Genomic DNA, 72,027 nt, shown 5'->3' on the forward strand with positions numbered 1-72,027 from the left:
TATGTCTTAGAACATTTAGACTATTTTTTGGGTATAGTTAGGGGCATGTCCCGACACTTTATTGATATTCATCTTTGCTTCTTGGTTTAGAAGGCTTTGATTAGATTTTGATGGTTATTGGGCGGTGTTGTTCACTTGTTTGGCGGTCACCAATTGTCAGTTATAGACATGTTTTGAATTTCCTTAAACTTGTTGTACTCTATATTGTTGTATGTTTGGAATTCATCTGACCTTGGAGGGATGATGTTTTTGGTTTGGTCAGGTACAGAGGGTGATCTTTGGCCTACATGGGACTTGAGATACCCATCACAGCTAGGCCCTGGTTTAAGTGGTAGCAGTGGTGGAGTTGGCTCTTCGACATGGATTTCGAAAGGTAGTTTGAAGTTTGATACAAACACATAGTGGATGTTAGTGTGTCATCGATTGAGTCCTATAAATAGGGACAATGTACTCAGTCCAGACAGAGTCGTCCTGGTTACGGGCATTATGGAGGGTGACGAGATTGACGTAGCCAAGATTATTTATAGAGAGATTAGCGACCTATCAGTTAGAACTAACATATCGTTAGCCTTCCCATACCTATTGACACAGCTATGTTTAGATCAAGGAGTGCCAAATATCTTAGGTATGGATCAATTTTCTAGGTTTGGTGGAAGCTAGATTTTGGTTTGATTATAGATTTTACTAACCCCTTATCCATGGCAAAGGTAGGGGCTACTTAGGGAGGTATTTCAGGCTGAAGGGCATGGTATCGACACTCTGGAATTTGTGATATTAGTGATACCCCCACTGAGACTACCCAATCCGAGCCTTAGGCCTCAACTGCAGCCGGCACTTCTAAAACTCTGCCACCACCTTCTATGGTGATACTATTCACTTCCAGGACAATTTCTACTGGCTATACTCTAGCCCCACAGGCCCTCTTGATTGATGTGCTAAAAAATTTGGGCACCCTTGAGCAAAAAGTAGTGAGGAGAGGGTGCAACCATGGGTTAAAAGAGAGATAGAGAGTGAAATGAGAGGGATACACACCCGATTTAATGGGTTCAAGTGATAAATCAACCAGAAGTTGGCAGATGTTCAGGCCCTAGATCTGGAAGACGTACATGAGAATTTACCCACGCTCCAGGCTGCTATAGTGGTGATGCATGCGAAATCGTTCCCTACTTATACAATCATTAACGAAATTCTCAAGGAGGATGTGAAAGATCTTTGGGGCAGAGGAAAGGGAAAAGTTACTGAGAAAGCTGATGATGAGAGATTTATGAAGAAAAGAAAGAGAAGTAAAAAGAGTGATACTGAGGTGGCCAAGGCGGCCATTGTTGATTCTATATGAGACCACTAGATGAGGGTCTATAATATGGAGATAGGAGCCAATAGCACCCGAGAAGCTGATGAGAAAGCAACAGATGTAGTTGATTTGAGTTGGAGCACTGCTCCTACCCCAGAAGCACCATTAAGCGCACCAATCACTATCGATTCCACTACTAATTTGAGCATCTTAGGGACCACTAGGACTACTACTAATACGAGCGAGGTGGATTTTGGGCGACTCATACTCAGATATCATAAGTCGGTGCCTAGTGTGCCCAGTTATGTCCTCATTCCCTTTTCTATATATTGTAGTCATGCACTAGGGACAATTCATCATCTTTTAGTTGGGGTCCAGGTGTACCACAACTGCTGCAGGTTTTTGTTGTCGTGATTCTTTTCTTGTTGTTGCGGGTTGATTATAGAATTGACATATCTAAGAAATAATTGTGTTGTGATGTGATTTGTTCCATATTATGTTGTGTTTTCATTTATATAGGATAAAAATAAGTACCTAAGACAGCTAATGTGTTTGATTTTTTTGAACTTAAAGTAAATGTGTTAGAAAAATGATACCCCTCCAAAAAAATTGCTTTTAAACTATGTGATGTGTACATTTATATGACCATTGTGAATCTTGTTATGGAATTAGTATTAGGGACATAATAATCATAGCTAACATTTGCATGAATCGAATGGGTAGTAGCTTGTGACATAACCCTGTGCCATGTGTGTGTGAGATGCATACTTTGTTCTCTTTGTGTGTTAAGGTAAGCCTATGGTATTCTGCGCACATTGTTGGAACTTCTTTGTGAGTGTGGGTGTCTCGTGATTGTCCCTGCATTAAAATGTATAATTTATCTGAGTAAGTGGGACTTCTTTGTTATGGGGGCACATGTGGTTTATTGCTAGCTGTCTATTCGTTCGGTAGTGTAATTTATATATATATATGGTTTCTTATTTCTAATGTGATACCATTTCTTGATTTCTTTGTGTCATATTGTAGTTCTACATTGATACACACAGTTGGTTTGAAAAGATTAAAATAGGAGGGGTGATGTTTTTTAGCTTAAATTGGAATTGACTGTTATAGGTGTCTTAGGTTTTTCTTAGTTAAGCATCGTGGTATTGTTTTGATTTTATTTGTGTTGCCTGAGGACATGCATATGTTCTAAGTTAAGAGTGTTGATGTTTCATGGTTTCAGGGCACTTTCAATGCTTAAAACTATGAAAATATGCAAATACTTAGGTTGTTTTGTTATATATAATGCATGTTTTATGTGTGTAGCAGGTTAATTAGGTTGGAAGTGGTGTGGAACAGAAATAGATGAAAAAGCTCTAAAAAATTAAAGTACTGACTTGACTGCGAGTCATTGTCTCACTATACGACTCGTAGCCCAAGTCGTTATGATAATAGAAGGCTACTGATTTCAAGGATTGAAGTAGAGGATGACCATACATTGTTAGGAGTTACAATGAGTTATGGCATGAGTATTTCTGAGCATATGAGGAAAAAGTCCTGAAGACAACCAAGTTGAAGCCCCAGTGGAAACGGAAGAAGCCTACGAATTATTATGCCAGGCAACGACTTGTAATGAGGAGTCATTCCAACAACAGAGAAAAGTACTAAAAGCTGAAAATCCACTAGAGTAATAATGACTTACAGCCAACAACTCGTAGGTTCTGGCCACGATTGATCATCGCCCAACATAGGAAGAAGGAAATGGTGCTGACAATCAGTCGTCATCAGTCTAGACGACTCGTTGCCTAAGGCGTGACCACTGCTGACTTAATTTTCCTATTTTGTTTTTGTGATGTTTTCTTTGTTATTTTGAGAAACTATAAATACACTTGAGATTCTTTCGTATGATGTTACACACTTTATACTCTTACAAACACATTGATTTTAAGATTGACTTTTGATCTTGGAATCTTCTTGTTCTTGGTTTTTGGTTTATTAAGTAACTTGAGACTTTGGGTTTTCTTCGTAAATTATTATGAGATTAATCATATGCATTCTTTATTGAATTCCTTGGATTTTTTGATAACTATGAGCGATTATTCCAATAGATAGGGTTGAGGAAAGCCTGGTAGAATAACAAAGTAGAAGAAGTGTGTGGTTCTGCTAGATCATCATTTACACTTGTATGGTGATCTTCTTCAGTTTAATCAATTTCTTAGTGGTGTTCAACTCTAATAACCTGCCTGCATTTGAGATCATATTCATAAGAAAGATTGAGATTGGGAAAGAAGATTACAACTGTGATTCGAGGCTATTAACCCTCATCTAATAACTTGAGACCCACAAGGTGATACCTAAACTGGGATCAAAGACAAGGGTTAGTAAAGCGACACCCTGAGACTCACAAGGTAAAGGGTGAGATTTACTAACACGTTTACAAGACGGTAATACCTAGCTTGTCATATTCTGCACGTGTGGTTGTGAGATAGTTGGCTTAAGCATGATAAACCTACTAAGTAGGAAGCCAGGGGGAATATATTCCCAGTACTCATTTCAGATTGCTTACAACCAAAAGCCTTCAAATCTTTTTAATTTTACTGATTACTTCTTCCAGCTAATTCAGCAAGTTTGAGAGACGAGTTTGTCCTATTCCCTATGGGATTGACCCCAACCTAGTTGAATTACTATAATTTGATAGCGATCACGATGTATCATCGAGGTGGGTACAGTTTGGGCAAAATCATCTTGCTTATAGTAGTAATATTAGAGTCTTTCTTGTTTATGATGCTTAGAGTAAAGAATTATTCGAGGATGAACAAGGCTTTAAGTGTAGGGTGTGGGGGAAATTTCCATGGTTTCAGGTGAAGTGATGTTGAAGGGTCTTAATTTTTTGTTGTGTTCTTAGTTTGTGTTGGGTTAAATTTGAAAAAATTGAAAACATTACAAAAAGATAAAAGTGAAAATTTAGTGAAAATTAATGAGGTTAAGGAGTAAGAAAAATAAGAAGGAAAAAGGTAAAAGTGAAGCACTATGATATTAGCTATTGGTGTTGAAACTGTGATAAGTTGTGATGGGGAGTTGTGTAATGAAAAGAAAGAAAAGTGTGTAAAAATCTATGCATGTGCGATAGAGCATACTCCCTACTATGCATTTGTGAATGAGCTTAATGAGATGGGGAAAAACAAGAAGTGTGTGTAGATGAATGTGGTGAAAATTGGTTGTTAATAGAGAGATCATAATGTTCATGTGATGTATTCAAGCGTTTAGAGAAAATAGTCACTATTACATGCCAGATAGTTCCTACCCATCCCTTAGCCTACATTACAACCCTTAAAGACCTATTTGATCCTAAGTTTCAACATTCTCACATTAGTGGAGTACTACACTAAGGGAAAGCCTACAGGTTATCTTATGTAACTTGTGAATTTTTTGGGAGAGTGAACGTAATTTGATTCTTATACCTATTCTTGTGATAATTTATCATGACCCAATTTTACATGTCATGATGGCACCGACTAAATTCTGCCAGTAGGTAAGCTGAACCATAACCTGGAGCTAAACGCAATGGGTTAGCTTGGTAGAAAATACCCAAAAAGGTGGAAGTCAACAACATATCTTGTTTTTCATCAAGGCAATATAAATAGATAAGGGTAAATAAATAGTGCAGAAATCCATCCCATGACTTGGTAGAGCTAGTACAAGAGTATATAGTAATAATGCAACCCAAGTCTTAAATAGACAACATAATCTTGTCTTGAAACTAAAGACTAAACATGAAAGATAAAAGGAAATGGGTGACTCCGACTCCAAGAGCTCACCCTACCTCAGGAAAATCAACACTGCACGAACGATAGTACTCGGATCTGCACCAATAAGGTAGAAATTTGTAGCATGAGTACTAAAATAATGGGTACACAGTAGATATCATGACTGACTGAGCTAAATCATGATATAAATATGATAAAATGCAAGATAACATAACTAAGTCAAGGTAGGGACGAACATGAATAAACTCTAACATCATTGTGCATAAGTAGGTAAATAACTGAAATAATAGCATAACATAACATAAAGCATCAATGCATGTAATCATAACACAAAATTGACTCCTATATGCCAATTGGTGTGGAAAAGTAAATAACTCATTGCAAGCCTCCATAAATCTGGAAGGTATACAAAAGATAGTATAACCCACCACCGTTACTTAAAAATTTTTCAACATACAACTAGAGTCCACTCATATCATGCTACATTAGCCATTTTCTCATTTTCAGACTTAGCTAAATTGCTATTTTTAATCTCACACCGCGATATCATCATATCATAGTAAGTATATCATCATAGCATAGTATGCATATCCAAACTCGAACCAATATTATCAATAATCGGACTTGAATCGATAAATATAATCAATAGCCAAACTTGAACCAATAAATATATCATCAACGTCATAATCATCCTACGAATTTGAACCAGCTAAATATCATTAATATAATATCTATCTTCCGAACTCAAATCGGCAATTATAATTAAATCATTCTAATCAAGAGTATTATCAATAACATAAGTAATAGTATAATCAATAGGCATCAATTATCACATCAACCAACATAACCATCAAATGTCAAAGTTTCTCAATGTCACCTCAATAAGAATTTCCAAGAGTCTAACAAGCGTATAAAGGTCTACAACAGCTAACATACGTCTTAGCCTAAGGTGGGTCAAGGGCTCGCTTTTAATCCACAAAGTTCCAATTTTAGGCAAATTCGACCCAAACTAGGATTAAGGTATCTAAACCCCTTTTTAGATATTAAACAAGCCTCAATTATCCCTAAAATAGAAAATACACCTAAAATATGAGTAGCTAAGTCGATTATGCCTAAATTACGAATTTCAAGCAACCTAAACGGTCCAACTCACACAAGCATTTCAAATCATCATACCAACCCCTAAAACACATCCTAAATCTAACATAATATCATGAAAATACTATGAACTAGATCAATCTAAAAAGGGATAAAACCTAGCCTGCCTCAATGCCAAAGAAAGCTCAAAGATCCATCAAATCGCCGTTTTTCTCTTTTGAGAAGCTTCCTCAAGATACCAAGCTATCAAAACCACATTCTACACATCAATACGAGAATAATGATATCCATATTGCACTATTGTGCTTTGGGTCCAAAAAATCACCCAAAATCCTATGTGGGTCCCATTTATGAAAAATCATATTTTCAAAATCAACCCAATGTTCCCTCAAGCTCAAGTAGTCACTGCCCTCTAAAATAGGCGAAATTCGAGGTAATTTGCGGCTAAAATCAAGCCTCCAAAGTTTTGGGATTTTAGAAATGAAAAGGGTAAAATCAATTATAAAAGGGGCGGAATCTTGCCATAAATCGACGGATAATTGGGCAAACAAGTGTTATCCAAGCTTCCAAATCACCCACAAGCTCCAATTTTGATCTATCTAACCATTTAGAGTTTTAAATCTTAAGAAAATGGATGAAGAATAAGCAAAGTCGATCTAAAATAGGGTATTTATACCCTTATCAGGTGTTCGAGTCTCGCTATAACGACCCGATCTTCGCGATCGCGATGCAAGACACCAGATGAGGATGTTGTAATCGCGAAATTACCCCACTGTGATTGCAGTTTTGTTGGACTGCCAAAGAAGTCACATTCGCAACTTGAAGTGTCGCGATGGCGGTACTTTCTGGTGCTGCTAAACCACGATCATGATCTATGGTCTGCGATTATGGGTGTACTAGATTACAGTTTTTCTAAGTCATCAGGATTCATCCGAAATCCTATATACATAAACAAACTATGTAACTACACCATTCGATGTTCTAGAATCAATGGCATAGTCAAAATTTCTATCCGAGGTCATTTCAATAAAATATGGGTCCCACACTCAATTTCAAATTTCTAACTTTGCAACCAATAGATCGAAATGAGCTCGGGTACCTCAGAACCCAAACCAAGAGTCCACTTAGCCTAAAATTAATATTTTGGAGCTGCTGGAATAGTCAGCAGTTACATTCGAGGTTGTTTGACTAAAGCTTTTTCCCGGTGGCCAGTTGGAACCTGCGAAGACTTAAAAAAAAAGAATTGGCTCTAAAAACTAAACAAACTGCCCAGTAACCAAACTTTCAGTTTCAGTAAGTCATAAATGACTTAGGAAAGCTATGGAAAAGCTCTAACGGTGAAAATAAGAAGAAATATGGAAAATGACCTGAAGGATCATTACAATATCCACTACTAACGATACTTTTGTCCTCAAAAGTTAGAGATTAGGATAGACCTGAAGTCTCAAAAACATGAGGATACTGCATCCATATCTTGCTCTCTATTTTCCTAGTGGCCTCATCCACTGGGCGGTGCCTTCACTAAAACCTTAACTACAGGAATCTCCCTAGTGTGTAACCACCTAACATCACTAGCTAAAATGAGCACGGGCTCCTCCACGAAGGTCAAACGCTCATTCCACTGGATTGAATCCCAACTAAGCACATAAGATAAATCAGGAATGTATCATCGCAACATAGAAATTTGAAAAACCAGATAGATAGCAACAAAATTTGAACTTAAAGTTAACTCATAAACCACCTCACCGACTGTGCAAAGAATCTCGAAAGGTCTAATATACCTAGGGCTGATCTTGCCCTTCCTCCCGATCCTTATCACCCTTCATGGGTGACACATGAAAGAATACTTGATCACCAACTCCAAATCTCAAGGCACGAAGCCTACGGTCTGCATAGGCCTTTTTTTTACTCTGAGTTGCTCTCAACCTGTCCTAAATCACCCAGACTCTATCCAACGACTATTAAAACAAATCATTACCACGGGGTCAAATCTCAAAAATCTCAAACCACCCAATTAGAGAATGATATCTCCTACCATACAAAGTCTCAAAAGGTGCCATATCAATACTCGAAAGATAATTATTGTTATAAAAATACTCTACCAAGGCCAAGTGATCCTTCCACTGGCCTCCAAAATCCATAACACAGGCTTAGAGCATTTCCTTAATAACCTGAATAGTCCATTCAGACTAGTCATCTGTCTTTGGATGAAAGGGTATACTCAGATCTACTTGAGTACCCAACTCCTCCTGAAAATCTCCCAAAATCTAAAAGTGAACATAGAACCCAGTCTAAAATAATAGATATGGGCACCCCATACAAATAGACTATATCATGGACATAGATATTATCTAACCTCTTAACACTGAAGGACATCTGAATATGAATAAAATGCACTAACTTGGTAAATCGATCCATGATGACCCAAATACCATCGGAACCACGAGAAGTACGGGATAAGCCACTACCAAAGTCTATGGTAATCCGTTCCCACTTTTACTCAGGAATAGACAATCTTTAAATCAATCCACCAGGTTTTTGATGCTCGGAATTCACCTGTTGACAACAATGGCAATGAGCTACAAAGTCTGTCATATCTCTCTTCATGTCACTCCACCAATAATATTGTCTAAATCTCTATACATTTTGGCTATGCTAAGATGAATAGAATATCTAGAGTCGTGATCCTCATACAGAATCAACTCATTAATCATCGGAACACAAATGCAGCTATTAAATCTCAAATCTTTCTCAGAATCTAGGGTATTCCTCTCAGACTCACAACTCAACACCTAATCACGAAGGAAAAAAAGCTTACTATCCTCAAACTGACGATCCCAATCTGCTCAAAAGCGAAGACCTTGCCTCAACACTAGAAAGAATCCTCCTGGGGTCAAACTAAAATACAAGTCAAGCTACTCATACTCGTTGCCTTCTGACTCAAGACATCTGCTAATACATTAGCCTTGAGCCAATGATACAATATGGAAATATCATAATCCTTAAGCAACTGCATCCATCTATGCAGCCTAGTATTAAGCCCTTTCTTAGTCATAAAATGCTGAAAACTTGATGATCGGTGAAAATCTTACAATACACGCCATAAAGATAATGTCTCCAAATCTTAAGCACGAAAACCACCGCCACCAACTCCAAATCATGAGTGGGGTAGTTGAGCTCGTGCACCTTAATCTATCTCAAAGCATAAGCAATCATGCAACTTTAATGCATTAAAACACAACCTATACCAACACCAGAAGCATCACAAAACATGGTGAATCCCTTACCCTCTACAAAAAGAACTATAATAGGAGCTGAAGTAAGGAAATCCTTGAGATTTCAAAAGCTCAACTCATACTCCTCAAATCATCCAAAAAAACCTCTATTCGAGTCAATCTAGTCATAGGTGCTGAAATAGTAGCAAAACCCTTGACAAATTATCTATAATAATCGGCTAAATCAATAAAGCTACGAACCTTAGTCAGAGATATAGGCCTAGCTTAATCACGAATTGCATTAATCTTAGCTGGGCCTGCTATAATACCATTCTTAGACACTACATGTCCAAAGAATGTCACTGACTCAAGCCAAAACTCATACTTAGAGAACTTGGCAAAAAATACATGATCTCTCAAAGTCTAGAGCACAATCCTCAAATGATATGTGTGCTCCTCTCTACTCCTCAAATATACAAGGATGTCGTCAATAAACACAATCATGAAGGAGCCTAAGTAAGGTCTAAATACTCGATTCATCAAATCCATAAATACGTTTGGGGCATTATTCAACCCAAAATACATCACAAGGAACTTATAATGACCATAATATCTTTGGGATATCCTTAGCCCGAATCCTCAACTGATGGTAACCAAATATCAAATCAATCTTAATGAACACTGTCACTTCCTAAAAATAGTCAAACAAATCATCAATGTGAGGCATAGGTTAATGGTTCTTTGCCATCACCTTATTAAGCTGATCTAAGGTGGATTTATGCACCTCAGTATTGTTACCCTAGCTTATTTAGCCTTATTTTGAGGATAAATTATTTGATTAATGTGTTAATCATGATATAAGTAAGAATATAAGTGTTTAAGTACTTTATAACAAGGTTTCAGGTGCATTTCAAACAATTTTGGAATCAAATTGATCATTTAGAGTTCATATGAGAAAACAAGTGTTACTAACTTGAGCTAGGTGTTGTTCTAGTTGATCACAATGGATTCTAATGTGTATAATGAGTTCCTAATGGTATGATTAAGTAATTATGTGCGGAAAGATTGTTTATAACATTTAAAGAGCAATTTAATTAAGCGAAGAGTCAAAACTGAGTGAAAGATAAAAAAGGGGAAAACTAGTATTCTTAGCTAAAGTTTCTAGTTCGTCGTCTTAGACGTTATGTTGTTTTGAGCTCTAATTTGTTGTGTTTAATGTTATAAGATGATTTGTGAGATAATTATTATGATATATGAAGGATATACAATCTTCAAATCAGGTGTAAACAACACAAAAAGTCTTGGAATGGATCGACGAAAGCACAAGACATAATTTGATGTGAAATGGACCTCTTGGAAGTCAATGGTACATCGCGGACGAAAGCCAAGTCCAAATGGCGTGTGCCATACACTAGGATCTTATTAAGGGACATAAAAGAGTGGGTATCTACTATAAGGTCATTTCTCACATCTAGACACGGTAAATTAATCCCGCAACTCAGCCTAGTGCAAAAATCGGCAGTTTTGTCCTCCTATAAATAGGACAGTTGTACTTGATGTTAGAGAGCTTAGACGGATTTGAAACTTGGAGAGGGGCTGTAAAACACTTAAATTAGGGTTTTTATTATTTTAATTTATGTTTTTAATGGATTTTATCATGTTTTTATTCATCTTGATTACGACTTTGTCCATGAGTGGCTAAAAGCCCCTTTTTTAGGGTTAAGGCCAAGAACATGTTTACTTTCGCTTTGAATTGAGTTTGTTTGGATTGATTATCATATTTGATTGTTTTTTATCCTTGTTTTAACTATTTTAAGGATTCTCGACCCTTAGAATACATATATTGTCGACCTTGTGAACTCAGGAGGGGTCATAGGAAGATAGAACATGGGGATAAATAGAGTACGGTTCTTATTCTTTTATAAAATAAGAAATTTGAATTAGAGACTAGGATAGGGATATACTTAGAAGCCTTTCTTAGTTCACATGTAGGATGATATCTTAATGCATCTAAATAGATTATTACATCCCCGCTCAACGATGTAGTTATAATGTCCAGTTAAGTGGAAGGTTTGAGGTCGGGACACCATGATCATACGATAAACCCTACAAATCAATAACCAAGATAAGAAATATAACGAATTAAGTTCAATAGCGTAGTATGATTGTTCATAGTGCTTTAACCCCTGGTTTTCATCCATTGATTGTCCAAAGTCTTTACTATTCCGTATTGTTTTAGTTTAGTTTTAATTACAGACTTTTAAAACTCTTTTGGTTACGTTCGCACTAGTTTAATCTCAATAGTCAAACTAGAATTGAATAGTTGTGAAACACAAGTCTCTGAGGGATCGATATTCGGCTTTGTAAAAGGCCACTGTATTACTTGGTGAGACCACATACACTTTCTTATGCGCTTGGGTACAACAAAAGTTGTCTATAATTAATACACATATGCATGGAGCCATCTTTATTCTTTACAAACAACACAGGATCTCCCCAATGAGACACACTCGATCTAATAAAACCCTTACCAAGAAAATCCTAAAATTGAGAATTCAGCTCCTTAAGCTTGGCAGGAGTCATACAGTAAGGTTCCATAGAAATAGGTCGAGTGTCAGGCTCAAGATCAATAGCAAACTCATTCTTAGATACAAGGGGAATACTAGGCAAGTTGGTAGAGAACACATCAGGAAACTCACAGACTACAGGAACAAAGTCAAACGATGGACTCTCCGCACTAACATCAGAACATAAGCGATATAAGACTTCAACCCCTCGAAATAAGCCTTCTAGCATGAACATAAGAAATAATCCCCATTGGCTCGCGGCTAATGGCGCCCTACCACATGACTAAGGGTATACCATCCCTGGCTAAGGTAACGGCCTTGGTAAAACAATCCATACTGCATGATAGTGGGATAACCAGTCCATGACCAGAATCACATCAAAATCCACCATATCCAAAATAATAAGCTCAGTATAAGTATTGACATCTTTAACAATCACAACACAAGATCTGAACACCTGATCCACTTCTAAAGAATCACCCACGATAGTAGATACACGCAAGGGAACAACTAATAAAACTCAAGATAACTCTAATTATGGATCAATAAGTAGATACATAACAATAAGCGAATCCCGAATCAAATAAATCAAGAGCCTACTAACGAAACACCAAGATCATACTTGTAATAATAGTATTCAAAGACCCAGTCTCGGGTCAAGGAGGTACTGCTTATAACTGACCACGCCTGCTACCTAGATGGGCTCCTAATCGATCTCTTGTCCTGCTTGCCTAAGAACCTCCTCGAGTACCCTAGAAACCACTCCTACGACCCTAATATCCATCTCTAGCTAAAGGATGAACTGCTCTAATAGGGGAAACACTCAGAGCTAAAGAAATAATCACCCCAGACTAGGGTACTCATGAGAATAATGACCAAAAGATCCACAAATATAACATGCTCCCTGAGATAAACCAAAACCAATAGATCCCACCGACATAGAGTAACCACCATGACTAGAATAGACAGAAGATGAACCCGCTGAAGACTGACCAACAACTTGACCAGCGCAATCACTAGTACTAGACTAATCTCCGTTAGTAATCTGAAGAGCTGGCTAAATCAGTCAACTGGGCCAACTCTAAAGCTAATAAGATGGATGCAGAGAATACCCACCATAAGAACTACTACCTTTGAATTATAAACTACTATGGATCCTACTGAAATTGCCCTGATATCTAGTTCTCTTATCATTGCCTCCTTAGGCCTCATAATGTATCTTTTCCATCACCTGAGCATGATCTAAAACGTCAGTAAAAGACCTACCCGCAGCAACCAAACTCTGAGTGGATAGGCGAAGAGAAAGTATCAATCCTTAAATAAAGCAATAAAATTTCGTATACTCAGTGTATAGAAAAGAGGTAGCATACCTCGACAACTCATGGAAACGATCCTCATACTCTGATACTGAGCCCATGTCAAATGATAAGATCCAACTAGTCTAGAATCCATATAACCTCTCCACCAATATTGAGCAGCCAAGTCTAACTAAAATATGGTGTAATCCATACCAAGAGTCTTAAAAAGGCCCAAATTATGGAACTTATCCTCACAAGCAATCAGAAATTTATATGCATCCTCACCTAGAGCACCAACAAACCTAGGAGGAGCCAATCTCAAGAATCTACCCAATATTTTCTGCTCCTCAACATATATAGCAGGTTGGGCAACCGTTGTTGAGAAGCTACCAGTTGAGCAACCATCGATGTATGAGGGACCTAAACTCTAGGAGCTGCAGTTATAGGTTGCATCCCCACCTCAGTACCACTATGATCTGTGTACTGTACACCATTAGATAGTGCACCACCAACTTTCCTCATAATCTAAACCAAATCACCTTTAAGCACTGAAGAAGAAATAAACCCTGTTAGAGTCTAGGCTGGTCCTTGGCTTACCGCTAGCTACGGCAGAAAAATCTTTGGCTCAGAAATGGGTATATCTTGGTCCCTAGATGGGGACACATCTCTAGGCTTTCTATGAATAGGAGTAGGATCCCTAGGCTTGGTCTCAGGACCCTCATCTCATATAGTGGTAGCATGTGTCTTGGCCATCCATGAAAGAGTAAAATCAAAGGAATGTTCTGTAAACCAACTTAGACTCTTAGCACGATATGAGTGAAAGAAGTGAATAACTCCTAAGAATGTCCCATAGCCTCCCAAAGATAGAAAACGAACGTTATTGTTCTAATCAATAGGACTATACTAGACACTTGCTCTTGTACCAACTATATCGGTGAAACCATGCTCTACTACCAATTTGTCACAACCCAATTTTACAAGTCATGGTGGCACCTACTAAATCCCATCAGTAGGTAAGTCAAACTATAATCCGAGCTAAATGCAATAGGAGTCAAACTATAATCCGAGCTAAATGCAATAGGTTAACTAGGTGGAAAATGCCCAACAAGGTAGAAATCAACAACATATCTTGTATTTTAACAAGGAAATATAACTAAATAAGGGTAATTCAACAGTATAGAAATCCATTCCATGATCAGATAGAGTTAGTACAAGAGCATCTAGTAATAATACAACCCAAGTCTTAAATAGTCAATATATTCTTGTCTTGAAACTAAAGACTAGACATGAAAATAGAAGAAAATGGGTAACTCTGACTCCAAGAGGTCATCCTATCTTCGAAGAATCAACACAACATGAATGTCAATCAGCGATGACAACTCGTACTCGGATCTACACTAAAAAGGTACAGAAGTGTAGTATGAGTATTAAAACAATGGGTACTCAGTAGGCATCATTGGCCTATTGAGCTAAATCATGATATAAATATGATAAAAATACAACATAACATAACTAAGCCAAGGTAGAAACGAATCCGAATCAACTCCAACATCGTTGTGCATAAGTAGGTAAATAATTGAAATAATAGCATAACATAATGTAAAGCATCAATACACACAATCATAACTACAAAATTGACTCCCATATGCCCGTTGGTATGGAAAAGTAAACAACCCATTACAAGTCCCCATGATCCTGGAAGGTATACACAAGATAGTATAACCCACCACTATCATTTATAAATTTTTCAACATACCACTAGAGTCTACTCACATTATGCTAAATCAACCATTTTCTCATTTTCAGACTTAGCCAATTGCTATTTTTAATCTCACACCCTGATATCATCATATCATAGTAAGCATATCGTCATAGCATAATATCCATATCTAGAGTCAAACCAATATATATAGTCAATAGCCAAACTTGAATCGATAAATATAATCAATAGTCAGACTTGAACCGATAAATATATCATCATAGTCATAATCATCCTCCAGACTCAAACCGGGTAAATATCATCAATAACATATCCATCTTCCAGGCTTGAATCGATAATTATAATTATATCATTATAACTAAAAGTAACATCAATAGCATAAGTAATAGCATAAACAATAGGCATTAATTCTCACATCAACCAACATAACCATCAAATGTCAAAGATTATCAATGTTACCTCAACAAGCATTTCTAAATATCTAACAAGTGTATAAAGGTCTATAAAAGCTAACATGTGTCTTAGCTTAAAGTGGGTCAATGGCCCACTTCTAAACCACGAAGTTTCATTTTTGGAAAATTCTAACCGAATTAGGCTTAAGGTATCTAAACTTACTTTTAGATGTTAAACAAGCCTCAATTATCCCTAAGATAGGAAATTCACCAAAAATATGAGCAGTTAAGTCGACTATGCGTAAATTATGATTTTTAATTAGCCTAAATGGTCCAATTAATGCAAGCATTTCAAATCATTGTACCAACACCTAAAACTCATCCCGAATCTAACACAATATCATAAAAATACTATGAACTAGATTAATCTAACAAGGGGTAAAACCTAGCCTACCTCGACGCTGAAGAAAGCTCAAAGATCCACTAAATCACCATTTTTCTCTTTCGAGATGCTTTCACAAGATGCCAAGCTGTCAAAACCACATTCTATACATCAATACGAGAATAATGATATCCATATTACACTATTGTGCTTTGGGTCTAAAAAATCACCCAAAATCTCATGTAGGTCCCATTTATGGAAAATCACATTTTCAAAACCAACCCAATATTCCTTCATGCTCAAGGAGTCATTACCCTCTAAAATAGGTAAAAATCGATCTTATTTAGGACTAAATTAAGCCTTCAAGGTTTTGGAATTCTTAGAAATAAAAAGGGGAAAATCAACCATAAAAAGGGAGAATCTTACCATAAATCAAAGGATAACTATGTAAACAAGTGTTAGCCAAGATCCCAAATCTCCCACAAACTCCAATGTTAAGCTATCTCACCATTTAGGGTTTTAGCTCTTAAGAAAATGGATGAAGAATGAGCAAACTCGGGCTAAAATGGGGTATTTATACCCTTACCAGGTGTTTAGGTCTCGCTGTCGCAGCCCGACCTTCGTGATTGCATGATGTAAGGCACTAGACAAGGATGACGCAATCACAATATTACCCCACCGCAATCATGGTTCTATTGGCCTGCCCAAAGAGTCGCATTCGCAACTTAAAATGTCATGATTGAGGAACTTACTAGTCCTTCCAGATTGCGATCGCGATCCATGGTTCGCAATTGTGGGTGCACCAGATTACAGTTGAGACTTGAAAATTTTCTAAGTCTCCACCAAGCCATCGAGATTCATCTGAAATCTCGTATACGTAAACGAACTATGTATCCATATGAAATTAGATATTCTGAACTCAATGGTGCAATCAAAATCTCTATCCGAGGTCGTTTCAATAAACTATGGTCCCCTACCCAATTTCTAATTTCTTAACTTTTCGACCAATAGGTCGAAATGAGTCCGGGTGCCTCGGGACCTGAACCAAGAGTCCACCTAGCCTAAAATTGGTATTATAGAGATATTGGAATAATCATAATTTACATTCAAGGTCGTTTGACTAAAGTTTTTGCCTGGTAGCCATTGGAACCAGCAAAGACTTTAAAATAGGTATTTGTCTCTAAAAATCAAATGAATTGCCCTGTAACCAAACTGTTAGTTCCAGAAAGTCATAAATTACTTGGGGAATCTATGAAAAAGCTCTAATAGTGAAAATAAATGGAAATATAGAAGATGACCTAAGGTCATTACATAATTGCATCTTAATGAGTGAATGTGGGTAACTTTCTTGTGGTAAGGGCACATGTTTGATGATTTTTGGGAGATTTATATGATCTTTTGATTGATTAATATGCATGAGTTTGCCAACTTGGTGAGTCAATTCTTGAGGTGGGGATGTTTTGAAGTAGTGTTCTTGAGCGCTCTCAATTGTATATAACATGCTTGTGTGTGAAACTTGTTATCTGGGAAGCCATTGTAGTACTAGCTTAAGTGTCTTGCTTATAGTAGTATTTTGGAGTCTCTCTTGTTTATGATGTTTATAGTAAAGAGTTATTCGAGGACGAAGAAGGCTTTAAGTGTGAGTGGTGATCTTAGCTAGATTTATGCACCTAAGTGTCATTATCTATGTTTGTTTAGTCTTGTTTTGAGGACTTCTTGTGTGATTAATGAGTTTGTAATGATGTAAAAAAGAATCTAAGTGTTAATTTATGTATTGTTAGTGTTTAGGGTGTGTTCATAATGAGTTTGGAGTCAAAATATTAAGCTAAAGTTCAAACGCAAAAACTAGTACGCTTAGCTTGAGCTATGTTCCTTTCTACTTCATCATGTTGGATTCTATGTGGCTTAGAGCTCTAATTAGTGGTGAGTATTGTTCTGGAATTGAAGATAAAACACAACCACAAATTTTGGACTTGAAGAACAAATGCATCGGATAAGGCAAGATGAAATCTGGAAAATTTGGAGACATTAGCGTGCCACGCTACCTAGATACCGTGATAAGGGCCTGGCCCACCCTTGGTTGCATTGTGAATTGACAATTCCAGTAGTCCTCCATTATATTAGCATGCCATGGACCCTGTCCTCCGTGATAAGGGCATGGAACGAAGGCTAAACAAAAGCGGGCAACTTGGTCCTAGTATAAATAAGACACTTAAACACTTAGGTTAACACCTTGGACGACCTTGGTCTTTGTGACACGATTAAGGAGGCTAAAATTGGGTTTTTACTCTTTAACTTTAGTTTATTCTTCGATTTGTACATGGATTATTTCATTATGATTCTTGTTACGTCCATGAGTGGCTAAACTTATTTTTCAGTGTTAAGGTCAAGAACATGATTACTCTTGTTGTGTATTGATTTGGTTTTAGTTATTTATCATTGTTGGTTGTTTATTTATCGTTTTTATTACTCCCTTCATCCCATTTTATGTGTCGTCATTTGACCGGACACGGAATTTAAGAAATAAGGAAGGACTTGGTAAAGTTTAACAAATTATCCTTTATCAAAAAATGTGCCAATATCTTTTTTTTAATTAAGTGGGACCAATAAGGGTAATTGTGCCTTTAAAAAATTGTCAAATAAGAAAAGACGACACTTATTTTGGGACGGATTAAAAAGAAAATGATGACACATAATTTGGAACGGAGGGAGTACTATTTTAAGGATTCGCGACCCTTAGAATACATGCGTGATTCTATCATAAGCCCGGAAGGAGGAATGAAAGAATAAAACGTTTGATAGATAGAATAAGATCATAATCTCAATTGAATGATGTTATGATTTGCATTTATGATAAGAATATACCTAAGTGCCCTATTTGGTTCAATTATGGGATAAAATTATGACTGCACTTAACTTTGTTCTCGCATCCACACCGATGTAGTTGTGGGTCTAAGTTAGATAATTGACTAGAGGTTCGGAAGTCCGGAGTTATAATATCGACCTCGTGGACCAACAACCAAGATGATTAACCTAACTAATAAAGTACATAGCTTATTATGATTGTTCGTAATGTTTTAACCCTGGTTTTATCCCTATTGTTCAAAAACCTTTAAGTTACGGCATTATTTAAGTTTTCATTTAGTTATAACTGTGAACTTCTTGTGGTTACGTTTGCACTTGTCTAATCTTAATAATTGAACTGAAATTGGATAGTTGCTTAATACTAGTCTCTGTGGGATTAATACTTGAATTTATTTAAGGCCACAATATTACTTAGGTGGACCACGTACACTTGCATATGTGCTCGGGCGCAACAAAAAGTCCCGGTTTGATTTCTAGAAAGGTATACAAATACCTCAAGTCCCTCATGGTTCTTGCCTTTACGTACCATAGATGAGAGAGGAGAAGTATACTATATTATTAGACATGGCATTTGTTTTTATAATGCATTTCATGGTATCCACTCGCACTTATCTATTCTTATGCATTGTTTGTAGTTAGTATTATTTGTTGCTTGTATCCACTATGCTTATGGGGTCGATTGGATTATATTGACTGATGTTTGTGCCTTATGAGCTTATGATGGCTCGGTTAGGTTGTAGTGACATTATTATTATGTTGTTTTTTGAGGTAGTTTATTTATTATATTCCCTTATCTACCGAGACTTGACATGTTATTCTCTTTCTGATCCTTCTTTATCTAACTTTAGTTATATTTGTATTCTATTGTACTTATATTTATTTGAGCTCAGTCGGCATATGATGCTTACTGAGTACCGCATGTTTTTGGTACTCATACTATACTTTCTTTATTTTTTTCACTATGCAAATCCGAGTATAAGTTACTGTTGTTGACGCCTTCCTCATGCGGAGCTTTTGGAGTTAGAAACTTAGGGTGAGCTCTTGACAATCGGAGTAATCCCTCTCCCTCTACTTTTTGGATTAGTCTTATTTTGTATATTCGGAGATAGTTCAATCCGTGTGTGCGTGTCACACACACAATACTCCTTGTATATGTGGTGGCTTTTGCACCGACTGATAACAGGTCTTAGGGGATTGTTTTTGATATTTTGTTCCTTTTCTCCCTATATATGTATTCACTGGTCTTATTTCTTTTGTTTAGTCTTTATATTTGGTCTTTTACCTTGTGTATCTCTCTTCCTCTTATTGGCCCGTTACTTCTTGTTCGGGGCTATAAATTTGGCTTACCTACTAGTAGGTTATAATAGGGTGCCGTTATGACTTGAGATTTTGGATCGTGGCATAATTTTTCTACCCTTTATGTAGATTCTTGCACGGGAGAAGAAGACCTCTCATCTTCACTTGTAATACTCAACCTCATTATTAAGTTCTAATAAGAAAACAAAAAATCAAGATTTTTTAATTTCTTGCTCTAGTTCTTACATTTTATTACTGTGGTTTCTTATTCTTAGCTTAGCTAATATGTTATTTTCTTGTTTCATTAGTTGAGTTTTAAAAAAACGGAATTTGATCGATCCTAAATCATTTTTCATAAATTTAACTGTTTTTGCAAACACAATTTTTTCGGCAAACGCTCAGTGAGGGACGACACATCCCATCGCCCTCTGGCTAGACTGAGAATAAATGTATTGAAACCCACTTGAGAGAAGCAGAACAACACAGTGAAAGCAGTGGTTACATCTAGCTGAGTGGTGGTATAATTCAAACTGCCACTCCAGCCTGAAATGAACTCCTTGTGTAGCTCCATTTACATCCCTCCTCACATTTCAATGTGACTTATGTTAGAATCAGTGATACTTGATGAACATATGTTCCATGTGTCTTTTACTCGAGAAGAAGATTGGGAGTCAAAATATGGTCCAGACTGAATTGGCAGCCACTGGCGATAATGGCTAGCTTTTGGTAAAACCCATTAACATTTTAAAGAGTCGGTCTGTAAAATGTTGTATCCTAGCAGCAGTGGAAGTCCTTTTTCAATGAGAACTAATCTCCCACCTCAAAAACCACTTTGGGAGGGTTATGATTATTTGAGGGTTAAGTTACCAGATTTTAAGGAGAGAATGTAATGGACCAACTCTTCCTTTATGTCATCTCCATATCGGAGATGAGAAAGGGGCAAGAAACAACTGTGATGGGATGGAATAAATTTAATATCTTTAGCTGTTTGTTTATATCGACCGAAGGAGAGATTAATAGTAGCTTATTGTCTCCAAATTGTACATCATTTCATGGTCTGCATACAAACAGAAGTAAAGCAGCAACTAATTTTAGAAGTCCAGGAAAGTCGCCAAGTTGTTGAGTCATCTATCCTCGTATGTTTACATTACCTTGGAAACCTCACCTAAGCTGAGTTTTATATCGATCGATTTGTTCAAAATTTTTGGTCCTACAGAACTGTTGGTACAGCCTTTCATAGGGTAAATTTACATTGACAGGAAGACTACAATAATTGCAACATGTGGGGAGCCAGCCATAGCGGCCCATCTTGCTGGACAGTCTGATAGCAAAGAATTTGTACAGTAAAGCATGCGGTAGCTGCAACAAGCACCTTATTTGTATGGCCACAAAGAATATGCTCCTAGTGAAGCGGATTTCTGCTGCTTTTATATCAGATGCCTGCCAACTGAAGTGCATGTAGCAGCAGAACAAGAGAAGAGCTTAAGATGTGTTGTTACAACTCCTCATTATAAAAGCTCAGCCTCTTCCTGGTCTGCATCAGCATCCTCAACATCATTGTCCTCGTCTTCTTCTGGAGCATCAGGGTCTACTCCCTGCCGAAATGGATAGGTTCATTTAAGCAAACAACAGTGGGACCAAAAAGCTGTCTACTGAAGTGCTGGTGTAAGTTCATTCAAGTTATGAAACTCAATGTATGCATGACAGCGAGTACAAAGTAATGTAAATATAGGTACAGCCAAGTGAATTTGGTGTACCGCGATCAGTTTTCCAACATAGACATGAACAGAGACATTCTAGAACAACTAGTTACAATATTTAGCAGAGAAAATAAGTTACATGTTTAGATTTTAAACAAGCATATATAGAGAATGCTTTAACGTTGAACAGGAAATAAAACCTTGAGTTGCTTCTCCAGGCGCTCCAATCCTTTCTTTGCAGCTTCATTTTGGGGATTTATCCTGACAGGTAGAGCAAAATATTGGTGTAAGTACCTATGTTTTTATCGTGTTCCATACCTTAGGTGTTTTATATACTATCCTTTGTCTTGAGCCGGGGGTCTATCGGAAACAGTCTCTCTACTTCTTTAGAGGTAGTGGTATGGACCGCGTACACTCTACCCTCCCCAGACCCCACGATGTGGGAATATACTGGGTTTGTTGTTGTACTAAGAATTATGCTATTTAACTGTTTCTCTTCTCATTTGTTTTTACCTTCTCTGATTTAAAGCACAGATTAGATAAAGGCCCGATTTTGTGAGATTGATTATCCAACACTTCTAATGCCTTAAAATCGAGCTGAAAAAGATTGCAAGAGCATTCAAGGAAAAGGTACTACCTCAGTGCTGCCTGATAGTGTGACAAGGCATCTTGCAGCATATTTGTAGCAGCAAACACTTGGGCAAGCTTAACATGTAACGAGTCATCAGCCCAATCCTTGAGATAACGCTCAAGAAGAGAAACAGCATCTCCATTTCGACCTTCAATGACATGCAGTTCTGCCAAGGCTAACGCTGCTCCAAGATACCCGGGTTCCAGCCTTAGTGCAGATTCATAGAACTTCTTCGCCTGTAAAAAGCGTTGGTACGTGAATTTCAAAAAGAAACAAATAAAGTGCTACTCAGACGTATAGCTATAACGTTAAGTTATTTTTTAAAAAATTTATAATGTAACATTTTGTTAAGATTTATGCCAGGGCGCTCGACTACTGAAGCCATCCATCTCGTCAGGAGACTGGTGGAGCAGTATAGGGATAGGAGGAAGGATTTGCACATGGTGTTTATCGACTTAGAGAAGGCCTATGATAGAGTTCCCAAGTTCCCAGGGAGGTTCTTTGGAGGTGTTTGGAGGCTAGAGGTGTACCTATAGTGTATGTTAGGGCGATTAAGGATATGTACGACGGAGCCAAGACTCGGGTTAAGACTGGGGGAGGAGACTCGAGCACTTTCCCGTCTTGATGGGGTTACATCAAAGTTCGACGCTTAGTCCATTTCTTTTTTCCTTGGTGATGGATGTTTTGACGCGGCACATTCAAGGTTTGGTGCCTTATTGTTTGCTCTTTGCGGATGGATGTAGTCTTGATGGATGAGACAGGTAGTGGAGTTAATGCTAAATTGGAAATTTGGAGGCAAACTCTTGAGTCTAAAGGGTTTAGGATGAGTAGGTCCAAGACGGAATATTCGGAGTGTAAGTTCAGCGAGGTGTCTCATGAGTCCGATGTGGTTGTTAAGCTTGATACTCATTCTATAAGTAAGAGAGATAGTTTCAAGTATCTAAGGTCTATGATTCAGGAGAATGGAGAGATTAACGAAGATGTCACTCATCGAATTGGGGTAGGGTGGCTGAAATGGAGACTCACCTCTGGAATCTTGTGTGAAAAAAAGGTACAAAACTTAAGGCAAATTCTACAGAATGGTGGTTAGATCGGCGTTGTTGTATGGGACGGAGTGTTGGCCTGTTAAGAAGGCCCACATCCAGAAGATGAAGGTGGCGGAAATGAGAATGCTTAGGTGGATGTGTGGGTGTGTGTACTAGGAAAGACAGGATTAGAAATAAGGTTATTCGAGATAAGGTGGGTGTGGCTTCGTTGGAAGCCAAGGAAGCGAGGTTGAGATGATTCGGTCATGTGATGAGGAGGAGCGCGGATGCCCTAGTGCGGAGGTGTGTGAGCTTGGCTAGGGATGGTTTCGAGCGTGGTAGAGGTACAACAACAACAACAAACCCAGTGTATTCCCACTTAGTGGGGTCTGGGGGGGGTAAGATGTACGCAGTCCATACCTCTACCTCTGATGAAGTAGAAAGGCTGTTTCCGAAAGACCCCCGGCTCAAGTCACGAGATATCACACAAACACATAGTACAGCACAGAAGCAGATGACATAACATAGATACGGCACCCATAAGGAATATAAAACAGAGTAAAGCAGGAATGCAGGAATATACAGCGGAGGAAAGCACACATATTCGTAATAAACATGGAACACGGAACACGGAACATTGAATACGGAATCATAACAGGAATACACCCCCACCAATTTATTCCCTACACTAGCGACCCGAACTGGCCCTAATCCTCTGCCGTAATTCGCATCTTCCATACCTTCCTATCTAGGGTCATGTCCTCGGTGAGCTGTAACTGTTCCATGTCCCGCCTAATCACCTCACATGATTAGACATGATATGGAGCAGCTTCAGCTTACCGAGGACATGACCCTGAATAGGAAGTTATGAAGGAGGCAGATTAGAGTAGAAGGTTAGTCGGAGTTTAGGGTGTGGTATTATTTGGTGTGTTACTTATAGTATCTTGTTTATGGTATTATTGAGTTTGCTAACCCCTATTATATCTTGTTCTTTTACTATTCTTACTATTACTGTTCCTTATCTTAGATTGTTCTATTTTGAGTCAGGGGTCTATCGGAAACAGCCTCTCTATCTCACATTTGAGGTAGTGGTATAGACTGCGTACACTTACCCCACTTGGTGGGAATATACTGGGTATGTTGTTGTTGTTGTTGTAACATTTTGCTAATGTTGTGCGAAAATCTTGTATGCCAAAAAGTGGAGAACCTCGATGTGGTTATCCACAAAGCCACCTAATCATCTATGCTGACATGAACCTTTCGAAACTTGAAACATATGTAACTTAGAAGATAGCTGAAAGATTTTTTTTTTTTCCTTTGGTACTACGATAAGAATACAATCAAAAGGGGCAGAAGAAGAAACAATACTTTCTTTAAAGATGGCAGTCACTGCCCTAACGTACATCACATGACAAACAAAACTAAACTCTGATCAAAATAAGTGTGTTTGGTAGGAAGGAAAACATTTTCCGGAAAATGTTTTCCAATTCTTTCATGTTTGGTTGGCTTAAATGTTATGGAAAATGTTTTCCAAATCAACTTATTTTCCTCAAATATCAGGAAAATGACTTTCCTTCAAAAAGTAAGAAAAATATTTTTCAAAACTCTCTTTCAAACTCACTCTCAAGTTGAAATGTTCATACAATTCTCGAAATCACGCACCCCTACCCCGCCACCCAATCCCCTATCACCCCCTCCAAAACACATATTTAATTTTTTTAAAATATTTCAATTTTTTCTTAGCCACCCCACCCCCTACCAGCCCCCCTCCAAAAAAATATTGAATTTTTAAAAAAAATTCGAACTTTTTTCTTACCTTACCCCCTACTTGACCCCCACCCTCCACCCCCCAAAAAAATTAAATTTTTCAAATTTATTTTTTAAAAGAATTTCAATTTTTTTTCTTACACAACCCTTACCCCCTACTAACCCCCACCCCCTTCCAAAAATAATTATTTTTTTATTTTAAAAAAAAAAACATAAAAACGTTTTTCTTACCCCACCCCTACCACTTATCTGACCTCCTCTTCCTCCCCCCAAACAGCCCTCCCCCAAAAAAGATTTAATTTTTTAATTTATTCCTTAAAAAAGTTCCAAAACTTTTTTCTTACCCCATTCCTTCTCATTGTTTTTTGTTAAATATATACAAATACATTTAGAAAACATTTTCCTACTTGCATAACGACCACAAAAATATAAAATAACTTATTTTCTTAGAAAATTTTTTCCTCCTCCATATCGATCACACCCTAAAAAAAAGTATTTCCAAGGTCAAAAGTATTTTCAACTCTTTAGCTAAACACTAAAAAGTATTTTCTGAAAAACTTCATTCACCAACCAAGCACTAGAAAATATTTTCTAAAAAATATTTTTCACTCACCAACCAAACATAAGAAAATAAGTAAGGAACCAACTTCTTTTGCATAGGAAAATATTTTTCATGAAAAAATTTTCCTTCGTACCAAACACACCCAAAGAGTGTAATATTTTCCTACTCGAAAAAGAGACATATACCCCAGACTATCATAAATTTTATGCATATACCCTTCGTTATACTTTGGGAACGTATATACCCTGTCGTTAATCTTTTGGATTGTGTAATACCTTTTACCCTAACAACAGGACACGTGGCTTAATCCTGTGAGTTTAGCCCTTTTTTATTTATTTTATGAAAAAGAGACATATATACCCCAAATTATCATAAATGGTATGCATTTACCCTTCGTTACACTTTGGGTACGTATATACCCCTGCCGTTAAATCTTTTGGATTGTATATATACCCTTTACCCAAACGGCAGGACACATGGCTTAATTCTATGTTTTTACCCACTTTTTATTTATTTTATCCGAAATAAAATTTACCCACACAATTTAGACCTGACATGAATCCCATTAATTTAGTTTTATCACTTAGACCCTCGTTTTAGATCACCTAACAGAAGGACCCATACAGAGCTTGTCGAAATTGTTGTGGTGGATGAATTCTACTGGTGGTTTGGTTTACTCATGGACGAAGTGCAAAGCTCGTTGGTGGCCTAGTTCCCCCGAAAGCTGACAGAAAATGGATAGGTGGAAGGTGGCGTTGGTTCGTTGGAGAAATAAAGGTGGTAGAGGAGGGAGTTCACCGATGGTGGTAATCGATAAACTAGTCGTTGGTTGCTAGAAATTAATCAGTGTTGATGGCGGGCGGGACTAGAATTGTTAATTATGATTAATTTGTTTTTTTGAGGTTGACTGGAACGGAGGTGAGTCGAGAGGGAGGCGGAACAGTGTTTTCCGGCCAAGAGTTGGTCGGAATGGTAGTGGTTTTATTGTTAATGGAGGAAGGGAAGAGAATTGATGGTGAAAGGGGTGGTGGTGTTGATGGAGAATTCAGGAGAATTGATGGGTTTAATTTACGGTCTAAATTAGGTAGGTTGATTTTATTTTAGATAAAATAAATAAAAAAAGGTAAACACACAGGATTAAGTCATGTGTCCCGTCGTTTGGGTAAAGGATATACACAACCCAAAAGATTAATGGCAGGGGTATATACGTACCTTAAGTATAACAAAGGTTATATGCGTACCATTTATGATAGTTCGCGGGTATATGTGTCCCTTTTCCGTAAAATAATAAAAAAAGGGTAAACGCACAAGATTAAGACACGTGTCCCGCAGTTAAGGTTAAGGGTATATACAACCCAAAAGATTACCGGTAGACTGAGTTGCGCGGACTGTTCAATTTTGATGCCACAACTGTGTCGGATTCTCCAAAAATGCACTACTTTTGGCGAATTCGACACGCACCCGCTAACATTTTCAAAGAGTCCGAGCAACATAGCCGGCAGAGGTATATACGTATCCAAAATATAACGAATGGTATACACAACCCAAAAGATTAAATGGCAGGCATACCCAAAGAATAACAAAGGGTATATGAATACCATTTATGATAGTTCGCAGATATATATGTCCCTTTTCCGTAAAAAAAAAAGGGTAAACGCACAAGATTAAGACACGTGTCCTGCAGTAAAGGTTAAGGGTATATACAACCCAAAAGATTACCAGTAGAGGTATATACATACCTAAAATATAATGAAGGGTATATACATATCATTTATGATAGTTAGGGGATATATATGTCCCTTTTCTGTTTCCTATTTTATTTTGTTTGATTGCACTAAATACTTTGGAAAATATTTTCGAAAAGCAAACGTTTTCCTGAGATTAGGGGATGACTTGCCTAGTGACACAAAAGTCATTTTCCTCATACAAAAAGAGATGCTACACTCCCGCATAATGAAGGCGTTCACCTTGTATAAACTCATTCATATTTCTGTGACAATGTAATTAACACATAACCTTTCCCTCATGACCCATGCACTAGGTGTTTGATCTCAATGTAACGAAAAAAATACTAATCATTTTTAGTATTTTTTTATAAGAAAAGAAAAAGATGAATCTTTGTGACCTTTGACTTAAGTTCCAAAAACACCTTTCTGGGCCACGTGGTAAGTTCAGTGGTGTTGGGTTGTGATACACAGAGCATCTGTATATTATATTAAAGTTTAAAACAGTAAAAAGAGACTTAGAATATATTTTCTGTCCACCAATCAATTACTAGGAAAAATTTTGACATATATATTTTATTCACCAACCAAACACGGGAAAAGAAGTAAGAAAAACATTTATTTTTCATTGAAGAAAGCTTTCCGATAATATTTTTCGTGAAAAAACATTTTCCTTCGTAGCAAAACATATTCCAAGTCTTACCAGAATTGGGGGGTTTTTCGCATGTAAAAAGTGAAATTGTCAAATGAAGATTATATACCTATATATAGTTGACACAAAAAAGGAAAAAATATTTTTAGTAATCATTGCGCTATAAATGGAAAAGGGTCAAAATGCCCTCGTAGTTCGGCCAAAAAAAGTCCCCATTGTTACTTAATTGGGTCAAAAATGTCCTTTTCCAAATAAGAAATGCTAGTAAGTGTTTCTACTTGCCACCTCTTTTAGTTTTAAATTTCACTGAACTTTTAGGATTCTCTTAGACAATGCTAATAAGAAACATCAAATAAATCAGCTAGGTTTGGGAACTAGTTCAAATATCAAAAGGTACAAAAGGAGGAAAGTCAATTATACCTTTTCCCTCCCAGTGGTGTTACTAGCATGTACGTCACCCACCAATTTTAGAGCTTTTGCTGACTGTGGCATGGCCTTCATCGCCTCCCTTGCAGCATGCAGTGCCTCCTTAATCTTTGAAATTGCTAAATAAGAGCGTACTAAACCTAGAATTGTACTTTGTAAGAAACTCAATTCAGAAAAGGAATGGAACAACAAAATGGCATCATTCAAAGAAGCAGAATGCTGGCAACCCAAACAATCGAACTTCACCCTTCTTGAAAACAAACCTTGATAAGAACGAAGATCAGGTCTCAATTCTTGAGCTCCTCTGAAGGCAACCACAGCAGCTTCAGGTCGATTCATTGACAAGAATAAATTTCCCTAGATGATGGTCAAAAAAAAAAGAATAAACTAACTATGTGGTATTCAAAAGCATTCCATTAGACAGAAAAAATCTTAAGCACACCTTCATTATATAACCTGGTATATGCCTCTCATCAATGCGGATGCTCTGGTTGAAAAAATGAAATATCATCACTAGTCTATGCTTGCTTTATGAATAACAATTTCAAAACTAGAACTCAACAAAACTAACCTTCTCAGAATAAGATAGAGCCCCTCTCTCATCTTTCCTTTCCCATAAGACAGACAAGGCCACAAAAATTTCAGGTCTGGTCGGGTCTATGTTTAATAGATCATGTACTAATTTATTTAACTTTGAATAATCAGATTTCAGCTTTAAGAGCATAGCATACTCATCCATATAAGTAATGACATATGGATCAATGGATCGAACCTACAGAGATCATGCAATATTAATATGTAGTGCATATTTAGAAATGATAAAATATCAAATCAGCACGCAGCAGTCGGTTTACCTTCTCAAAATTCGTTATAGCTTCTTCAGTTTTTCCAATGATGGCTTCAACCTTCAAAAGTGCAAACATGAGATACGAGATAACAATAACTACTCTTTTTTCAATTTCCAAGAAAAAGTTAAGACACCATCTCCTTTAAGGGTTTAAGATAAAAACTATTTTCATCCTAAGAGATCTATTCAGTTTATTATGTCAATGGCATTCAACCATCCGTCAAAAACAAGTACCAACATTAGTTCTGTATAGTCCACAAGCTGGAAAGTGAAGAAAAATGTAGCTTTCATGTGGGATTTTTTCTGGGTAATTTGGAACAATCACTAAAGTAAGGCATTTCCTTGACGAGCAGTTCAAATGTGCATGGTTGAACCAGTATGGTCAAAGGCGCGTTTAAGCCCTGAAGCGAGGCGCAATGTGTTGAGCACTTCATCTCGCTTAATGTGTGCTTCATTGTCATCATCAAGGCTCTAATACAAACGTTTCTTTGCCAATAAGAGTCTCCTAAAGAGGAGACACTAAATAATTGACATTCTTTACTGCAATTCTTTTTTCAATTTCTTTGTCCATATATTTGTTATTCATGTATATTGCTCCCTCCGTATCAATGTGTTTGTCTTACTTTCTTTTTTAATTCATTTCAAAAAGAATGTCCCTTTCCTATTTTGGCAACTCTTTATTTCTAACTTTCTACATGGCATGTTTAAGACCATAAGATTAAAGGGCATTTTGCTATATTCTATATATCTTTAGTTTAAGACTTTTTTTTTTTGAACTTGATAACTTTGTATGATATCACAAACTGAAACCTTATCTACAAGTGGTCCCTAAATCTTACTGCTCTATGACTAAATTGAGTCTAAAGCATCAATTAGAGAGACAATATCATTTGAGTATAACTGATTACACCAAAAACGTAACAGTAGAATGCAGTTAAGCTTCACACTCTGTACACTATTCTCTATGCTCTCAAAACACCTAAAGTTCCTCTCTTTCCATATTGCCCACCATATAGCAGCAGGGATAAGTCGAGTCTCCATCTGTCTCTGTCCTTTGCTTGTGCTCTTGCTTCTTCCCAGCTCTTTAAAGCCTCAGAGACTTTCCTGGGCAGTCCAGGAAATGCCTTTAAGACTAAAAAAAATTCTCCATAGTTGTTGAGTGTACTTGCAGTGTAGAAACAGATGGTTAACAGTCTCTAATGTTTCCCCACAAAGAAAGCATCTAGAGCATAAGGTTATCCCTCTCTTCATAACATTATCTTGAGTTAGGACTGCTTCTTTGGCCAGCAACCAGACCAAGCATGATACTGTGTGGTATTCTACTTTTCCAGATTTGTTTCCATGGCCAATTTATATTCTGTTAGTTTGCTTGATCCATTAAACTTATAAGCTCTATTGACTTTGCATACTCCTCTACAGTTTCCTGTCCACCAAAAGATATCCTCCCCTGTTTGGAGTTCGTTGAAAGGCTCCATTGTGTTGACAAATTCAGCTACCCTCTAAACTTCCCAGTCATTAAGTTGTCTCCTTAAGTTGAAGTTCAAACCCTGCGGTGTCCATAAATCTGCTATATACCCTTGCTGAAATATGACTAAGCTGTAGATGTCAGGAAATAGCTCTTCCAAGTTGCCTTTCTCATGATAGTTATCCTTCCAGTTATCCTTCTAGAACTTAGTCTTGGCTCCATAAAACACTTTCACCTTTGAGTTGCTTTTCACTTCATCCCACAGGTTCCTAATGGATCTCCAAAGGCTGGCACCATAGGGAGAAGTCACGATTTTGGTCATCCATTCTGCTACGTATTTAGCCCCAATCACCTTTTTCCATAACAATTGGTTAGCATTTGCATACTGCCATAACCATTTCATTCTAAGAGCTTTACTTTGCAAGTTTAGGTTCTTAATCCCCAGACCACCATTCTTCTTCCCAGTTATCACTGATTTCCACTTTACCAAGTGAAATCCTTTCGTTTCCTTATTGCCCTGCCACAAAAATTTTCTCCTAGTGTTGTTCAACCTCTTGATGACCTCTACTGGGAAGGGAAAAAGGAACATCATGTAAGTTGGAAGAGCGTCAAGTACTGAATTGATTAGTGTCAATCTTCCACCCATAGACAAGTATTGTGATTTTCACCTGGCTAGTTTTCTCTCACACTTCTCAATTACACTGTTCCATATATCTATGGACTTAGATTTAGCTCCCAGAGGTAATCCCAAGTATGTAGTTGGCAGAGTGCCAATTTCACCACCAAGGATTGTTGCTAACCAGCTCATGTTGTTGACTTGATTAATAGGGTACATTAGACTCTTTCTCCAATTAATATGCAAACCAGAAACCCCTTCAAAAAAAAAACCAAGATTACCCTTAAATGCTTTAGCTGATCTTCCTCAGCAGCACAAAAGATAAGTGTGTCATTCGCGTATTGAAGGTGTGTCACTTCCAGGCTGTCAACCCCTCTTCTCTGGCTACTTCAAAACCCCTCATCCAACCTCTCAATTTCACTGTCTTGATCATATTATTCAATCCTTCCATAGCAATTAGGAACAAGAAAGGTGACAAAGGATCACCTTGCCTGAGTCTTCTCTGTGATTGAAAGAATCCTGCAGGAGAACCATTGACTAGAACTGAAAAGCTGACTGTTGAGATACATTGCATCAACCATTTCAACCACTTTTGCCCAAAACCCATCATTTCTAATACTTTCACAAGGTATCTCCAGTTAACATGGTCATACGTTTTCTCTATGTCCAGTTTGCAAAGAATGCCTGGTTTCTTCTGCTTAACTCTGGAATTAACAGCTTCGTTGGCAATCAGGACTGCATCCATGATTTGTCTCCCTTTAATGAATGTCATTTGCTGAGAATCTACCAACTTGCTAATCACCCCTTTCGGTCTCTCCGTCAGTACTTTAGAAAGCAGCTTGTAAATACTGCCAATCAGACTTATAGGTTTTACTAAAATCTCTCAACTCTTTGGCACCTTTCTTTTTAGGAATAAGAGCAATAAAAGTTGCGTTAAAACTCTTCTCAAACACCTCCTGATCATGGAAATTTTGAAAAGTGTCCAGAATATCCTGCTTCACCACCTCCCAACACTTGATAAAGAAACCCATAGTGAAACCATTTGGCCCAGGTGCTTTATCAGATGCACACAACTTGAGGCACCTCAAAACTTCAATTTCATCAAAGTTGCTTTGGAGGGCCACCCTATCCTCCTCTGTTAGGAAAGGGAACTGAGTATTTTGATAGATAGGTCTCCACTGGATAGATTCTGTGTACAACTTTTTGTAATAGTCCACAATTTCTCCTTCAATTCGGCTTGGTTCTTTGGTAAGTTCTCCCTGTATCACCAATTGGTCAATATTGTTGTATCTTTTATGAGCATTTGCCATTTGTGAAAGAATTTAGTATTCTTATCACCTTCCTTCAACCATAAAACTCTTGACTTTAGTCTCTATGAAATCTCCTCTTTCTTAAGCAACTCCTCATATTTTAGAAGTAATTCAGACTTTTTAGCCATCTCCTCATCAGTGAGTACTTTATCATCCCTCTTAGTATCCAAGTCTGCCATTTGTTCAAGTAATTTCCTCCTTTGTATGCCCAAGTTCCTAGTCTCCTCATTCCTCCATTCTTTGAGTTTGGATTTCAAAGCTTTAAGCTTGCAAGCTAGGACATAGTCCGGCCTTCCTAAGAAATTGAAAGAGGACCACCAGTTTTTGACTCTGTCAATGAAGCCTTCTGTCTCCAACCACCAATTTTCAAATTTAAAATAGTTCTTGTTCCTTTCCCAAGGCCCTCCAAGTAGTGCTATAGGGATGTGGTCAGAGCTCAATCTTTGAAGTGGGAGTTGTTTCATGTTTTGGAAACTATCATCCCATTCTTTGGAAACTAGGAACCTATCAATCCTGGCAACAGTTTCATGTTGGTCTCCTTTGAACCAAGTATACTTAGCATCCTCTAGTTGCAAGTCAACTAGCTTCATATCTTCGATAAAGTTTGAAAACTCCCCGATGCCCCTTATTCTGTTTGTACCATTCTTCTTCTCGGAAATATATCTAGTGACATTAAAATCCCCACAAATGACCCAAGGCCATTCCTTCAGTCCCCTCACCGAGCTCAATTCATCCCAAACTGTTCTTCTTTCTTTGTAACAATTGGGAGCATATACTCCTTTGATGTGGCACTTGAAAGTTTGAAGTTGTGATTCAAACTTACAAGTGATCGAGTACATTCCTAGCTCCAGAACTTCTCCTTTCCAAACCCTCTCATCCCACGTCAATAATATACCCCCTTTATTCCACTTGCTTCAAGATATGTATGTCTAACCCACCTCCCTCCCCAAATTTATTTAGCCATTTCTGAAACATTCCCTTCTAATTTTGTCTCTTGAAGACAAATAATGTCGGCCTTCAACCCCAACACACCAGGCTATTCACCAGCCTCCTTTTCTCTCTATTATTCAGCCCCCTAACATTCCAAGACACTAGCTTGAACTTCATCAAGAACTAGAGCTTGTATTTTCCCCCTTCTTCCTATTCCTTGTGCTTTTGAATTTAACATCAAAAGATACTAGACTTTTCAATTCTTGTGCACCGTTTATCCTTGTCTTTTTTACTTCACTATCGTGGTCCAGTCTTCTTACTTGCCTGCAGCTGTCTATCTGCATTAAGAGTTTTATGGCCTCCTCTTCGAGTCCTTGGAAATCAACCGCAAATATTTACCCCAGTTTTATCAAGTTTTGTTGCACCCAGACTAATGTTTCTTTTTCTCTCCCTTGCAAAATTTGTTGTTGCTGCATCATTATTGGTTCAACTTCCTCTACCTCCCAGTTGACAATTTCAGTGTTGTCATTCTGGAAATTTATTCCGTAATTTTCACTTTCTGCACCTTTGTTGTTGCAATTCCTTAACTCCTGCGGATGTTCTTCCTTATCCGAAGTTGGCGAGGCACCCCTATTCTCAACCTCAGTTGTCGTCATCACCATCTTCGCGAAAGATTTCCTTTGTTCTACTACTGGAGAGGAGTCATGCAGAGAGAGTTGTGTTGTTATGTCTTCAGCAAAGTTATAGGCACTGTGGGCTTCTGTGAGACTCTGTTTCTCCACTTGTAGATTCTTGAAAATAACCTGTACAACTAAATCTGGGCCTTTAAATGAGTTTTGGGGCATTTTCGGACTAGGCTTATGTGAACAACCCACTGCAGAGGTCTCATTTAAATGAAACATGTGTCTAGCATGTGACCTTGCTGACACACTTTCTCCCGTTGTACCCATGTGTTGTCTTCTGATAGAATCTCTCTTACCCATTATACAAAGGCATTATCTGGATAAAGAGGTTCATCTCCTCCGACTGGTTTTTCCGGCGGGATTTCAAACCGTGGTTGACATTCTGCCCAAATTGGAAAGTGGTACATGACGCCGTTTCGAGATATCGCCACCTCTCTTGGGATGTTGCTACCATCATTTAAAATTAAAATTCTGGCCCATTTCATATGATTCTTAAGCTCTGTTTCTTCCTCTGTAGTAAACCATCCCCCACAGACTTCGCCTATTTCCTTAAAAATATTCTTGGACCAAAGATGCAGGGGAATCCCCACGACTCTAATCCAGGTTTTCTTCACAGTTGTTGCTCTTGGGATGCACCCAATTGTTGGCTGCCACCATTCGAGATGAAATCTGTAATTTTTCCATCTCCATTAACCTTGAATGGTCTGCTCCGCCATGTATCTATTTGGGAACTCGAAGAGGAACATCTCACCATACAACTCATAGATGTTTACTCCGAAAACTTTCTTCCATGTTGTTGCGGACCATCTTCTGATATCAACTAAAGTTGGCCCTACTTTTGATTCCTCACTGCAATACCCAACTAGACATCTCCTTAGTAGTCCATCCTCCTGGACATCCGTTTTATCTAGTACTTCTACAGTTCCTTTCTTGCTATTGATCTCAGCTGTGTGGATGTTCCTAGTTTGCCATTTACTCTCTTGTATAACACTTGCGTAGGCATAATCAGCTTCTGTATTCCTTGAGCTTGGTGTTATCTGCTTCTTCCTCTGGCATTTAATGAACCTATCGATCTTTAAAGCAATGTCCAACCACCCAGCATTTACTGCTATTTCTGGAATGATTAGACCTGTTCTCCCCCCTCTAATGTTATAATGCTAATAAATCTCCCATATTCATTATACTTTCTTGTACAGAAGTGCTCTGCATCATTTTCTGCCAGCTTCCATCTCCTGATTTCCTTCTTTTTTTCCTTTGATGCTGCTTTCAGGCAGACACATATCCACTCCATCACCTTCCTGCTCACTGATGATCTGCACATCATCTTCCTACTCCTTTCCACCCACTCGTACCACTCAGCCTTTTCAGTTTCCCATCTAGTGATATCAAAGGATTTAAACCCTGCATTGAAGTAGATTCTGTTTTCCTCCATCCTTTAGCTTAAAGATTCTAAGGTGTTTATCAATAATCACAGTGGGTGATTACTGGTGGGTTGAAAGAAGGTCCAATTCCAGTGAAAACTACCGGAAAGTGAGATTTTCTCTCCTAGAAAGTAGGAGAGAGAGAGAACATTGGGAGTTGTGTCTGGGAGCTTTTGCAATTTGCCCTTTCCATCATCCTTTTTACCAGATTCAAAAATCTTCTTCATTTTCTTAAAATTCATACTAAATTAAAACCAAACAAACTGAAATGGAGAGCGTACTATTAGCATTGGACTAAACATATATATTTATATTTTTTCTCCATTTGCGCCTCTCTAATTAAAGCTTGAGTTTACAGCCCCAACAGACCTTAGAGGTTTTTTGCGCTTTTCGCTTTGGATGACACCAAGTTGGGCTTTCAATGACAAGAACATGGAAAGAAAATTCTAGGCATGTGATAGTTCACTACTTCTACCTGTCTACATATGTAACACCAGTAAAGGTAATCATGAGCATCGTCCTACTGCTAGACACACATAGTAAAAAGGAAGGCCAAATACTTAGATACCCATAAAGTTTATCTAACCTTGTGACCAGTTCAGACACCTCTACTCGGCACGTGTCTTAGGAATACCTGTGGCTGACATGGCAGGTTTTCTACCTCATTTTTGAGTGTGTGGGACTTTTTTCAGGTTGGGTTAGAACACTTCCCTTTTCTCTCTCCCACCTTCCATAGCTAACCTTCATCTCCTTCACTATCTCCGCACCATTTCGTATATACAACACTCAAAACACTCTCAAACACCATTAAATCCACCCAATGCCACCTTAACCATCAGACTCCTTTCAAAGGAGAAAAGGATAAAAATAATTTTGGTCTACGCTCTTTCTCACTAGAAAATATCATAAAAAGAATTTTGGCCTGCACTCTTCCTCACTGGAAAATATGGAAACTCTCTTTTCCGGTGATCATTCGGCATGGAATCCACATGGCATTGTTTCTTCCTAACATAACACATAATGCATATACATATAACAAAAAGCTCTACTACCTGGTGAACCATCAACCACCATAAAACTTTCCCAACCAACTTCATTTGAAACCAAAAGATCACCATGCAGCTCACCATTTTTCATCTTCCTACACGCTCATTTTCACCCATCCATCTCTGTTTCCCAACAGCATCACTGAAAAATCAACCTCATCTAGAAAAAAGTCAAAGAAATACGCTGGAGAATGACTTCAAATAGATCCCTCTATTTTTTTAAAAAATCTTTTGGTTCTCTTTTCGCATGTCTCTATCGTACATGTGCAAGGACTTAAACTTGTTGAAATCTTTTGGAAGAGACATGAGATGAAAAGCGGATCTTTACAACTATTGAAGAAGGCTAGGATCATCATAACATCTTCTTCAACCAAGCGTATAAATCTTCCTTTCAAGTATTGCATATGATGTGGTGACTTAATTAGTTGGAACTTGGAATTTGAATAAGAGAGGGAGGGAGTAGCATCAGCAGTGGAAGGGTTTTTTTCGGATTTGGGAATCAAAGAAGAGGGGGAGAGGAGTGGGTGTTTTCTCTTTGATAAAAGAATTACAACATTTTTTGTATAAAAAAGTTGGTATTATTTTTTTAAAAAAATACATGTGTCACTGGTAGTTTTGCCTATTTGACATGTGCATGAGGTCTGCTGGACTGGGATATCCATGAGACATATTTGTGTCAAGTAGAGATGTCTACGTGGTCAGCGGCAAAGTTAAAGTGTCTAACTAGCAGTTCATATTTTTTTAAAAAACCATATATTCATTATGGCCTAACCTTAGCCATTTCAAGCAGAATATGTATGTTATTGGGAAATCGTCGCAGAATCTCTGCGAAGAATTCCAGACCACCTGCAGAAAAAGAACAGTAGACTGTTGTAAGGAAAATAAAACAAAAATTAGCATCATGTATAAAGGAATATATATAACTTTTTAAAGGCCATTCGGATAACACTTTATCCCTCTTCCCTGGTTCAAAACATAAAATTATTATTTTTTAGTTTTTTATAAAATAAAAACTGTATTATTGTTGTGCAAGAATCTCCCAATACGTAAATGGTATATGGGCGATATGCTTCTGTTTTTTGCTGAAAAAGAAAGCAACAGCAGAAATAAAATATAGGGAACAATGAACCCACTGAAACTGATTGCATTTGCTAATCACTTACGATGAGTTGGTGAGCAGGAGGGCCGCCCCACCCCATACACACACAACCACCCCCAAGATAACACTAACCATGTATAAAAATTTGCATGATTCCTACTTTTTCATTCTAGAAACCCACCCAAACATTTATTTTCACATTTGTCAAAAATATCACGTTTCCTTAATTATTTTCTGATAAATAACCAACTTTGGTAACAAAAGAAAAGGGAAAAGTTAAAAGTTAATTTTAAAATACTAATTATTCTATGATCGGGCCATGGACACCCTTGGATTTTTGTTAATTTGCTCAATTTATTTTCTAAGCATATCATGTAAAAGAACTATATTCAAAAATATTTTGGGTTAGCTGATTTCAAAAAATTAAGTTAGCACACAAATGTGATATTTGCTATAACTTTATTAATAAATTTAGCTTCTAGTGGTTCAATTTATTTTGATAACAAAATCAATCAAGATTTAGGAATAACTTACTTTTGTGAACAAATTTTAAAATGCATAAAAACATTGAGAACATTTCACCAAGTATCCCAAAGTAGATCATGAGAGTGTTATCAAAGGCTTGTTTAAGCCCTGAAGCAAGGCTCAATACGTGTTGGGAGTTTTGCCTCACTTAATGTGCACTTCAGTGTCGCTACCAAGGTTGTAAGGCATACTTTTCTTTTCTATGCCAGTGAACCTCTATTAAAAGGCGACACTAAATAATTGATATTTTATTTTACAGAAAAGGGACAAATATACCTCGAACTATGATAAATGGTATGTATATACCTCCCGTCATACTTTGGGTACATATATGCCCCTATCATTAATGAAATGGTACATATATGCTCCTCACACTAATGGTAAAGGCATATGTGTACCCAAAGTATGATGGAGGGTATATACGTACCATTTATCATAGTTCGGGGGTATATTTGTCTTTTTTTTCATTTTAATTTTTTTATCCCAGATAATGAACTCAAACCTACTAGTCCCAAATAATTCACCATCCGACCAGGTCTCAATCAAAATCCAAGAGACGCCTACCTAACATACGCGTTTTTTCCACCCCTGTAAAAATATACACACACAATACAGTAGCTCTCACTACTACCAATTTCAAAAAAGAAATAATTAACCTATAACACCTATAAACAACACCAAATAAATTGAACCCCTAACGTTTCAATTTTTAGCGGAATTGCATCGAAAAAACACTATCCACCACCAGTCAACACCACATAGTGATTATCTACGTCGAACTAGAAACACCACACGAACGAACCATTGCACACCCCTAGCTCCGGCAACCTTCGATCTAATCTCCACTACCTCCAATCAGTGAATACTAACTAGTAGCAACAACCAATCACTGCAATTTGATTGGGGTTCATGTTTTTAAGAAAAGTAGAAGGAGTATCGGATTTGGAACAAAAAATAGAGGTTGGATTAAGTTGGTTTACAAGGGTTCAATGGGTTGGATAATGGGTTTGAGTTAATTATTTGGGATAAAAAAATCAAAACGGAAAAGGGACAAATATACCCCCGAACTATGATAAATGGTACGTATATACCCTCCGTCATACTTTGAGTACACATATGCCCCTATCGTTAGTGTGAGGGACATATACGTACCATTTCATTAACGACAGGGGCATATGTGTACCCAAAATATAACGGAAGATATATACGTACCATTTATCATAGTTCGGGGATATATTTGTTCCTTTTCTGTTACTATATCATAATTTTTTGGTGAAATGGTTTCGTCGCCCCTTGTACTTGTACGAGTTTGTAAAGTGAACACCTATACTTAGACTTTTGTCATCTGATTCCCTCAACTCAATAAAACTTAACATTTTAAACCCTTTTGATACATATGTGGCATTAAGTTGCTGAGGTGGAAAGCGCGTGTCTGCTACGTTTTTTAGGCACGTTAAATTAAAAAAACATTTAAAATATTTAATAAAATTAAAAATAATACTTTTAAAAAAAAATCCCTTTCTTCTTCACCCCTCCACCGTCCTCCCACCCACCCACCCCCACACACACCCCACCCCACATCCAGCAAGTTTCCTCCCCCTTCCCCTACCCCAAAACCCACCCACCCCTCTAAAATTTTTTTCTTTCTTCTTTGTCACCCCCACCCCGTCTCACCCACCCCTAAACCCACCTTCCCTCCAATTTTTTTCTTTCTTCTTCTTTCGCACCCCCACCCCATCTGCACCACCCTATTATTTTTTTTCTTCAGCCCCTACCACACCCAAACGAAAAAAAACAATTTATCTTCCTTCTTCGAAATTTTCTTCCCCTTAGTTTGAGATTTATTTTTTATTTTTTTTTTGCAAATTAATTTCTCAATTCAAGATTTTTCATGTTTTTTTAGGATTAAAATTTAAACTTAGAGTCGAAAGTGAGTGATAGTGGATATTGAAAAATTAATGAACTCCATGCATAAGCTTGAAAAAGTTGAAGTTCAAGTTTGAAGAGCAATAAATGAGTTTTTGTGACTTATCAAAGATATTCAAAATTGAAAATTGAAAAATTTATTGTGTTTGTGTATTTGAATTTATAGTTGAAAATTTAAATTAATTGGAGAGGAATTTCAACTATTTTGAAATTAAATTAAAAATTTTCTATAATTTGTAAAAGTTGTTTATTTAATTAAATTTATTTTAATATTTGATTTCTTATGTGGTATTTTAAAAATGACGTGGAATTTAATGCAGCATTTAAAAATGACGTGGAAGCAATTGTGTTACACACCGAAATAGGATTTAAAATGTTGAATTTTATTGAGTTGAGTGGTTCAGATGACAAAAGTCTAAAAACAGGTATTCACTTTACAAACTCGGACAAGTATAAGGGTCTACGAGACCATTTCGCCTAAATTTTTTTTGTCGTTTCTTTATTCATAAGTTTGTCCCTAATGATTATAATTATTTGTATCGGACTAAATATATATGTTTGTATTTTCTTCTCCCTTTGCACCTTTTTTTTCTTTTAAGCCCATACTTTATTTGTGCTTTGCACTTAAAGCCTCCAACGAACCTTAGAGCTTTTTTACACTTTTTACTTTTGATAAGACTGGACATGAGTGTTATACGAGATATAAAATGGATATTACTAGGATTAGTTAAAGTTAATGAAGGTTGGATACAAAACTTGTATAAACAGGTAGAAGGAGATACAAAGATGTATAACATTACAGTAAACAAGACCTACAAGGGGTTAAGCCAACAAAATCAATAAATTATTTGGTTAGTTCTTTTCCGGTGTACAAAAACCAAATTAACCAATAAACCGAACCAAAAAAAATCGTTATTGGTTTATCGGTATCTAGTTATTGGGTTAACTATTTTCAAACGGTTTTAGAAATTTTTTATTGGGATATCAGTTCGACTGGTTTTAAGATTTTGATTGACGGTTAAATCGATAACCCAATAAGATTATATTGAAATTATATTTTTATCCCTAGTTATATAATAGTAGCTTTATATTTTAAATGCATATCCTATTGTTTTTTGCATTTTACAGTTGTTGTATTAGTGTTGTTCTTTTCTTTATAAACTTGTTGGCTTGTTGGGTTTCCACCCATTAATATAAACTATAAACCTACATTGATTTTCTTTTTTGAAAGATCGCTATCGATTGCTACTGCGTTCAAGTTCGCTACTTAACCAAAACAAAAACAAGTTTGTTTTAGTAATAACGTATTTGAATTTGATTCTACTTTGCACTTTGTGTAAGCTTTTATGCATGAAGGCAGTATATATATATGAACACATGAAAATAAGAAGAGAAGGTGAAAAAAATAAAAGGAGCATTTTCTTATTGGTTAAACCGTTAAACTGTTAAGGACCAAAACTGATAACAAATATCTGATTGGTTTGGTTATCGGTTTAGCATGTTGACAAAGCAAAAGTTGATAAACCGAACCGATAATACATAAAACCGAACCGAACCAACTGATGCACACCCCTATTTTCCAGCATTTTAACAATTCCTCATTTTAGTATAGTTTCACTTATTCCACAATCTAATTTCTAATCTTTGTCATAATTGATTATGTTTGTCAGATTTCACTTGGAAATTCAAGTAGGAAAGTAATGCAAGAGTCCAACTAATTTGACTAAACCCAACAACTTTTAATGATATATATACATATATATATTATTGTTTTACAAATTAACAGGTAATCTTAACATTCCTTCGCTATTAATTAAGAATTGAAATTTTCTAATTGTAACATTTCAAAAGTTAGGAAGTTTTTCAACATACTACAAGTTCCATACTGCCTTTATTAAAAGAAGAGAATTTAGAAGTGTTAGAATCTTGTGAATATTCTATAGCATAAAAGTAAATATAGCAGGTAGCTAGATTTATGCTAATTATAATTAGGTTTTAAATTTGTACTGATTTCCTTTCCATTTTTAGGACATGTAAACTTAGCTATTTAAACTCAACAGCTTGAGGGAATAATCAAGCGGAGTTTTTCTCTTATTTATCTTCCAATGCACATGGTATCACGGCCTGGTTAAGGTCTGCAACATTGGAAGAGAAATTTCAAACTCATTTTTTTGGGTCTATTTTTCTTGGGATGTCCAAAAAGATCTCGATTTTTGGATGTGTTGTGATCAAACCAACACCACCACAAGACCAGAACCAGCGGCGCAAGCATAACCCAGTAAGCTTCGCCACCACTAGCCAGTCCACACTCTCTCATGCGCCGATCGGAGCTGTCAGATTCTGGGAACTATTGTCTCATGCGCCAGCGTGTGAACCATCTTCCGATTTGTTTTCTGGCGAGATTCTTTTCCCACAAGGTCGCCCCTCAATTCCGAACATCTGGACACTGGATGCACTTGATTTCAACCTGTTTCTGGTGGTCAGATCTGATTTTTTCAGCGACTGTTTCTGTATTCAGAGTCCCTCCAGATCTGATTTTTCCAGCGACTGTTTCTGTTTTCCAGATTCTGGCAACTGTTTGCTTCCAGCTTCTTGCAAATTGCAGAATTCCAGATGCGGTAACATCTACATTATGTCCCTCAGTTTATATTTATTTTCTAAACCTGTGGTTTCCACTGAACCCTTGATAGGTAGTGCAACCTACTTATCTTGGTCTTCCTCTGTTCAACTATGGTGCAAGGGACAATGGGTTCGGGACAACTTGGTTAAACAGGCTAAGGATGTTGATGAAAAAGTGAAGGGTAACGGAAGAAAATTGATGCTTAATTGTGCAGTCTATTATGGAAATCTATTGATTCAAAGTTGATGTCGTTGTTCTGACCATTCCAGACCTGCTTCTTGGTTTGGGAAAAAGGCTTGTGGATTATACACAAATGACATCTCTCATTTTTATAATGTTATCTCTTGGTTGACTAATCTTAAAAGACAGGATTCGGATATGTCTACCTATCTTGGACAGGTTCAGATGGTTATGCAAGAGTTCATTGAGTTAATGCCAGCTACTCCAAGTGTTGAAAAACAATCGGAGCAACGTGCGAAGATGTTTTTAGTTGTTACACTTGCTGGACTTCCATCTGATCTTGACTCGGTCTGAGATCAAATTTTGGCTAGCCCCACTTTTCCTGCTACGGATGACCTATTCGCTCGATTGTTGTGACTGGTTGCACCACATATGTCGCCTAGTCATCCGATGATACCCGCAGAGCCCTCTGTTCTAGCATCTCAAACTAGAAATTGATGTAGAGGTCGCTCTAGAAAATCTCGACCAATGTGTAGCTATTGTAACAAGTTGGGTCATACCTGTAATGTGCGCTACTCTCCGTTGTAAACCAAAGAATGCTCATGTTGCTCAGATTGAACCCACTGGTAATTCAACAAATCAACTTTTCTATTTATCTGAAGTAGAATACAATGACTTTTTTCAATATCAAGCGAGTAAGCAGACATCTCCATCAATAGCTCCTGCTGCTCAGACTGGTAATCTTGTTGCTTGTATCCATAGTCCACCACACTTGGACCTCGGGTCATGGTCTTGGGTGCTTTTGACCACATTTCTGGCAACAAATTTTTATTGACTAATATTATTTACTCTCGATCCCTTCCCATTGTAAGGCTAGCTATGGTTCTCAGACTAGAGCAATTGGAGTTGGCCAAGCCAATCCCTTGAGTCTAAGGGGTTGTTTGGTTCGGAAAGAGTTATCCCGGGATTAGTTTTCCCAGGATTACCTGGGATTAGTTATCGCATCATGTATATGGGATAACTTATCCCACGCTATGGTGTAAATGTTAGGATAAATAATCCGATACTAACTAATACCCCCAACCAAACATGGGATAAAATAATCCTTCATTTTATCTCGGGACTATTTATCCCTTATATCTCACACCAAACGACCCCTAAATAATATTCTTTTTGTCCCTAGCTGTCCCTTAGCCTTCTTCCAATTAGTCATTTGGCTAAATCCTTAAATTGTTGAATTTGCACACACCCTTCTTGTACTAAGCAAATTTCCATTGCATTTTTTTTTTTGTGTGTGTGTGTGGCGGGGGGGGGGGGGGGGGTCTACGGCCCTCCCCTTGTTATCTGATTAATTGTATGCCTTCCTCTGCTATTCAAAACCAAGTTTCACACTTTGTTTTGTTTCCCAAGTCAAGTTTGTTTTCTTTTCCACCACGTCTTCTTTTTTATACCCGTGGTGTTCGGGCCAACTTACGCGCACCTCGACTAATTTCATGGGATGCCTGCTACCTCCCGCCAACAACAGATACCACGCGACTTTGGGAGTACATGCTTTGTCCATATCCTTACTCCATACTCCAGGAAACAACAAATCCGTCTCTCATGCTTTTAAATGTGTCTTTCTTGATTATTCAAGGGTACAAAGGGCATATCGATGCTTCTGACCTCACCTCCAATGATACCTTATGTCCGCTAATGTTACTTTCTCTGAAGGCCAAGCTTACTTAACATCCTCTCCTACTGACCAGTTAGGCATTTCTGAGGTTCTACCAGTTCCATCTTTTTGGGATCCCACCATAGTCTATCCTCCAACATCGCCTTTTTACAACCCCATCTTCCACCACTATACCTCCACCGTTATTGACTTATCATCGTCGTCCACGTCCAGATGATTCACACCCGCCACCAGAATCCTTGCTTGTTAAGGACTTATCTACACAATCTCCTTCCATCGCTACTCGAAAAGTAATTGTTCTACTTGTAACCCTCATCCTATCTATGCTTGTTTGAAATATCATCGTTTTTCACCGACCCATTATGCCTTTGTATCATTACTATCATCTGTGTCTACTCCTAAGAGTACAGGAGAAGCTCTTTCTCATCCAGGCTGGCAACAAGCTATGAATGAAGAAATGTCTATCTTACACTCTAGTGGTACTTAGAAACTTGTTGCTCTACCTGTAAGTCTACAGTTGGTTGTCGTTAGGTATATGCAGTAAAGGTTGGCCCCAATGGACAGATTGATCGCCTAAAGGCTCGACTAGTGGACAAGGGTTATACACAAATTTCTAGTCTAGACTATAGTGATACCTTCTCTCTGTGGCTAAGATTGCTTCAAATCGCCTCTTTTTATCAAGGCTAGTGTTCGCCATTGGCTTCTCTACCAGTTAGATACTAAAAATATCTTTCTTCATGGAGATCTCGAAGATGAGGTATATATGGAGTAACCACGTGGCTTTGTTGCTCGGGGGAGTCCAGTAACATGGCGTGCAAACTACGACGAGCACTCTATGGCCTGAAGCAGTCGCCTTGAGCATGATTTGGGAAGTTTAGCATGGTTAGTCAGGAGTTTGGCATGGTATGAAGTGAAGTTGATCATTTTGTGTTTTATTATCCCTCTGCTCCAGCTTTGCGCATGTATTTAGTGGTGTACGTTGATGACATAGTTATCATAGGTAATGATGATGAGGGAAAACCAAATTGAAACATCACCTTTTCTAGAGCTTCTATACTAAGGATCTTGATTGATTGAAGCACTTCTTGGGCATTGTGTTTGCCCAATTCACGTCAAGAATTGCTATTTAATAGAGGAGGTATGCACTTGGTATTCTTGAGGAGATAGGGATGACAAATTGTAGGCCTATTGATTCTCCGATGGATTCAAATGTTAAGCTCCTACCAAGGGAGCCTCTTAGTGATCCTAGAAGATATCGAAGGCTGGTAGGAAATTTAAATTATCTGACTATGACTCAACCTGACATTACCTTCCCGATTAGTGTTGTAAGTCACTATTTGAATTCGAATGCAGTTATTCGCATTCTTCGATATATAAAATCTACTCTATGGAAAGGACTACTTTACGAAGACCGAGGACATGAGAACTGTTGGATATTCAAATGCAGATTATGTAGGGTCACCCTCTGATAGACAATCCAATTCTAGATATTGTGTTCTAGTTGGGGGAAATTTGGTGTCTTGGAAAAATAAAAAACAAAATGTGATTGCTAGATCTAGTGTAGAAGAAGAATATCAGGCTACGACAATGGCACCATGTGAATTTATGGATCAAGCAACTACTGAAGAAGTTGAAATTTGGAGATACTAAAGCAATGGAACTTGTATGCGATAATGAAGTTGCACTACACATTGCATTGAATCTAGTGTTTCACGATAGGACCAAACATATAGAGATTGACTGTCATTTTGTCAAAGAAAAGTTACTCTCGGGAGACATCGTCACAAGGTTTGTACAATAAAGTGATCAACTTGCGGACATATTCACCCAAGTCCCTAGCCGGTCTCAGAACGAGTTAATTATGTAACAAGCTTGGTACATATAATTTGTATGCACCAGCTTGAGGGGAAGTGTTAGAATCTTATGAATATTCTATAGCATATATGTAAATATCTGATTATAATTACGTAATGATTAGGTATTGATTTGTATTGATTAGGTTTTAATTTGTACTGGTTTCCTTTCTTTTTTTAGGATATGTAAATTTAGCTATTTAAACCCAATAGCTTAAGGGAATAATCAAGCCAAGTTTTTCTCTTATTTCTCTTTCAATTCACAAGTACTAAAGAGTAGAGAGAACTGCTCCGCCTATAAAAGTAGATAGTGATGGGACAAGTTAATATAAAGGATGCATAATTTGGAACAAAGGGAGTACTACCTAATGAAACTACTTTATTGTTGTTATTACCGATGCATTACTATTGTCAACACAGCACTTTTGAATCGGCTTGTTTTAGCTTTTGGACATTTCATTTACATGCAGATAAACCATTCTTCTTTTTTCATGTACTATAACTTCTCTATTGAAAAATAAGGAAGAAAAAGATCCAACGAAATTTCACCATGAAAAGTGAAAGTCATTTTCCAGAGCTGAAAATCCTTTTGAGACATGTTAGGAAAACAATATCTCACTTCTTTCCGGTGTATAGTCAAGAAAATTAGAAGGCAAAACTGGATAAAATTTTCAAATGGCATCTTCATCAGGTCAAACCAAGGGAATCAAAAGAAATAGCATCAAAGGACACAAAAAGAATGCAACAATAAGCTAAAATAGTCAAACTGGCAAATTCCAAATTAGTAGAAGTGTGTCACCTTTATAATCATTTGAAGCAATACAACATTGAGCTTCAACATAACGCTGCACAAGAGAAGGAGAGTAACTGAACATTAGATATACATCATAAATAAAATTTAATACTTAAAAAGACTGGAATAGAATAAACATTTGCAGGTATGCTTCCGACTAGATCTTACACATTTATACCTATTTAGGTTCATGAGAAGTTGGCACAAATAGTTGACTAGTTCAATACTGAAGGATGTATGCAAACCACGAGGAATTCGAACCAAGTTGGTATCAATATGATAAGGAAATGGAAACCAAAGCCAACAGAATAAGGGATCTCAGACTTTTACATCTTTTCCTATTTCTTGCCTACCGAGGACATGACCCTAGATAGGAAGGTCTGGAGGGCGCGAATTTCGGCAGAGGATTAGGGCCAGTTTGGGTCGCTAGTGTAGGGAATTACTTGGAGGGGGTTTTATTCCTGTTATGATTCCGTCTTCCGTGTTCCATGTTTTATTACGAATCTGTGTGCTTTCCTTTGCTTTCTCTGTTTTATATTACTTATGGGTGCCGTATTTATGATATGTAATCTGCTTCTGTGCTTTACTATGTGTTTGTGTGGTATCTCGTGTCTTGAGCCGGGGGTCTATCGGAAACAGCCTTTCTACTTCATCAGAGGTAGAGGTATGGACTGCGTACATCTTACCCCCCCAGACCCCACTAGGTGGGAATACACTGAGTTTGTTGTTGTTGTTGTTGTTGTGTCCTATTTCTTGCCTACCCCAAACCATCCCTCAGCATAAGTCCATGTACTCCCTAACTGAAAACTGGTTATTTTCCTTAAACTTTCCAATTATAGTTACTCCCACCGTTTCAATTTGTTTGTAACAAAGTTTAAGAAAGTAAAAAAGACTTTTGAAGCTTGTAGTCTTAAACTAAAGATATGTAGGGTGTACCAAAACATTCTTTATTCTTGTGGTCTTAAACATGTGCAAAGTTAGAATTAAAGAGTTATCGGAAAAGGAAAGAGGCAATTTTTTTTGAGACGGACTAAAAAATAAAGTAAGATGAACAAATTGAAACGGAGGGAATAATTCTTTTATTTGATATCTGACTATTTCTATGCATAATTGGTGTAAAATAGTCACCTAATCAGTTGTTAATTTTTGTGTGCTGACCATTTCTTAATCAAATATATCATTTTTAGACATAAGAGTATTTTGGTTGAAGTAAACACCTGTTGTCTCTAACTTTCTGTTGTAGTGTTCTATGTACATCTTGCCAATACATGGAGATATGCAAAGTTTGAACATCTCAAGCACAATACTTTCTTGGATCACACATTGATTGGAAGCTTTTCAATTGTACACAAATAATTTCATATCCAACTCAACTAGCATTTTTTTTCCTTTTATTTTTTGGACAACGGTGGTGTCCATATCGATTATTTCACGGGATACCTGCTACCTTCTACCAACGCACATACTGGGTAACTATCCACCAAGGCTTAGGCAGATGAGAATAAATCACAAACTCTCTCCATCCCAATTTATGTGACCCGATTTCCTTTTTAATCTATTTCAAAAAGAATGACCTATTTCTAAAAGTTAGAAACAATTTAACTTAACCTTCCCATTTTACCTTAATGACAAACTTCTATAGCCACCCAAATGATACGGCATGTTTATTGTTTAAGACCACAAGTTTCAAAAGTCTCTTTATTTTCTTACTCTGTAATCAGTCAAATAGGTTCACATAAATTGAAACGGAAAGAATAGTATTTTTTTTAATCTACTGGAATTTAAATCCTGATTTACAAGATTTGTTCCACTCCCAATGGAGACGAACACTAGGTGATTTCTTTCCATCTGTTCTAGCCTTCGTGGACATAGTTACCTGGTACTTGTTACTGGTGGGAGGTGGCAGATATAACATGGAATTAGTCAAGATGAGCGCAAGCTGGTCCGGACACCACAGTTATAAAAAAAAAAAAAAAAGAAGTAGCTCATCTTTTACCACATATAGAACCTATTTTATGGCTTTCATGTGTTGCCACCCAAGAAAGTTTGGCACCACCTGTATATCAACTCATGCGTAAGTACTGTAAGGATATCTTCTAAGATAATTCACATCGGAATGGTATCGCATTCATTGAGTCAAAATATTTTGTAAGATAGCACATTCGTGATTTCCCATGTCATTCTCCTATATAAAGTTCTGCCTACTCACCTTAGAAGTGGGTTTTGACCTCTCATAGCAAACACGAGATATAAAAAACTAAGATCCTCATTAGTTCCCTCAAAAACAACCTGGTCAGGTTTACCTTTGGTTATGTAATTTGGGAAACAAAACGAACTACTCTAGTGTCCCTCCACGAACACTGGCACCACGAGAAAGTAACTAGCAATGGGATTGGTAAGAATAAAACAAGAATTCTACATTCATGAAACTGAACAACCAAATAACAAGGTGTCAGTGGGTGAATACTGAAATCATGTGAGGAAATCCAAATATAATTTAGTCAAAACAAAAAATGCAGCACAGAAGTAAAGACTAAAATTAGTTACCTTTGACTGAAAAAAATAAAGAGAGAAGTATCAATTACCCCCTGAAGTTGTCTCGTTTTATTCATGGTACACCTTCTTAACTTTGAGTTGTCTTAAGTACCCCCGAACTTGTTGTTTTAGTACATCACGTGAGCTTTTTTGGCCCACAGACCACAATGTGTAAAACACGCGTGTACACGTGGAAACAACAGCTTATGTGTCTGTCCACGTGGATAAATACCATCCACTTCCCTCATATTTATCCTATATCAAAAAATAACCCACTTCTACCCTTAATTATCCTTTCTCTTAAAAAATTTGTATTTTCGAGTTTTCCTCTACTCCAAAATAGTGAAAGGTTGAATTTTCGTCGATCAAGTAAGTTATTATCTAAAAAAATTATGTTTTTTTTGTGTTAAAAATATGGAATTGTTTTTTCCGATTAGTGTTTCATAGTAATTTCTGATTACTGTTTCGATTAGGATTTTGGGGAGACTCACATGCACAAAAACGTTTTCTATTATAACTAATGGAGTTAGAAATTACAATTTAAGTTAGTGGTGTACAAAAATCAAACCGATAAAAATGTTATTGATTCTTCGTTATTGGGTTAACGATTTTTTAATGATTTTATAAAAAAAAATTATTGGGTTATTGATTCGGTTTCGATTTTTCTTATTGAGTTATTGGGTAAACCGATAATCCAATGAGATTATCCTAAATTATTATTTTACACCCCATATACATATAAATATATAAGTAGGATTTTAGTTGCAACTAAGATTCAGTTTCTTTTAATGTTAGTTACTACTTTTTCTATTTTATGAGTATGTTCTTATCGGTTAAATCGAAAATCAAATCGTTAAGGACTAAAAATCGATAAACCGAAAATCGATAAGAAAATATCTTATTGGTTTGGGTATTGATTTAGCATATTTAAAAATCGAAAACTGATAAGCTGAACCGATAATATAAAAATTGAACCGAAACAATCGATGCACACCCCTAATTTAAGTAGGTAAAATAGAAGCGATTGAAAGAAAATTTTTTTTTTTTACACATTTTGAAAGTGATGGAGGAAGAGGGATAATAAATAGGAAGAGAAAAGAGAAGAGGCTTTGAAGTTTTTGAAAAAATTAAAGAATAATAAGGCTTTATCGTTTTTTATTGCTGATTTGGCAGAAAATTAACTCAATCACGCGCGTGATGGAGTTTGAAATTACACATTTTACCACGTAGGCCAAAAAGGGTTCACGCGACGTACTAAAACAACAAGTTTGGGGGTACTTAAGACGACTCAAAGTTCAGGTGCACCATGAATAAAATGTGACAACTTCGGGGGGTAATTTATACTTCTCTCAAAAATAAAAGTGAATAAAAATAAAATCAGATTAACAAAGACAGCTCAGTCTATTTAGTTAAAGCAAGCTAAACCATATCAATTGTTCACTCACCTGTAACCAGCGACTTGAATCAAAATGATCAAAAGTAGACCTTGCACCTCGAGTTGGGGTCTGCAATGATATCAAAAGTAAAATGGCGTACTATTATTGCTGAAGTCCATCTTATTAATTACACTCATGAAATGACATTTTCAAGCAAGATAAAGAAGCAGTACATCATTCATGTTACTATTTATCACTAGCTCACCAGGGTTATGACTCTGGCAAGAGAAACTCCGCGGGGTTTGGAGAGGTGAAAACAAAAATGGAGGGCTACAAGTGTTTTCCTCCTCCTCGGACAGTTAACAAGAGAGGAGGTGAAGCAAAAGCAGAGGGGTTAAACCCTCCAAGTCAGGTTCCTCAACCGGTCCAAAACAAGACCAAAAAACAGAGGTTTATTCCTGTTGTAATAAATGATGATTTCTACCATTCTAGGCTCCTCGTATGCATCTTCGAAGCTGCACCAAAGTTATTTTAATTCTAGACACTATGGATGTGGGTTTGGGGGATATAAGAAATGATCTAACACTCAGGTTCTAAATGTAATATTCCCTTAAATACAACTGAACCCTACTTTTCTTCCAAAGTAGCCGTAAAAGGTGTTCCTATTTTATCAGAAGATCATCCCCTATTCAACTAAAGCACAAAAGTAATTGTTCATAACACTCTGCAGCAGGGGCATGGCATAGCAAAGATGTGTAGACGACTCCTGGCTGTAATGGTTGTTCAATTTAGCATTTGAGACCCTTGATGTTATGACAACTACATTAAAAGAAAGTTACGATCAAAAAAGAGACTTTTGTTTCTCCATTCACTAATTTAACCAAGTGACACCACAACCTATAGCACTGTCAACCGCATGGGAAAACCTAATATTTGAATCTTCATATTTGAAGCTAAAATTAGAGGATGGGAAAAAAGGATGAATACTAATCACTTACGCATTTGGATTTGGATACGGGGGGGGTTATGACCAAGCCTTAATGATAACACTGTCTAATGTTTATAAGCAAAGTTTTAACTAACATCTCTTTATGGAGAGGATAGTGAAGATATAAATACTGAAAAGAACTGGTAATACAAACCTGTGGAAACAATGAAATAATATCCTTAGCTGCAACACCCAATTCTGCCAAAGCAATGATGGCCTCAATGATGCAAGGGCAATGCCTGTGAATAACAGAAAAGCAATACCAGTAAGATGGATAAGACTGAGATGACTAACTAATGCAACCGATAACTTGTGACAGTTCATATTGCTCACCCCTTCTGCATGTTTCTATAAAATGGTAAGAGTACTGAACAAGGACAGAAGCAAGAAGGAGTAAGACGGCTAAAAGTAAAATTACTACAAAGAGAAGAGCAACACAAAATGTTCAGTGTATTCTTTTCTTTACATAAAATGTCAAAGACTAAAAATTCAGAATGCGAGGAACTAAGAAAAACAGCCAGAGTAGGGGAAAAAAATAAGAAAATGCAATTACACAATCACAGGCAAATATTTTTTCTAGAAAATGAAAAGACAAGACCTTAAGCACTCTTTATAGGACGTAATGGCTGCACGAGTATGTCTTGAATTTCGGTACAGTTTTCCCATCATGAGATTCATCTGCAAATTTCTTGCTTTGCTTGGGACTCCCTCCATCTGTGACATCATACAGAAAAAAGACTTGGAATGAGAATTTTCTCCAAGCCAGATGTTATACATAAAAGTGGAGTTAAATGTCTATATTCACTATTCAGCTATACAGAGAAACAATATTACAAAATTACCTAGCAACATTTAAAAATTACCAAGAAAAGAACAAATTTCTTTTCTGGGTTTTTCATCACAAATTGGCAGTTACCCAACATTCTAAAACTGTCCACACCAGATGGAGACATAGAGTCATAAAGATGACTAACCTCGAGAAGAGCTGCCCTATTCTCATTGAGTGCACAATGCGATGATGCAATTTTGAACTTCACCTATTATGAAGATGAAAAAACAAAAGGAGCAAAAGACCCTCAGTAATGCCGTGGTGAGTCAGCATTTCCAACAATAAGTTATAAGCACAAGATACCTCATTCTCATTAATCGTTGAAATGTTGAAAGAATTTGGCGATGATGACCTGGTTGATGCAGACAGTGAACTTCTAACTGCTGATGCATTTTGCTTAGGAGTTAGTCTGTGGCAGTGCAATGCTTGCTTGTATGTGTGCTGGCACATTAGTAAACCAAACAGTTTAACTGACACTACCTAATCAATCTTAATACCATACATATAAAAATGTGCCCATTATTAATAACTAAATCATAGAAACATGCACAAACAATATAAATCTGATATGGCATAACTATATATAACACCAATATAAAACATTTTTTTTCATCTATATTAAACCAATTTATCTTACAATAGCTCTCCTGTACTCTTTCTCTCGAAATAAAGCATCTCCAAGAAGCACCTGAATAACAAATTACAGTGACAAACGAATCAACTAGTCAGTGTTCGCTCTTTTGTATCCATTCTGCTCTATTCAGGACGAATCAACAAATCAATCACAAACATAAAAAATCATGGTCTAGCTGAACATAACATCTCCACTAATTTTAATTTCCAAATCTGTTCTAAAGATGAATAGATAGAGAGAAGAGAAACAAACCAAATTCTCAGCCTTGAGGTGCGGACTTGTTTCAAGACTTATGGAAGACGATGAAACAAGAAAACATCCCTAGATTGCAATCACCAAAGAAAACAGAATCAAGTTTACTTACGCAATAAATTACATCTATAAATTATAAGCATGATTGTTACCTAAAATGGTGAAATTGAAATAGGTATTGGCTCGTAAAATTAACATATGAGCAGATATACATTTCAATCACCAAAGAAACAAAACCAAGACAAGGATAGCTTAGACAATAAAAGTAAGACTTCAACGTCAGTAAGTTACTGGCATTTGAGCAGGGGTAAATTTCAACCAGCACCACCAACAAGAACAACAACAATAACACACCCTGCGTAATCCCACTAGTGGGGTCTGGACGGCAGACCTTATCCCTACCTCGTGGACGTAAAGAGGCTGTTTCCGAAAGACCCTCGCCTCAAGTGCAGCAAATCAAAGTAGTTTTGAAAAGTAAATATAACAGCAGAAAAAACAGGTCAATTAATTTTTAAAAAAAAGGCAATAGAGGGCATCGAGAAAAAGAAAACAGTAACAACAATGAAATAATGCAGAAACACAAAAGACAATAAATGGTAACAGATATCAAAAACAATAAATTTCAATCACCAAAGAAACAAAATGATGATCATCGCTCCACAGCAAATTAAAACACTGAAATTATAGCAGTAAATTACGAACATTTGAGCAGCAGTGAAATTCGAACACCAAAGAGAATAAGGATAATTTACGCAGTAAATTCTATTCAGTAAAACCCTAAGGAGGTTATAGGAAATTACGAGCATTTGAGCAGAAGCGAACAAGCCATGATCCAATAGAGTGGTCATGTAGTCTTTCGGGACGTCCATTTCGTGAAGAAGAGAGAGAGAGAGAGAGAGAGGAGCGCGCCTATGCAGTCTGAAAGTGAGAGTGTGTGAAGAGTAACAAGGTCCTACTAGGAAAGTGATTTGGAGATTTAGAGAAAGATCTATCGAGGGAAATTGGAGGACTCAAAATATCACACTTCCTTTTGGCTGCAGATTCTGAAGAAAATTTTCTTGAATAATGCTAGAGTTTATTACTACAACACTACTGGGTTGTTTGGTTGTTGGTCAGAGAGGAGTTATCCATGTATTAAAACTAGCATAACTTTATACAATTTTTGTAAGGTTATAAAAATGGACAAAAATAATCTCCACTCAGAATCTAGTATAAGTTATACAATGTTTTGATTGATTTTCTCTTTTCATTTATAACATAACATCGTTAATACAATGTTTGGTTCATGTTTACCTTTTCCGCATAACTAATCCATGTTTAAGTTATAAGTTATGAGGGAACCTACTTTTTATTTTATGCAGGTAGAAGATGGCATTACTAATACAACAGTAACAAACTCAGTCTATTCCCACATAGTGGTATCTAGGGATACATCATAGTGGTATCTAGGGATAAGATGTATGCAGTCCATACCACTACTTCAAAAGAAGTAGAAAGGCTGTTTCTGATTGGCCCTCGTCTCAAGATAAGGAATAATAAACAAATACTTAATAAAGCATGAAACAAGAAGTCAAGACATAAATACGCTACCCACAAGGAATAATAAACAAAGAATGGTAAACAAATTCATAATAAAGCATGCAACAAAGTGTCCTAGCAAGATTAATACATCTACCAAGTAATGCCCTACCCCAACGACTCAAACTGATACTAGTCTTCTATCCAAATCCGCATCCTCCAGATCTTCTTATCTAGGGTCATGTCCTCAGTGAGTTGTAATTGCTCCATGTCCCACCCGATCACCTCTCTCAAGTATTTCTTCGGCCTAGCCCTAACTGCTACCGCCAAACCTTTACTACCATGACATGTTAGGAGGTGTATTTTTAATTATATATTTGGATAAACTATTAATTAGTATTTATTTTTATGTATAGAGAGCAGTTTGCATCAGACACAGTCACCTTTGCTAATTCGACAAAAGATCAGACATCAGAAAGTTAATATATATAAAAGTTGAAATCACAAAATTATACCATTTTTCCTATTGATTTTGGCCTTTACTGCTCTTTATAAAGGGAAGGAGCAGCGGGAAGAGGTTTCTTAATCAATTTTATTCTCTCTCAATTATACAATCAGCAACTACAGCCACCCATGTTCATTACATTCTTTCTTCGTCTCTTGCACATATATGGCAGATCCATAGTCCTTATATCCAGCCTTAGATTGCCTGAACTGCTTAATGCAACCTCAATCTTTTCTTTTTGAGAAATTCCTTTTTTGGCGAGAAACTATAACCTCAATCATATCCTTCGTGCCCTTTTCATTATTATTGTTAATCTTTAGGTAACAGACCATCGAGATATTAATAAAAGTGGTGTTAAATACTTGCTAGTGCCAGTAGGCTGCCATCATTTGGCAGAGGCATTGCTGAATATTTAGACGAGTTCCTTCGCTCTCTAACTGTCTCCTAAACCCACAACATTGCGGAGATAGTTTAGCACGTTTTCTTTGGGTTCCTAATTTCCAGCACGGGTAGCAGCAGATGCATTATGGAGCATCAACAAAAACATTATTAGCAATATAGGAGAAAAATATTATTGAACTGTTGTAACTACATTATTACACTAAGACCCTATTTATAAACACTACATTACAATGCTTTTTCAAGTAGAATTCTACATGTTATTCCTTCTCCTACTCATATTCTAAGACTCCCCCTTAAGCTAGTGCATACAAGTCATATGTACTACGCTTGTCATGGATGTAATTAATACGAGGATTTGTGAGGGACTTGATGAAGATATTCGTAAGAAACTGGTAAGGATTGTTAGGGACATCTAGGCGATCACAGTGGAAAAAGAACAAACTAAAAAGTAGTTAGTAAAATATAGTAAACATCGCCAAAAAGTCGATTTGTCGCTGGAAAATTGGCAGAAATTGATATAGTATACATGGGTCATCTCAAAATCAAGATATTAGTAGATCTTGAACAAGAAAGTCATCGAAAAACTAGCTGAAACATGCTAACGCATTGGATTATTAGATTTGACGACTGAAAAGTGGATAAATTTGAGAAATATTATATTGGGTAGAGTCGGAATGATGGCACGACTCTACTGGAAAAGAGATACTATATCGGTAGGGTCATAAAGATGCTTACTGAAAAAGAGAAATTATATGGATAGGGTCAAAATGACATCACGACCCTACTGGAAAAGAGAAATTATATGGGTCGGGTCGGAATGACGACACAACTATACTGAAATATGGGTAGGGTCAAAATGATAGCATGACCATACAAAAGAGAAATTATATGAGTTTAGGTCGGAATGACGACACAGCCCTACTGAAAAAGAGAAATTATATGGGTAGGGTCGGAATGATGGCACAACTCTATACAAATCAGATCTGAGGAGTCACTAGAAAGACGCACGAAACTACCAAATCAGCTCTAAAAAGTCACCGAAAAGATGCACGGTGCTATGCAAGCACCTCAAATATGAGAAAGTAGTTTGAAAAAATGCATGGCATTAAGCAAATTAATATTAGTATGAATAGATGCATGGTGCTACACAAATCAGATATGAAAGAAAGCTACATACCAGATATAAGAAAATAGTCACCGAAAAGAAGCACAATGGTCCAGTTTTTTGCTAACATGATCATTGGTCAAATGGGTAGTATAAATAGGTTATAGCCGCTACCGACAGAGGAGCTCTGTGATTCTCTACCAAGATCATAGAGGCTCTGATACGACATGAGAAATATAGGAGAATAATATTATTGAATTATTGTAACTACATTATTGTATTGAGATCTCATTATTAGACACCACATTCCAATCCTTTTCCAAGTAGGACACTACATTACAATTCTTTTCCACATAGGAAACTACATTACAGTCCTTTTTCAAGTAGAATTTTGTATGTTATTCCTTCTTCTACTCATATTCTAACACAATATACCTAGTGAAATCCCATAAAGTGAGTTCTAGGGGGATAGAATGTATGCAAACTTTACCACAACCTCTTGGGTCTAAAAAGGTTATTTTCGAAAGGCTCTCAGCTCAAGTGAAGCAAATCAAAGCAGAAAGTAAAAGGAAAAAAAGAACGATAGTTAAGAGAAACATAACAACTAATAGCAAAGCAGTTTGCAGCATATATGTAAGGAAATATAACATCAACAACAAGGTGTGATCACCTAAACATAGTAAACAACAAATGATTTCAGATACCAAAAGCCAAAAACTACATGAAAAGGCTAATACTATGACAGACACGGTGCTCTAAACTACCACCAAGCCAAAGACTACATGAATAGGCTAATACTGAGACAACACTCAACTACCTACCAACCTTCTACCCTTATTCGCGACCTCCATAGCCTCCTATCAAAGAACATGTCCACGATAAGCTAAAGATGTGTCTTTATCTGTCTAATCTTCTCTCTCTAATAGTTTTTTGGCCTATCCTGCGTCTTATAGTCCCACTATATCCAAGCATCCGTACATCTCTTCTTTACATGTCTAGACCATCTCAATCTCCCTTCGTCACCTTGTCTACCACGGAGACCGCTCCCACTTTGTTCTGAAAATCCCCATTCCTAATCCTATCTCTCCTAGTATGTCCATACAACCATTTAAACATCCTCAGTATCAAGCATAAGTGATATCATTCACTTGTGCGATCCCACATGAGAGCTGAAACATGGGGGCCAAAGGCTATTAAGGTCCCTTAATAGGTATTAGAAAGCAGAGTCAGATCTTATATGTATCTAGTTATGTAAATTCAGTTTTTCAAATTGGTATCAAAACTTAACTTCTTTAGAAAACAATATATATAATCCATCGATTATTCCAACAAAAGCACCTATTAACCATACGACAGTGAAAAGATCATGAAGTTCACTGTGTATAGAATGATTCAATTCAAATAACTCCAGAAATACAATACCCTTCAATGTGAGGGCAATGTCGATAGGAACAACTATATGTAATAAATAATTGTTGAATACAGTAACAATGACAAATCCTATGTTGGTGTCTGTAAAGAATGGATCTTGAGCCTAACTCAGTCTCAAAAGCTAGCTCATGAGGGGAGGATTGTCCAAATCCATATAAGGAGACCAATTATCCATGCCTCTTCCGATGTGGGATACTTAACACTCTCTCGCACACCCAAACCTCATTAACTGGAGCGTAGACAATCTAATATGGGGGCCCAACATCGGTGAACAAAGATTTGGGATAGATCTGGCTCTGATACCATAAAGCAATTTATAGAAGAGATTGTTAGAGGATGCCATAATATTTTGCGGAGAAGGAATGGTTTGATGGTTAGTCGATGGAGTAGTTTGGTTTTCGGGTGTCGACGTTTGGTTTGTTGGGGTTGTGTGAGAATCAGAGGTGCTATTTAAGAGAGCTATTGTGCTTCACAGCCAACAAGTTTTCTGGACTCATGAAGGGAGGATTGTCTAATCCATATAAGGAGACCAATTACCCATCCCTCTTCCGATAAGGGATACTTAAAGTGCCAACCATTGTCATGCTAATGCCTGTTACTATAGTAGGTAGATGACAAATAAAACTTTTATGTTTATTCCATTAACTTGCATTATGTTCCACCACATTAAGAACACCCTCTTCAACCAAAGAAAATGTTCCCCTCATAGTAAAGTCTAATCCTGAGACCCTGCTTTGTGGGAATATACGGGATATGCTGCTGCCACAATAAAGACTAATCATGGCTTGTAGATGTTTAAACGCCATACAATTATTGATGATCACCTAATCAATGTCTTAGACTCAAAACCATTCCAATAACCATCCCTAATCGAACATTGGTGCAATAGACAACTCTTGTTATGACTGCGTTGGAAATTCTGTAACACTCTAATGTTGTTTGAAGTAGATTACAACATATATCATATTTCTGAATAAATTATTCCACTTTCACCAGTTATATCCATATAACAACTCTTTCATTGGAAGGTCCATGAATAAATAGAAGTTCCAAAAGGAAAGAGTGTTGTGCTACGAAACCAAGGATATCAAAGAAACAGTTTAGAAAAAAACAGTGCAACATAAATCAGCATGCAGTGTCTCATCTGATTTTTTATATTAAAGAATATTGCAATTGTTTTGATTTGTTCAGTTAATCTTGAACCATGCTTAGTCCATTCATCATCCAGCTAATTTAGAACTTGGTATTAGTGTTACTCAAAGCTATATAAAGATATAAGACTTTCATAAGTTCTTTGTACATGAACTGTAAGTCTAACCCATTCTCCAAGGCATCATGTATTTATTTATTTAAATCTCTCCCTTTTTAAATATTTCTATCGGGAGAAGAGGAGCTTTGGTGGAAAGTAAGAGTTGTCTCCCAGGTTAAAGCCATAAAAACAACCTCGTGTAGAAATGCAAGGTACGACTGCATATAATAGACACAATATGGTCCGACCCTTTCCCGACCTCACGAATAGATAGTGTTTAGTACTGTTAAGAGTTCCACATCCATGGGATTAGGAGAATTTGGATTATTTATATGGTATTGGGCAACCCTCCCTTCATGAGCTATGTTTGCGGTTGAGTTAGGCCCAAGATCCATATAGCATTGTATCAAAACCAGAACCATCACAATTTATGATTTACCAATATTGGGCTCCATATTAAATTGACCACGCTCTGGATGTCCATCCTTGGGCGTGAAGCAATTAATTGAGTCCCACATCAGTGGGATGAGGAAAATATGGACTCTTTATATGATCTTGGGCAATCCTTCCTCATAAGCTAGCTTTTAGGGTTGAGATAGGCCCAAGATCCATTTAAAAAGTAGCTTTTGGTAGCCACTCGCTTTTTTGAATTCTCTTTTTTCAGGTTAAGACTGCAGCCAACAAACTATTTGGGGACAAGCTTGGAATTACATAACTCACCTTTTGAAGTGTTCCACTTCTTGTTCATTTGCCACTTCCTTTTAAAACTATTTATTATTGGTGATTTGTTTAATTTAAAAAAAATATATTTTTAATGGAGGGAGTACCTCTATAGTCTATCTAACTTTAATAGAGGTCGTTTGGTACATTGAATGGGATAAGAAAGAATATTTTATGATGTGGGTATTTCATGACACTATTTTATTATTTTCTCTTTATGGGATAGTAACTCCATTTTTGTACAAATGATAGTCTCTAGATTAGGTAATATTTTATATCAAACATGAGATAAAGTTAATCTCAAACTTTATCTCGATATTATTTTTTATCCCTTCTACCAAATAATCCCCCAATGTACTTCCACCACATCCATGTCCACTTACCAAAACCTGATACTTCTAACACCATTTGTACTTTTAACATATTGAATTAAAACGTAATCGTATTTTATCTCTCTAATATTAGTTTTTATCTCCATATCAAATATATTAGGGAAAAGGGTCAAATATACCCCTCTACTTTTATTAATTGGCTAACTTTGCCCTTTGTTGTACTATGAGGCTATTTATACCCTTAGGGGTCGTTTGGTTGGGAAACTGTTATCTCGGGTTAACTAATACCGGGATTAGTTATCCCGAGATTACCCGGGATAACTTATCCCACCATGTATATGGGATAAGTTATCCCATCACTAAGGAGAAAATGGTGGGATAAGTTATCCCGGGTTGGATTTAAGTGATCTTTTATTTTATCCCGGGATAACTTATCCCTTGGATTTTTTATACCTCAAACCAAACAACCCATTACTGTTAGCAAACTTGTCAAATGTACCCTTCAACTTAACACTTTTTCACATTCATACCAAAATTGCCCCTTTAAAATTGAAATCACCCATTACAAATGGATTCTCATTTAATCTTACCCACAATCCACAGAAAAATTTAAACAAAATAAAATCAAATTAACGGCACTAAAGAGGGTGAACTCCCAGATTAAATTACTCTTCCATCAAAGAAAGCCAAAAATAAAAAAAAGTCGCTAAAAAATGGAGCAAAGAAAGCGGCTTCCAAAGAAAAGTTCCAATTAAAGTATAAAAGGATAGGAGTAAGAAAAAGGACAGTGAGATTGAGAAAAGTGTGTTTCAAAATAGAGAAAAACAAAGCTGACGTTTGTTCTCTTCCTCTGGCTGCAAAAATTAAGAAAAAGAATTGATATATTATCAAATAAATTAAATAACATTATATTAAAGAATCACACAAATTTTAAAGAAGTAGTTTTACTTTGAATAAAGAATCATAATTTTACGAAAATCGGTCAAATTAATTCTTATCCAAATGAATATATGGGAGCTGGGCTTTTGTGGTTTTCCATATTTTTGGAAAATGGTTCCACCATGCCTCATTTTTATCGTCTTCGAGCAAAACAGAGCAATTCCTAATTTTCTCACCATCAGCTCCACCACACAACCACTGGCCTAAGACTCTCTCACAATGGATCTGAAAAATGCCCCTCCCAAAAAAAATACGGATGAAATGCACAAAAGTTCAGAAAGGGAAACAGATTTCTCAAACTACTTTGTACAATCTAAACATCATATATTAAGCAAATCAAGATAATTTGGCTATAGTCTTTGCCTTCGTTTAGCTATGGCGAAGAACAGAAACAAGAAGAGAAATGGCCCAGCTGCTATGGATGTTTCCACTGACCAGACGGCCACAGGTCCCCAGGCAATAGATACTTCAGAATTAGCAGCTCCAAAATCAAATATAGGTGGATCACATAGAAAAATCAAGGAAGTATAGATGAAAAGGGCGAAAAACGTCAGGAAAATGAAGGCCATTGCTAAGGCTATTTCAAAGAGTGAGAAATTGGTGGAAAGAATCATTAGGAGCGAAGGCAAGATAGAAAGAACTAAAGATGCCAAAAAATTATATGAGTAAATAGTTTTTTTTTGTGATTTTATTTATGATGAGTGGTGATTTTGTTTTGTTAATGTTCTCATCAAGGGAATTTTTGGTTAGTTGATTAGTTGAAAAGTGTTAATCAACTAATCCTCTTTCCCTATATAACTGAAAGGGGCAATTTTGGTAAGGAAGTGAAAAGTGTTAAGTTGAAGGGTATATTTGACAAGTTTGTTAACAGTGAGGGTATAAATAGCCTCATAATATAACAAAGGGTAAAGTTAGTCAATTAATGAAAATAGAGGGGTATATTTGACCCTTTTCCCAATATATTATTTCATATGATTAATCGTACTGGTTATTCCCAAACTTCTACCCCGCGTAAACATATTATTCATATCAAATAGCATACTCATGATCCACAATATTATAAAATGAATAATGATAAAGTTTTCAATCAAAAAAAAAGTGGTGCAAGTGGGGTTATTCACTACCACTATTAATTGTTGGATACACCACTAATCATTGTTGTTCGATTGCATTTGAATGTGAACTTGAACTTACAGCACTTTTTTAGGAATCAACTTGTTTTCCAGGAAAATATTTTTCATGAAAAATATTTTCCTTCATACCAAACACACCCTTAAATATTGCTTTTTGTAGATTGAGATTGATTGACAAACATTAATTAACAATGCTCACACAATATCAGTCTCTACTCACCGCTATTTTTAATTGTCGGTATTAATAGCGACTCTGCACAACTTAACAATTTAGCATGTCTATTGAGAGATAAATTACGTAATTAAGTGTTCACAAAATTTGGCATGGAATTAACTCCTATGGATGACTGTCACATTTCAATCTCACTATTATATATTGTTCCCTAATTTATTTTCTTACTGCATTAAAAATAATGGCTTCGAATCACTTCTGAGAGAAAAGACATCATCCCCCCAAACTTATTCGCTCAACTTACTTTAGCACTTAAACTTAAATTTCGTTTATTTACCCTCCTTAACATCTTTAAAGTGTATTATTTTTACCCCTCAAAACTGAACACCACTCTCACAACGGAGAGTGTGTTACACTCGCCTACATATCAACGCCACGTCGGAGCCACGTCATGGCCACGTAAGAAATTACTATTTTTCTAAATAAAAATAATCCCCCACACATTATTTATATATATTTTAATATATATATATTTATATATATTAAATAAAAAAGGCACCCTTCACCCCCATTTTCTTTCTTCTTCACACACCCCCACCCACCTTGCCCCTCTCTATGTTTTCTCCTCTTCCAGTCGTCACCCTCACCCCCTACCCTGCAAACGCAGCCCCGCTCTTCCTCCTCTTCCAGCGCCCCACCCCCTACCCCCTATGTTCCAATTCAATCTTTTTTCAAAAAAAAAAAAAAAAAAAAAAACACCCCCCCCCCCCCCCCTAAAAAAAAAACTCCATTTTTGTTCAAAGCTTTCAGCTGAATTTATATTGGTACAAGAATGTTGAATTTCATTTCATCAGCTGAATTCATGATGGTACAAAACTCCATTTCAGTGATCTTTTTTCTTTTTTTGGTACAAGAATGTTGAATTCATGTTGAATTTTAATGGGTATTTGTTAAAATTTTATTTTTGTTTATAGATTTTGTGAATTTCAAATACTTGGTTGTGTATTGAGTGGTTCAAAATTGGAGGGGCCATCGGCTCCATTGAAGGTTAAGATAGTATTCAATTGAGGAAAAATTTTAATCTAGTATCTTCGAGGTTGTTTTTTGGCGGTGTTAATGGAGAAAAATGGAAAAAATTAAAGTATAATGTTGGTGAAAAATGTATTTGAGGTTGTTAATGGAGGAATTTGAGTGTTGTTGTTGATATTTTGGAGAAGAAAGAAGAAAAGGTGTCCATTTTTTATTTTTTTTAAAAATTTCTATTATATTTTAAATATAATATTACTAAAATTATTTTATTTTTACAAATAAATGAGCCTTTTTTTTTTCTTGAAAAAGCCACGTCAACATTAGAGATGAAATTAATACACTTTAAAGATGTTAAGGGGGATAAATAAATGAAAGTTAAGTTTAAATGCTAAAGTAAATTGAGCGGACAAGTTCAGGAGAAATCATGTCTTTTCTCCACTTCCAACATAAACAATTCTTACTTATAATTGTACTATCAATTTCTAGTTTATGTGGATACATAATGTATCTTTTCAGTAAAAACAGGGGGGGGGGGGAAAGCTCCTTTGAATTTTCTTTTCAAATTCTTTCTCATGACATAAGAATTTTGCCCCAAATGTTATCGTTTCTTTTTTAAAGAAGATTGATATTCTATTAAAAATACTAGTTTAGGTGTATGCGCCTCGCGCGTGTACCTTACTTTATTGAATTCAAACATTATACTAAATAGAGTATTTGTTTAAATAATATAGATGAATACAATAATTAAATTCAACATCTTTTGGAGAATTTATTTAATTAAACCTAACCTTTATCAAAAAAATTTCAAAGTCGATCAACATTCATCTACCACCTGTAACTGCAATAAAATAATACGATGATCGAGACATCAAATAATATAATTAAATCTAACCTGTACACAAAAATTTTCTCAAAGTCGTCTGACACTCATCTACCACCTGTAAACTATAACAAAATAAAACGATAATAGAGATATCAATACAATTAAACTTAACATTTACACAAAAAAAATCCTCAAAATAGAGATATAAAAATAATATAATTAAACCTAACTTTTACCTAAAAAATTTTCTCAAAGCCGATCGACATTCATCTACCACCTGTCAATTCATCTACGACCTGTAAAATACAACAAAATAATACTATAGTGATCACAAATTTTGATCTCAAAGAATGACTTGAATGAAAAACAAAGAAGATATATATACACACAGTTGAATTCTATTATGTTGACAAAAACAGTGAAGAAGTTGAGGATTAGAAGATTAAGCATCCACCAATCTACACATGCAACTGAATCAAGTTAGATAATCATCAATTATATTTTCCCAATAAGTAAACTGAATTATTCTCTAGTTTAACTCACATCTCAATATTTATAGAAGTATTTCCTTGATAGATTTAGAAGTATTTTTCTATCCTATTTTAGAAATACCAAAATTTATTTTTCATATATTTTTCATCTTACCATATAATTTATGACTCCTTAATCTTTTAAGATTATAATTAATTTTATAAATTTAATTAAATAATAATTGAAAAAGATTGATGAAAAGACGATTTTGTCAAAAGGAAAGACTTTTAATAAAGGGTAAAAAGTTCAAATCATATTTTTAAGGGTCTTCACACTTTTAATATATTATTATAGATTATAGATTATAAATTATAGATATAGATATAGAAATATTTACATTATACTAGCGCTTTGTATATGTTAAATATAATATATTTTTAGTCAACTCAAAAATAAGTTATAAAGATATTCTTTATTATCTTCTAACCAAAATTAGTAGCTATTATTATTATATAATTATAAACTAATAAAATTTATAATTATAGCAAATCTTTTTTTCCAAAAATATAAGGAGGCTACGATTTTTTTTCTTTTTAAAGTTTATCAAAGTCAATTTTAAACCTAAATAAAATAAGAAACACCAAAAATAATATTGATAGTGTAAAATTTTTTTTTTTTAAATTCTTCTATTTTAATTTTTTTTTCTAATTGAGTTCTTTTCTAGTTCTTTATTTTAGGAATCTTTTATAATACAGAATTTTTAATAATTGAGTTCCTTTTTAGTTCTTTTATTTTAGGAGTCTTTTTATAATAGGAAAATATTAATTGATTCTTCTTCCTATATATTTTAGGAGTTTAGTCAATATTATAAAAATAATTATATTAAATTAGATGAAAAAGCAAAAAGACGATTTTGTCTAAAGCAAAGACTTTTAATGAAGGGTAAAAAGTTCAAATCACTTTTCTAAGGGTCTTCATACTTTTAATATATTATAGATTATAGATATAGATATAGATATAGATTATAGATATAATGACATACACTTGAGTAACCGTTGATTGTCTACTAGTGAATTTAACCGCGCTTCGCGTGGTCAATAAAAACAATAATTAAAATAATTTATTTGAAAATATAGCTGGGATAGAAGATTTTAAATAATTTCTTGTGTAACACATACAAAAAAGGATTATAAAGTTAACGAGATCACCAATAATATTTTTAGTGATATCCATATCAGTGTGTTTTCTATACATCAATTAGAAATTAAGATACATATGGTTACAAGCTGATTTTGAGGACATACAGTATCAAAAAGTTTAAATTAACTAATACGTATATGTGAAAATGCTATGTATTTCAAAATAAAAAGAAAATTCCAAGAAAAATAATAATATTATTATTGGAAATAATAAGTAGAATTTGAGGATGAACTTTGTTTTATATTATTTAATTAATAAAGATAAAAGAGATTATTTTCATATTCAAGAATTTAAAGAGTTATTTCTACTTACGAATGTTTTTATCATAGTCACATCTTAGAGAAATAATATTTTTTTCGTAATTAAATTTTACGCTTTCAGAAAAAGATCTCTTAAATAAAAGTTCTCATTTTTATTTAAATTTAAAAAAGAAATATTTTCTTTTACTCATGTATGTATAAGTGGGTTTTGAGATGTAGGTGACAAAAGAGTTTTAAAATGAGGTGTAGGTGACACAAGTCTTAATAATTGAGTAGAGGTGACAATTACTTAATTATGAATTAAGAAAGTTTGAGAAATTTCAAAATAACCCACAAGTTTTTAAATTTATATTTTGATCCAAATGTTAGTTAATATAACGAAAAACGAAGGAAAAAAAGGCGCATTTTTCTCTCTCCTCATTCGTTGTTATTTTCTCTCTCTTCGCAATATGTTTTGTTCATTGTTGCTGCTTTATTCATCATCTTCTGATTCATTATCACCATCTTATACTTCGTTATCATCTTCATATTCTTATTGTTGACCACTGTTGTTATTGTTGTTGTTATCGGAACTGCTGCTCTTTGACCAATTTTTTATGTCAAATTTTATTTCGTACATCACTTTCAACTTTGGCATTTACTTGAGAGAAGACTTTGGTAAGTCAAATTATGCTTTTAGTTGAATTTGTCATCTGGGTAACTACTAGTGTGCTGTTTTTTCAACAACAGCTAGCACGCGAACATGAATACAACATAAGAGCAATCAGTTTACATAGATCCATCATCTGTGGCACCAGATAAATGTTCTGTTGCAACAGTAGACTCATAGTGAATTTATGTTTATGGTTCTAGGTGTCCGTAATATGAACCGAATAGATGGATATTTTGTTGCAACAGATTGATAATCTGTTGCACCAGATTAGTAATCTGTTGCACCAGAATACATATCTGTTGCGAAAGAATAATTATCTGTTGCAACAGATAATTATTCTGCTGCAACAGATGAATAATTTGTTTTGAATAATAAAATGCAGTTCCTATCACAAACCCAATAGATAACTCAACTCATATGTTGATCTCTTGCTATAGATACTGGAATTAAATTATTTCTTAATTGTAGACATATCATTCATTGAGAAAAAGAAATAGACAGCATGAACATTAAATAAGAATTAAAACGTCAAATACATCAAACATAAATTTTTTTTCAAACAAAAAAATAAAAATACATAGGTAAAAGAAAAAAAACTTAATTGTTATTATCATCATTATTATTTGTATGGCCAGCCGGCCAATCTTCAACCGGCAGCAGCAGCGCCCTCCTCAGCCTGCGGATCTCTCATAGCATCCTTACTCTGACAACGGCTAACTCCAAATGCAGGTCATGAACCTCCTTTTGCAGTTCCCGCATGTCGTCTCGTAAAATAACGACATCCCACATTGGGTCAGCTATATCTAGAAAATGCATAAGTTGATAAAACACACACGTAAAAACAAAAGTAAAGAAAAGAAAGAATTTGAATGTAATACAACGTATATTTACACAAAAATCAAGAGAAAAAATTACCAGAGACAGGAAAAAGCTATCAAGTCCTTGAAGAGAAAGTAGTTGAAGGTGTAACAAGAGCAAAGAATAAATAGTGTGTAGTAGAATGAACGATTGAGTAAGGAGGGACCTATGTACAGAGGATTGAACTTGAATGAATTAGGCAAAATTCACAACTGTTCACCTCCATTTATTAATGACATTCTTGATTACTGTAAAAAGTTATGACTTAATTAAATTAAAAATTATTGTGATAATTCATGACTTTTCAGCTTATTATTATTAATAATAAGTTCTTTGCAGGAACCGTTTTTACACTGAGTTGCGACAACAAATTATATATCTATTGTATCAGATAACTCATTTGTGACAACAGATATATCATCCGTTACAACAATAGATAACATGTTGCATCAGATAATATATCTTTTACAAAAATTATCATCATGACGTCCAAATTTTTTGACTTTTTAATTATATAAATTAATAAAGCAGATTTAAAGATGCAACTGTTCACCTCCATTTATTAATGACATTCTTGATTACTGTAAAAAGTTATGGCTTAATTAAATTAAACAATATTGTGATAAGTCATGACTTTTCAGCTTATTATTAATAATAATTAGTTCTTTTCAGGAACCGTTTTTACACTGAGTTGCGATAACAGATTATATATCTGTTGCATCAGATAACTCATCTGTGACAACAGATATATCATCCGTTGTAACAATAGATAACGTGTTGCATCAGATAATATATTTGTTGCAACATATAATCTATATATCTTTTTTTTAATTATCATCATGACATCCAAATTTTTTGACTTTTTAATTATATAAACTAATAAAGCAGATTTAATGGCGCAACTGTTCACCTCCATTTATTAATGACATTCTTGATTACTGCAAAAAGTTATGACTTAATTAAATTAAGAATTATTGTGATAAGTCATGATTTTTCAGCTTATTATTGTTAATAATTAGTTCTTTGCAGGAACCGTTTTTACACTGAGTTGCGACAACAAATTATATATCTATTGCATCAGATAACTCATTTGTGACAACAGATATATCATTCGTTGTAACAATAGATAACTTGTTGCATCAGATAATATATCTGTTGTAACATATAATCTATATATATATATTTTTTAAAAAATTATCATCATGATGTCCAAATTTTTTGAATTTTTAATTATATAAATTAATAAAAAAGATTTAAAGGCGCAACTGTTCACCTCCATTTATTAATGACATTCTTGATTACTATAAAAATTTATGACTTAATTAAATTAAGAATTATTGTGATAAGTCATGACTTTTCAGCTTATTATTATTAATAATTAGTTCTTTGCAGGAATCGTTTTTACACTGAGTTGCGACAACAGATTATATATCTGTTGCATCAGATAACTCATTTGTGACAACAGATATATCATCCGTTGTAACAATAGATAACCTGTTACATCAGATAATATATTTGTTACAACATATAATCTCTCTCTATATATATATTTTTTAATTATCATCATGACATCCAAATTTTCTAACTTTTTAATTATATAAATTAATAAAGCAGATTTAAAGGCGTTACTGTTCACCTCCATTTATTAATGACATTCTTGATTACTGTAAAAAGTTATGACTTAATTAAATTAAGCAATATTGTGATAAGTCATGACTTTTCAGCTTATTATTATTAATAATTAGTTCTTTGCAGGAACCGTTTTTACACTGAGTTGCGACAACAAATTATATATCTATTGCATCAGATAACTCATTTGTGACAATAGATATATCATCCGTTGCAACAATAGATAGCATGTTGCATCGGATAATATATCTGTTGCAACATATAATCTATCTATCTTTAAAAAAAATATCATCATGACACCCAATTTTTTTGACTTTTTAATTATATAAATTAATAAAGCAGATTTAAAGGCGTTACTGTTCACCTCCATTTATTAATGACATTCTTGATTACTGTAAAAAGTTATGGCTTAATTAAATTAAGCAATATTGTGATAAATCATGACTTTTCAGTTTATTATTATTAATAATTAGTTCTTTTCAGGAACCGATTTTACACTGAGTTGCGATAATAAATTATATATCTGTTGCATCAGATAACTCATTTGTGACAACAGATATATCATCCGTTGCAACAATAGATAATCTGTTGCATCGGATAATCTATCTATTGCAATATATAATATATTTTTTTTTTCAAAAAAAATTATCATCATATCATTAATCCAAATTTGCTGACCTTTTTATTATATAAATTAATAAAATATATTTAAAAATAGGAATATTTTTGGTGAGTTCGAGTTTTTTACTATTTAAATTGTGTTTATAATTTATTTTCTTATTGCTATCTGTGAAAAGAAATGATTTTATTAAATCAAGTTGGTGAGTTTTTTATTATTATGACAAGTCATGATATTTCAGCTTATTAAATTTAAAAATCGAAGACACCTGATTTTAGATAACCGTTTCTTTAATAAAATAATAACTATTTTTTTTATTGAGTTATGACAACAGATTGTATAACTGTTGCATCAGATAGGCCATCTGTTTCAACAGATATATCATCTGTTGCAACAAATCGACCATCTATTTAAGAAACTTTTTGGATTTCTCCTAACTGATTTATTAGTCGCAACAGATGAAGAATTTGATGCATCAACAACGTTTTTTATTTTTATTTGTTGAATGTGTTTAGACAAAAAGTCACAGTCACTCCTATTCATTCACTTTTTTCTTAACAATCATATCATCATATAACTTAAGGTTGTTAAGTAGGACGGGCAGGGTCAACCCAAAATCGGCCCGTTAAGTTTAGCTGGGTTGTGGGCCGGGCCGGGTCCGGATTCAACAGTAAAATTTTAAAAATCCCTGAACCGGCCCACTTAGCCCAACCCGGTCTAACCCACCTAAACCCGATCAAACCCAATTAAAAATCCGGTCAAACCCGATCAAAAATCATTTTTTTTCCAATATACACTATATATACCCACCTATATACATTTTAAATAAATTAAACAATATACATACACTATATATATATAGTATATACTCCATTAGAATTTAAAAAATATATACACATATACACAATTACACATATATACGTAACATTCAATATATACAACTATATGTACTACTTTAAATAAAACATATACTACAATATATATATACTACAATATATATATATATATATATATATA

General features: G+C 35.8%; 1 protein-coding gene across 3 annotated transcripts; it reads right to left on the reverse strand.

The window, feature by feature from the left end:
- Window positions 1–20,882: 20,882 nt before the first annotated feature.
- On the reverse strand, window positions 20,883–55,212 carry LOC107842670 (anaphase-promoting complex subunit 7). Of its 3 annotated transcripts, XM_016686626.2 has the most exons (18): window positions 54,764–55,212; window positions 53,964–54,032; window positions 53,715–53,765; window positions 53,381–53,518; window positions 53,223–53,285; window positions 52,847–52,962; window positions 52,403–52,487; window positions 51,330–51,389; window positions 47,356–47,401; window positions 37,451–37,524; window positions 29,215–29,265; window positions 28,932–29,132; window positions 28,803–28,847; window positions 28,624–28,717; window positions 28,355–28,500; window positions 22,211–22,440; window positions 21,774–21,834; window positions 20,883–21,468 (listed from the first exon to the last, which is right to left on the reverse strand). In XM_016686626.2, exons 1-18 carry the CDS (start codon window positions 54,830–54,832, stop codon window positions 21,382–21,384), a joined length of 1,686 nt encoding a protein of 561 aa, XP_016542112.1. In that variant the 5' UTR covers window positions 54,833–55,212; the 3' UTR covers window positions 20,883–21,381. The 3 variants fall into 3 exon arrangements, with proteins under 3 accessions (XP_016542112.1, XP_047264058.1, XP_016542117.1); XM_047408102.1 differs by lacking the exon at window positions 53,715–53,765 and having other exon boundaries at window positions 54,764–55,183; XM_016686631.2 differs by lacking the exons at window positions 28,803–28,847; window positions 28,932–29,132 and having other exon boundaries at window positions 54,764–55,183.
- Between the last annotated feature and the right edge of the window lie 16,815 nt (window positions 55,213–72,027).

This window comes from Capsicum annuum, chromosome 1 (genome assembly GCF_002878395.1).
Source record: "Capsicum annuum cultivar UCD-10X-F1 chromosome 1, UCD10Xv1.1, whole genome shotgun sequence".
Taxonomy (NCBI): domain Eukaryota; kingdom Viridiplantae; phylum Streptophyta; class Magnoliopsida; order Solanales; family Solanaceae; genus Capsicum; species Capsicum annuum.

Bases quoted from the DNA above. Each gene is read 5' to 3' on its own strand.
- LOC107842670 (XM_016686626.2), bottom strand. From the start codon at position 54,832: ATGGACGTCCCGAAAGACTACATGACCACTCTATTGGATCATGGCTTG. The intron at 54,033-54,763 runs GTAATTTCCTAT...ATTGCAATCTAG, and splicing joins TCGCTTCTGCTCAAATGCTC to GGATGTTTTCTTGTTTCATC. The intron at 53,519-53,714 runs GTAAGATAAATT...CTAATGTGCCAG, and splicing joins AAGAGTACAGGAGAGCTATT to CACACATACAAGCAAGCATT.